Genomic DNA, 71,842 nt, shown 5'->3' on the forward strand with positions numbered 1-71,842 from the left:
TATAGGAGAAAGGCTATACCAAGTTATGGGGATCTCAGAGGAACGGTGTTTTCTGTAGCCATAAGAACATCCCAGGGAGGTTGGTCCATGGACAAAGAAGAGTAGAATCCAGAAACCTTGGCTAAGGACATCAAGCCCCTAAAGGAGGAGGAGGTAGGGGGATCCAGACTGGGAGGCAGGAGCTTCTCTGGTGGTCCAGTGGTTAGGCCTCTGTGCTTCCAATGCAGAAGATACAAGTTCCATCAGTGGTTGGAGAGCTGAGATCCCACATAGTGCAAGATGTGATCAGAAAAACAAAACAAAACTGGGAGGCAGAAGTTTAGAGCTTGTATAAAGTGGGGTGGGGGTGGTCAGCGAACAATACGGGCATTACAGAAGAAGAAACAGATGTCTCCTTTACTGTCACAGCATATTTGTCAAGGAATTAAAGCGGTTAACATAATAGCTTAGGGAAGAGGGTTGGCAGGTGGACGTTGCCCTGGGCCCACCCTCCTCACCCCCACCCAGAGCTGAGTCAGGAAGATGATCCTGCTGCGGGTCACGGCACATTCTTCCAAGGCCTCCCAGGTATCCTCTGACTCTCACGGGCGCTTTGTGGGCTGAACGGTGGACAGGATGTTGCTGATTTTGTGGTCTGTATTGCTGCTCACTAGGAGAGAGGAGGGGTAGGTACTCAGTCATCACACAATCCAGAGACAACAGATCTTCCCAAACCATAGGGGCACGGATGCGTTCTGCGGTGTAGGGAAAGGCCACACAAGGCTTCTCCAGGGATGTTTTAAGTCAGCCATGAGCAAGGAGACATAAATGTCAGACCTCCTGAAGTCTGGATGAATCAGGTAGGCCCACAAGCAGACAGTGGGGACTCAGACGAATAAAGAGGCAGGGAAGCCCAGGTTTGATTAGATATTGGAACTGGGAGGGGAGGGGAGGCGGAGTCTCCTGCTGTCTGTCTCCCCGCAATTTGGAATCCATAGTCTTTTGGTTTTCCTTTTTTAAAAACTCTTTTGGCTGTACCTTGGGGCATGTGGGATCTTATTTCCCCGATCATGGATCCCCATGCCCCCTGTGTTGAAAGCGCAGAGTTTTAACTACTGGACTGCCAGGGACGTCCCAGGAGTCCATAGTCCTTGAGAACCAAATGGCAAGGCAAGGAAGGGTGCGTCTTAGACCCTACCGTTCGGCTTCAGAAGCATGCAGACATCTCCACAGAAGGCACTGCAGCAGTGATGACCGAGCTGGCACTCTGTGTGAAGCTTGCACTTGGCGGCACACTGCTCATTAGTGGGACTCTGGTTGCAGGGTTTCAGTTTCAGCTTTAGCTCAACTTAGAAGAGTACATGAGTATTGACTCCCAGAAGAAGAGAGTTCCCAGTATTAGCCCCTCCAAGACCCCAGGACCTACTCCACTCATTTCTCTACTTCCTCTCCCTGCCCGGGGGTCTAGGTGGACTTCCTAGGGCCCAGACTCAAGATCCTGCTCCCACCCCTGCCCCCAACAAACCCAGCCACCCTGAAGTCACCCCTGTGGAATTAAAACTCACAGAACCTGGGTCCTGAAACCCAAGTTTCAGAACAAAGAATCCCAAGAGATCTCCCAGTCTCCCACTCTCGTTTTACAGAGTGAGGGGAACCGGTCCCAGAGCAGAGACTCCACTGTTCCACCTCTGGTGGAAACGGCCCTCCACACCTAGTTCTTCCCTAGAAACATCTATCACTAGTTATTCACCACTCTTCTCCCCTCAATTTTATTGATTTCAATTTTTTTACACCAGTGGTTCTAAATTTCTCTTCATGGAACAGAATTTTTTTATTGGCCTTTAGTCTTAAAATATCTAGGCTTATTTTCCCTTCGATCTGTTTTTTATTTATTTTTTCATTGGAGTGGAATTGCTTTACAATGTTGTGTTAGTTTCTGCTGCACAACAGTGTGAATCAGTTATATGTGAACATATATCTCCTCCCTCTTGGGCCTCCCTGTCACTTCCCCCCGATTCCACCCCTCTAGGTCATCACAGAGCACCACCTCAAGCTGCCTGTTCTATGCAGCAGCGTCCCACTAGGTATCTGTCTTACACATGGTACTGTATTTATGCCAGTGCTATTCTTCCAACTCATCCCACTTTCTCATTCCCCTGCTGTGTTCACAAATTCCTACTCTTTGTCTGCATCCCTATTCCTGCCTTGCAATTAGGATCATCAGTACCATTTTTCTAGATGAGCGTGTGTTTTTCTCTCCTCTCCATACCTAATGTTCTGAAATACTCAGATCTGTAAACAAAGGGCATATTTCAAGAAATTATTACCAGTCCTTTTCCAGTTTGTTGCTCAACCTTGAAACTCCTGAGAACATAAACTCCTGGTAGCTCAAGCTAAGCTCTAGACCCCACGCAGATTTTCACTCCTAAGTGCGCTCTCCTGGACAAAAACTCTATGTGCACATATTTTTTAAAAAAATTCGTTGTAGCATCAGAAGACCCTCAAGATTGAGAACAAAACATTCAGCCTTCCTCTGGTATCTGGACTTTAAAAAAGAACCAGTGCTTCTATTACAGACCCTGGTTCTTCTCTGCAATTGGACCTTCTTATCTTGAAGCCCAGGCCAAATACCTACTGTAAGGTGGAAGTTCAAAGGAAGAATCTATTCTTTCTTTCCAGCTTCCTGAAACTGGCAGGATTGCCACGCAGGAGAGCATCAGCAGCTGGAGACCCAACAACTTCATGATGCTGACCCTGGACATGTGAAGGTGAGCCTGGCAGGGGACCCAGCACTTGGGCAAGGTCCTGCAGGGGCTCAAGCAGGGTTTCAGGGTGGGGAGTTGGGAGACCACGTGACTGTCTCTCAGTGCCCCATCTGGTTCTGCCTCCTTTCTGTCCTCAGCCACCACTCCTGGGCTGGGCATTGATGTCTCATGAAGCACTTGCCTCCTCTTATACTTTATATACTCCTCTCATTGTAGAAATGGATTCTTTGTACTTTATTAATTTTTATTTTAGCAATTTGAAAAACAGAAAAGTATGAAGAAGTGTAATGAGGTATTATCAGTTGATTATCCATTACCTAGATATAGATAGATACTAGGGCTTTTTATCTTTCATAAAAGAGAGCTGTAAACTCCCAAATTTTAAAAATTGTAATCCTATGATAAACTGTAATGGAAAAGAATATTTTTAAATGTGTGTATGTATAACTGAATCACTTTGCCTTACAGTGATTTACAACATTGTAAATCAACTATGAAGTGAAGTGAAGTGAAAGTTGCTCAGTCATGTCCGACTCTTTGCGATATAAGTCATGGAATTCTCCAGGCCAGAATACTGGAGTGGGTAGCCTTTCCCTTCTCCAGGGGATCTTCCCAACCCAGGGATCAAACCCAGGTCTCCCACATTGTAGGCGGATTCTTTATCAGCTGAGCCACAACGGATTTTAAATAAAACTTACTTCATTAATCCCCAAAACACTTGTTTACAAGTATTTTAATGTTTACAAGTATTTTGTTGACAAAAATCAGGCCCTAGTTTCATGGTGAGAGAGTTTGATGGAAAAAAAGGAATTGCAGAAATAATGATTGAAATAGGAATCTCCCTGGTCCAGTGGCTAAGACTCCATGCTCCCAATGCAGAGGGACCCATGTTCAATCCCTGGTCAGGGAACTGTATTTCACATGCTGAATCTAAAGATCTTGCATGATGCAACTAAGACCAGGTGCAGCCAAATCAATGTATTTTTTAAATATAGTAGTGATTGAAACAATGATTATATTTTAAAAACAAGACAACCACAATGCCATTTTTACTGTTAAGGCCTTGCAGTTATTCCTCCTCCAATTTTAAGGCATAGCCTATTCCAGTCTCCTCTAGTTTTGCTGTGCTTTGAAGTTTCTTACCCTGGTTTAACTTTTTCATCTGCCTGAATTTTATACTTGGTTGAGGGGGATATCTGATATCTTGCTCAGTCCTTGTGGATCATAAGGTGACCTTAAAAATGGAAGCATCACGTCAAGGACAGTGGACCAAAAGGAGCTGGATCTTCTATAGTTTTGTGGTAGATGATCTTGTTCTGGATACCTAAATCTTGAATCTTGTGCCTGAAAAACAATTAACATCTCTTATTTAAGCCACCATTTTCTTCTTGGTCACTGTTACCTATAGTTGAAAATCCAAACTGATACCCTAGCTGAACTATATATTAAGATTAGGGTAGAACGAAGGCATGAAAGCTCTCAAAATTGTTAATTTATTTTATTTAATTAGTTCTCAAACAATCTCTCTGAGGAAGCCCCTGTCAGGTATATATATTACCAAAATGAAGTTGTTAAGAAAAAGAAGTGGGGTCTAGGAAACAGGATCTCTAAACCGGGAAAAAGCAAAATACCACTCTGGCGGTGAAGGGAGATCCCCAGGGGCACCCGCTCCTGAGGATGTTTACCCAAGCCCCTGGCCCATTGTCCCTTTTCATTGTTCTGAGCTCCAAAGCACTAGCCAGTGTGCTAAGTCACCTCAGTCATGTCCGACTCTTTGCAACCCTACAGACTACAGCCTGCCAGGCTTCTTTGTCCATGGGATTCTCCAGGCAAGATTGCCACAGTTGGTTGCCATTTCCCTCTCCAGGGATCTTCCTGACTGAAGGATTGAACCCAGGTCTCTTGTATTGCAGGTGGATTCTTTACTGTCTGAACCACCAAGAAAGCCCAACAACAGAGGTTATCAAGGGTGCTTGCTCCCGGGGCCAGAGTGATATGGAGGCCAGCATCTTAGATCTTACTTCAGGAGTCTGGTTTTTCATAAATAGGCAGGTGAGAGACTGTCATGTGTTCACCAAATCCATTTTCTTGTTCTTACTGAGCACAGAGCTAGACTGTAATTCTTAGTCTTTTTTGCCAATAGGTGGGACCACATTATGGCAAATAGAATATTGGAGAGAAATAATAAGCTTCACTTCTAGGCCTGGCCCTTAAAAGCCTTCCATATGAGCCTCCATCCTAGCTTTCTTTTCCCATCTGCTGGCTGGATGCAGAAGCAGCCCTAGGAGATGATGGAGCTATAGATGGGAGGAGCCAGGACCCTTGAATCTTGACATGGATCATTCATTGATCACCCTGATGTATTATGAATAAGGAGAAAATTTACTGTGTTGACCACATAAGTTTTTAAAAATATTTTTAAACTTATTTATTTATTTCTGGCTGAGCTGGGTCTTCGTTGCTGCAAATGGGGGCTACTCTCTAGTTGCACTGTGCGGGCTTCTCATTGTGGTGGTTCCTCTTGTTGCAGAGCACACGCTCTAAGGCCTGCGGGCTTCAGTGGTTGCAGCACGCAAGATCTAGAGTACATGGCCCCCCAAGATTTTTATAAACTCTGTATTTTTGCTACAACCATGAGCATGCCAGACTAATACATGGGTCTAATTGAAAGACAGTGTTGAGTGCCTATGCCCATGATGGGATGGGAACACTTTTGGGGGCTGTTGAGGGTTATAATGAAAGAAATGAAGCCACAGGGATAAATTACCAACACACACAGAACGCTCAAGTTGGTGCATCAGTTTATTTGGCAAAGACGTGAGCCTTCTCAAGATTGAAAGGTCAAGGAAGAACAGAAATCCTCAGATGGAGCGAGTGGGTAACCCAACAGAGAACCAGGCAGCCCTCTTCTTGACCACATAGCCTCCAGCCCACACTAGTTGGGAGGAGGTCAGCTAGAAACTAGGATTTTTACTTGAATTTAAAAGGTTCCCTGGAAGAGAAAAGTTAAGTGGTTAAAAGTCACAGAACTCTGGGGGGCATCCATTCCCAAACTTAACTGCTCCTTTAGTCCCAGTTAAGCACCAGGTGCTTCCCTGGTGGCTCAGAGGTTAAAGCGTCTGCCTGCAATGCAGGAGACCTGGGTTCGACCCCTGGGTTGAGAAGATCCCCTGGAGAAGGAAATGGCCACCCACTCCAGTATTCTTGCCTGGAGAATCCCATGGACGGAGGAGTCTGGTGGGCTACAGTCCACGGGGTCACAAAGAGTCAGACATGACTGAGTGACTTAACTAACTTTCTAGTCCCAGTTAATGGAAACAGGAAGTCTTCCTAGAAGATCAGGAGTTACCTGCTTTTAATCAATTTCTCTCAAGAGATTTGCCAGTTGAACAGACAAGTAAAGAAGTGGTCTCCTTGGGCCTGGCTAAGAAAAGGGGCCAGTGGAGAGGCCAGATTGAGGCAATAATTGGAAGGGGAGATGGGACAAGGGAAGAATGAACAAATTGATGGGTGATGTTGTGGGGAATTGAATGAGAGTGAAAAAATATGTGGAGGGCCCCCATGCTGGTTTATTGGTTTACTTTGCAGTGAGTGGCAGCCTAGGTGAGGGGGCAGGAGGACGTTGCCTTATGCTGCTTGTTTATTTGACCAGGGTTTGGGTGATGATGTCTTCTGTCCCAGGTCACACCTTCTGAACGAGGACAAGGAGCAGTTAAGGAAGCATCCCCAGGCCAACCTTCCCACCCCAAGCAACTCACTCATCATTCATGCAGATGTTTCCACAGTAGGTCCAGCAGCATGTGTGATTTGGAAAGGAACATTCCCTTAATTTAGTGCATCTTTTTACACAATACCTTAATGATGGAGGCTGCACCCAGCATTGGTCAGTGTCTTTTAGTCCATCTGGAATCAAGAGGGTAGAAGTTGGCAGTGTCTATCCACCCACCACTTGGACAAGAAACCCTTTTTCAAGTTGAAAAATCCCTGAGCTCTAAGCCACAGAGTATTTTTCTGCCTTTGAAGAGAATCCCTCTGTGAATCCTAGCCCATGGCTTTTTACAGAAGACCATCCTTATATGGCATGACTTCCCTCTTACCACATGTTCCCACAGCATTGCAGGGCTTCGGGTTCTGTCCAGGTTGCCTAAAGATGGGGCCTCAGACAACCCCAACACAGATGACACCACTTCACCAAGTCCGTTCCCATATAACTTTAGATTGCAAGGTCTGCAATAGTCTCTAGCTCCAGTTTCCATACCCAACTTTCAGACTGGAAAACTGTGGGCTCAGAGGGAAACTCTGTGTTGGTCTTTTCTCCATCCAAGGTGGTCTGACATTGGCTACTATTGTATCCTGCTAGGTTATGGAATGTGGGCAAAAGCTACATTCCCTTTCCATGTATCCACTACAGCTTTCAGAGCTGGGAAAGGAAGCTTGAGAAGATGCCGGTTTGGGAGCAGCCAACCTAATCTTTCTTGGACATCTCTTGCTTGAAGGAGGACTCTGTTCATTTAAAGGGTGATCCTAGAAATGTGGGCCCTGAATCTGTTATACCAGACACCCCAGGCCTGGGCAAAGCACCCTCCTCCCTGGCCACACCACCTACAGACAAGTTTGTTCTTGAGGCCTCCCAGCACAGGCAGAAACATCACAAGCTCATAGGTGAGAAGCATGAGTAGGAGAATCCAGGGCTTCATGGTCGTTTCTACGTGTGTATGGATTAGGCTTTGGCAGAAAGCAGGTCTTTTCCCGATGCTACTAGAGACAGACAGGAATTAAGGGGACAGGGTAGGAAAGAAAGAGAAAATGCTCATGAATATTGTGCTGCTCTTCTCTTACTTTTCCTTTCCACCCACTGGCACCCAACAGCAAACTAGCCAATGGCTTCCCTGGACTTCTTCCCCATTCACATTAGCTACCCCTTACTTTATGAAATTACCTTTTTTTTTTAATGCATTGTTTTTTTCTGATCAAAAAGCAATTTATCTTCAGGTTGTATTGTTAAAACAAAAAAATACAAACAGGAGAGCTTCCCTGGTGGCTCAGCGGTAAACAATCCGCCTACCAATGCGGGAGACACGAGTTTGATCTCTGGTCTGGGAAGACCCCATGTGCCACGGAGCAACTAAGCATGTATGCCACAACTGTTTGTGCTCTGGAGCCCAGGAGCTGAAACTCCTAAGCCCACATGCTGCCACTACTGAAGCCTGAACACTCTAGAGCCTGTGCTCAGCAACAAGAGAAGCCACTGGAATGAGAAGTTCATGCAGTACACCTAGAGAGTAGCCCCCACTCACCGAAATAAGCCTGCACAGCAACGAAGACCCAGCACAGCTAATTTTTTGTTTTTAAAAAGAGGAAATGGGTAAGTGTTATCCATTATTCCACCACCCAGAGATAACTGTATAATGTCTATGCTTTTATGTTGTGACCATTATGTTAATTGGAAAAGCAGAGCACTTGAAATAGTCTGATCTGTTAAGAACACAGGTAACAGTATGATATAGTGGAAGTTTTAGCTGAGACCTTAAGACAAAGTGGATGAGATAGATGACTCAGCAGGACTTGAGAAAAGTTGCTGACCGAACTTAGAAGCAAGACTTTCACACAACATTGTGAAGCAACTGTACTCCAATAAAAATCAATAAAATTGTTAAAAACTGAAAAAAAAAAAATTCATCTGCATAGATGATCCAAAGTTGAAGGAGTTAGAGGATGTTGCAGGAGACTGGTCAAAAGCTTTGCCCAGCGAAGTAGACATGCTGTCTTCTAATTCCAAGCTGGGAGCATAAGCTCTGTGGATGCTACTCAGAGTCTCCAGTATGTCCCTCAACGTTTACGGGGACACTGTAGACTTGTGTTCCAGTCATGGCTGAAGACTCTGAAGGGTAAGGAGTGTGTCTAAAGTGACCTGTGGTAGCAGAGAAGAGGGCTACAGTTTGAGAAGTAGCTGAATTGTAAATGGCCTGATGCCATTTTGTGTCTCCAATGAACTCTTGAAATCACCCATAAGAGAGGACCAAAAGCCCAATGCCAGCCAGTGATCACGTCTACTGTGTAAGAACTTTCCCAGTCTCTCTTAGTGGTCCTTCCTCCCTCTACTACTCAGGGGCCAGAAACTTTTTTAAACCAGTTGGGGGCGGAGGAACAGAATCACAAAGAACCCAAGAGAAAGATGTTGGCCACATCCTCTTCCACAGCTGGAGCCTCTGAGAAAAAGGAGGTTCCACAGTTCTAAACAGTTTAGGAAGTTGTGGCTAATTTTGTGGGCCTGTACATTTTAATGATTAGGTTGAGAAAATGTTTTGTGACTAAAGTCACAGAAGTTATGGGAAGGTACCAAAGGTTTCCTGAAGAAGCAAGGAAAAAACTAGCTGTTTCCTGAATAGAATAAAATCTATTCTGAATAAACAGATTCTGAATAAAATCAAACAGAACAGGGGGGGACAAAAATAATATGATCACAACACGCAAGTCATGCCAACAATACAAAGGTAAATATTATGATCATTCCCCATGTCATGAAGAAAACAGGCAAAAATCCATACATTTGTAGAGTTGCCATTCTAGTTAAGTAAGAGAATAAGCAAATGCATATTTGATAGTAAGCACTCAGGAGAAAATAAAGCAGCAGAAAAAAAATGAGATAGCCTGCTGACAACTGGCAGCTGAGGGGTGGGGGAAGTTGGACATGGGGGGAGGAGACTTAATTAGAAGTCCCCGCCCTCTCCCATCTGCTTCCTTCATCCTTTATCTGCTGTCTTGCTCTCTTAAAACCAAACAGGAAGAAAAATGAAAGAATCTAAGAAAAGGGTAAAATTCTGATATCACGAATAACATAGTAACAAGGTAGAGGTTGTTTTTCTCCCTGAAAGTCTTTGTTTAGAAATTTTTCAATCCAGCAGAAGACTACACTGTCTGATATGGTGGCCGCTGGCACCTATGACTGCATAAATTAATTAACTTAAAGTGCAAGATAAACAACAAAGTTTTACTGTGTAGCTCAGGGAATTATACCCAGTATCTTGATGGAATATAACCTTAAAAAAAAAAAAAAAAACTATGCTGTACACCTGAAACTAACACACTGTCATCAATCAACTATACTTCAATTAAAAATTAAACTCAAGTTTAGTTTCCAGGCATTTCAGGCTTCAATATCCACATGAAGCTAGTGGCTATTCTATTGGATAGGTTAGATGTAGAATGTCTCCATCATCACAGAAAATTCTATGAAACCACTCTCCTCGGAATGAAAAAACATGCCTTTGCTTAAAAGCAAGGCTAGTACTAGAGATTATTTAAAAGGTGTGGAATTTTTCAAAGGGATCTTTGAAAACTCATTGTCCACTCAGAATACGTGAAATTTGGAAGTTGCAAAAATGCACATTTTAGGCATGTGAATCCCTAGATGCACTGACTTAGAGGCAAATTGGATTTAGGAGATGAGAGACAGTAAGAGAAGGAGATTAATGAAAGAAGAAGAGAGAAAAAGCCTTTAAAAGGCGAAAAAAAAGCTACTTCCTTGGTGGTCCAGGGGTTAAGGCATCGTGCTTACACTGCAGGGAGCATGGGTTCAATCCTGGTTGGGGAACTAAGATCCCACATGCTCCAGGGCAGAATCAAAAAACTGAAAAGGTAAAAGATCAGATGTCTGGGGGCTTCCACTCAGATGCTTATATCTGCTCTCCAACCATGTCCATTCAGAACCCACATTCTTGCCAGCCTGCTTCAGCAGGGCATGGGGAGGGCAAATTGTGAAGTTCACCTACTGCCACACTGGGCACTATTTATACCAAAGAATACAACTTAACTGGTGAAGCTCCAAGCCAAAGGAGCACTCTCTTGAAGCACAGTGGGCTTCCAGAAATCCTGTAAATCACTCACATTTTTTGTGCACTGGAAAGCCAGCTGAGAGTGGTAAGATTCCCAGTCCTTGGTCCGGGCTCAGTGTTCTTCTGATCCTCCAAAGGCAGCAACACATAGCAAGACAGGTATGTAACGAGGATGCTCTGTTAACCACTTATAGGCAGGGGTGAGGCATAAGAGAACTGGGTGGAGTTGGGCATGGATTGGGACCGACTTCTGAATTCTTGACACCCCCGCCTTTTGCACACAGAAGGAGGAAGACAGACACAATAAATTCAAAGCAATAGGTTCAATGAAGCTGTTTATTTGTATTCAAAAATAGCGTTTTAGACGCAAGTTTGCCAGAGCTTTGAGATCTGTTCATTTAAAGAGCCCCATTCTTCGTCCTGTTCTCTGAGCTTCTCACTTGTCCCTAGAGGGCTTGTTCAGGATCCTGGGGTTGCCCCAGTTCCCTTCTTTGCACACCTCAGGTGTACTAAATGATCCCAGGGAGGAAAAGTATCATCCCACCCAGGCTGTGTACCACTCACATACAGAGGTCTGGGTGAATCTTTTGTCCATGATGACATAGGATGTATGGCAATGAAATGGTCTCTAGGCATCACAGAGACACAAAACTACTGCCCCCTCCCCCAGATTCAGGGTCCTGGGCTTTCTAGATGTTAAAGGAGAGAACGGGGGCTTTCTAGTCAGGGATATTGTTATCTTGTTTACTCTCTGCTCCTTTTACCGAGAGCACATCAAACAGTTCCCATGCCCTCTCTATCAACTTTCTTATTCGTACCTCAGGCAGTAATCCCCATTTAACAGGAAGAATGTTGACATCACTGGGCAGGAAACTCACCTGAGCAAGCCACAAATAAAAGCTCACGCCTCAAAACCCTTACCTCCACCTACCTCTGAAGGTATCTGAGTGGAGTGTCTGCAGTAACAGGCTGAGTTTTTTTATCTGGCTTCTTCCTACTGGGAGAGTTTGGGGGAGGGGGGGCAGGAGAGGGCAGGGGGCTGTGGTCTGGAACAGGGGGCAGAGGAGGAGAAAAAGTGAGTTCAAAGGCCGGGAACATAAAGGTGATTTTGGTTGCAGCCCATCTTTCATTCCCACTCAGGAACATACTGGTCACATCTCAGCATCTTTGATATTCACCCATCCAGAAGTCCTGGATTTTCTTTGATGTAAGAAGTGTCTCCTGCTAAGCCAGGAAGAACACTATGTACCTACTCACTTCCTCACCCACAAATTCCAGCTGCTTTACTTTAAAAGAAAAAGAAAAAAGGATTTCTGAATAAAAATGTTCAACAGGATATTGTCTAGATAATCAGTAATTAATGTAATACAGATGCTTGACAATAGGCATTTATGTTAAGTGAGGGCTGCGCAATTATGAGAAATCACATTTTGTAAAATATTTACAATATTCATTGAGAGTGGAGAGGATGGGTAACAAAAGCTGGGCGATTCAAAATGTGAGAAGACAAAGAATTGTACATAGTAAATATGCAAAGAAACTAGAAAGACAGTATAACAGGGCCCATGTTAATTCCAGGCAGTGAGATGATCATCTTTTTTAACACTCTTTCTCTCTTTTCTTCTAAATTATTTTGTAATTAGAAAATAGAAATAGTTACATCTTCCAGAAAAAACAAACAAACAAACTTCTGTTCACAAAAGAGGAAGATGAGCTGTGAGAGGAGGACCGGCCCTGTGGGAGCCCCAGTGTCTCAGGAGTGGGCCGTGGTGAGGGGCAGGCCAGGCGAGGAGACAAGCACTCCTTGCTCTGCCCCGGCTTGGCCAGGAGAGGCAGCGAGGAGCCCAGGACCAGCTTCCTTCCTCCCTTCCCTCTCCCCACGCAGCTCTCCAGGGGCGTCCAGGCCAGACGGAGCGCTCGCCACGCTGCCAGTCATGAGGGCCCAGGCTCTGCGGGCCCTCCTGCTCCTCTGCGTTCTGCTGCTGCAGGCCCGGGGCGGGCAGCACAGCCAGAAGACGAACCGTAGGTGGAGGGAAGGGCGGGAGGGGGCGGGAGGGGGCGGGAGGGGGAGCGGGAGAAGGGGCGGAGGGGTGGGGGAGGGGCGGAGGGGTGGGGGAGGGGCGGGAGGGGTGACGCGTCCAGTCTAAGGAGGACCTGGGAGTTCGAACTTTCCAGCACATCCTATTCAGCACTATGAAGACTCTGGTTCTTCCCAAACCACGGTCCTCCAGCCTCTTTATCTAGCTCTGGGAAGAGTGATGGGGTGGAGGGGGAAACTGCATCTTTTCATTCCCCATCCCCCAAATCCAGAGACAACGTGGTGCTTAGAACAGGGAAAGATACACCTGAGCGAGAATCAGGTGGGAAAACAAACAGCTATTCTTTGGTTTATGCACACAGGTGACAGGTAAAGACTCCGGGACATTCAGGGGAGTAGGTGTAGCATGAAAGTACATGGGAGAGCAAGATTGGGGGTGCAAGGGTCAAGGTAAATTTATCTCGGAGCAGGATGGTGAGAGTGGAAGGGAAACACTGAGGGTGCTATTTTGCTGGGAAGCGGCAGGGATGGTGCAGACAGTGGCAGCCTGAGAGGAGAGAGATGACGAAGGGGCGAGTTCATCTTCCTCTCTGGTCCCCGCGATTGTGGAGAGCAGGGGAGAGTTAGCAGGTCATCCTGGCCTTTGTGGAGTTCTCAGGGATCGGGTGCGGAGAAAGCAATGGCACCCCACTCCAGTACTCTCACCTAGAAAATCTCATGGATGGAGGAGCCTGGTAGGCTGCAGTCCATGGGGTCGCTAAGAGTCAGACAGGACTGAGCGACTTCACTTTCACTTTTGACTTTCCTGCATTGGAGAAGGATATGGCAACCCACTCCAGTGTTCTTGCCTGGAGAATCCCAGGGACGGGGGAGCCTGGTGGGCTGCCGTCTATGGGGTCATACAGAGTCGACACAACTGAAGTGACTTAGCAGCAGCAGCAGCAGGGATCCGGTGCAGGTTCTGTGGAGGTGATTTGGCCAAGGCCATGACTAATATGGGCGACGCAGTCCTGTTGCAGGATTATGGAGAGAGTCCAGGAAGTCCAGGCATCAAGGTCTATTGGGGAAGAGTAGGAAGAGTGGGATTTAAGATACTACCCATCCCCAGGATCTGGTGAAGGCCGGAGGTGAGTTCTCTGAAAAGTCCAAGAGTCATGAGTGGGCCTGTGTCTGGGGTCTTGGAGGTTTTAAGCTTTAGAGAGGTATTCTCAGGGGCCTGGTTCCACTGACCTTTCCTCTGCTCTGTTTCAGAAAAGCAGAGACCCCCAGAAATCAAGCAGTGTGAGAAAAGACCCAAAATATACCTGTGCACAGTCCCCTGCACAGATCACCGAGAATGTCAAGCAAATACCATATGCTGTTCAACCTTCTGCGGGAACATCTGCATGAACATCCTGTGAGTCAGAGAGCCTGGGGCCGTGCATCCTGACCCCCCACCCCCCGCCCGCACAACCATCTCCACAGACACTGTGCCTGCGGCTGAAGATAAGGACCTGACCCTGGACACAAGGATGTCAACAGGAACGCCACCCTGTCCAGCCAGTATCTGAACAACCTGTCCCTGTCAAATAAACCAGAACAAATGTGGAAGGGCCTGCCTAGTTCACTCCCAGTGCCTGTGATCACGGAGAAGCTGGCACAGACCCCAGAGGGCCCTTGCCTTTCTGGGTCCGGGTCTCTGATCTCTCCCCATGTCAAGCTTCTCTGCTCCCCCTCCCCACCTCCCTCCTGCCTCCCTGCCAGGCCCCTGAGAGCCCAGCCCCCCTGTTCCTCTGCTCACTCAACAAGGACTCCCAAGGGGAGGACCTGCTTGTGTGCGGCACCTCCTGGTCCTCAGGAGAACGTGCCTCGCCAGGAGCCACAAAGGGCCAAATTCAACATGAGATGCCGGGAGGCTGGACCCTGCGGCACAGAAGGGGAGGCCCCCGAGAAGGACCCTTCCTAAACTTGGTCCACCCTCATCCCATCCTGCTCATTGTCCTGAGAGGTTCAGGTCACTGTCTCTTTGCAACAAAGAAAGTGAATCCCAAGGAAGTGAGATGACATGTCCAAGGTCACAGGGGAGGGAGAAGTCGTGGTCTGCTTGGAGGAGGTTTCCTCTGTGCTCCCCTCTCCGCATCCCAGTGGGACGGTCCGCGGACAGTGAGTCCTGTGCTGTCCCCACTCCAGCACCATCGACAGGCTGCTCATGGAATGGGGCCCGGCCTGCGACCCCTGAGACTGCAGGCCCTTCCTTTAACTGCGCGGTCCCAACCTTTCCTTATGGCCTCATGTTTCTTCTTTTTTTAATCCAGAGGGAGGAACATTTGGTTCAGGCTGATGTGACTAGGATTAATCGGCACAGGATGCCTTGGGTCTTGCCCCTGATTTCATGGTGAGTCAGTAGAAATTCATCCCTGGGGTCCAGAGTCCCTACTACTCTGTACAATCACCGCTTCTCTGATGTGGTCTTGGGACTAAGTCCAGAGACCCGGGCACATGTGTCCAGCTGGAACATGGGGTCAATTGTGAGGAACTCGGGAGGGCAGACCCTGCTGGAGGCGGGGATGTGGTGCTATGCTGCAGGCCAGTGGTTCCTGCTGAGCATCAGTGAAGGAGACACGCCATGCCTCCATCGGCCCAGAGCCTCCGACCCATCTCAGGAGCATCACAGGGCTTCTGGTACTGCAGGGTCTCCTCCACTTCTGCTAAGAGCAGCTCTCAGACAAGGGGGCCTTAGGAAAGAGATCATGATCCACTAGCAACTGAGACATCATTGGAGGTAGTTGGGTGCTAAGGGGATGCTCTAAAGGAGCTCTTATGTGGTACTTCCTCAGATAACTTCACTCTACAAGCATTTTCCCAATGCTTGGCTATCCCCTCAAACACCCTGGGACAGACGATTAAGAGAGGCAAATTTACCTTCCAGAGAGCCATATTGTGAATCTCCTCCCATATCCAAGTCCATTGTGTCCTACTTCATGGGTATATCTTAGGTACCAGGCTGACCTATTCCTTGCCACTGGTGAACACTGTGGACCATGAATTTTACTAGAAGCAGCTGCCCTTCTCCCTTGTGGTAACTGGTACCCTGACCCTCTCTGGACAGTCCACCCTGCTCTAGAGAACTCAGAGGCTACATCTAGAATGCTATGGCCAGGAGGAGTGCTTGCCCGGATACCACTTCATGTTCTGTTCTTATTAGAATAAACAATAGCCTCTTTATTACATAAAAGGGAGGAGTAGGGGGTCCCTTGGAAGACCTTGAAATCTATGGAGACAAAGGAGGAAACAAGTGCAGACTTTGCCATGATGTGGGTCTCCAAAATGTCAAGTCCCTGCCTACAGAAAATCGCAGATCAGGACTGATCTGTTTGTGACAAACACATGGGCTCCTGGTTGCTGTGCTTCATTCATTCATTCATTCATCTATTTGCCTGTCTGTCTCTCTGTATATTTATTTATTGCATGATTTGTTCTCCTCTCAAGTTCCAGTCTTATCCTAACAAATTTTTACCTCTCGTTCCTATCAACCAAGATAATCGGAAGTAGCTTTCTCCCGTGTACAGACCTAGCAATAGACCCTCGGTGTCTTACTCCAGGACTAATTCATCTCTTTGGGCTTTTGACTTCATAGTCTGAAGAGACTTTGATCCCTTGGTATTCCGTGGACCATCACGCCAGCTTCGTCATACCTGTGACACTCGGCTCACCGGCCGTAGAGAGTGGAAATAGCAGGCATCCTAGGTGCTTTAGCACTTGCATGCCAGAGGGTGGGGCAATAGTCCAGACTGACAGTAGTCTGACACCTGACGATAGTCCAGGACTTGCCCTGCTGGTAACATTTCCAGAGATCCAGTTGTCCAGGCGTATAGGAAAGACCCTTGGAGGCGGCAAACAAGCTGCTGCACCTTCTGCTCCCCACCGTGAAGAAAGACACAGTACGTGGTGGGGCTCTTTGCTTTGTTGTCGTTGTTTTGTTTTTTGGCCATGACACACAGCTTGCAGGATCTTAGTTCCCTAACTAGGGACAGAACCCAGACCACAACAATCAAAGTACCGAGTCCTAACTATTGGGCCACCAGGGAATTCTCTTGGGGGAGCTCTTTGGATTTTGGAGACAATAAAGACCACTTTGGGGGCACTCTGCTCTTATTGACTTTCTGGGGGAACATAAGGTTGATAGATTTTTAAAATAATTAATTCACTGATTTTTCTTTTTGGTTGTACTGGGTCTTCAGAGCCACACATGGGCTTTCTCTAGTTGCAGCTACTGGGGGCTACTCTTTGTTACTGTGCTTGGGCTTCTCATTGCAGTGACTTCTCTTGTTGTAGGGCACTGGTTATAGGCACATGGGCTTCAGTACTTGCAGCATGCCGGCTCAGTAGTTGTGACTCTTGGGCTCTAGAACACGGGCTTAATTGCTCTGCGGCGTGCGGAACCTTCCCAGACAGGGGACTGAACCCATGTCCCCCACACTGGCAGGCGGAGTCTCATCCACTGGACCACCAGGGGAATCCAAGGCTGCTAGTTTTGAGTGGAATCCAGATTAAGGAATATTTCTGCAACAGGTCCAGGATATTTTGCAAGTTGCCTACCCCTTGGGTCTTAGCCCCTAGCACATGCATTATACAAAGTCTCTGTGGTTGATTAAGATGCTGACTGGTCTCTTTGCAAGTTCCAACAGGAGAATCAAAGAATACACACCTGTGTTGAGGTCAGACTTTCTCTTCTGTTGCCAGATGGTTTCCATTTTTGAAGCAGCTTTTTCCTTGCTAGCAAATCCTGGAAAAGACCCATGTCTAACCAGGGGACATCAAACCACTCTGCAACTGGAAGTTTCCATCACAACTTGGGGGTTATCTGATCTACGAAGTCTCAAAATGGGGGGGGGGGGGGCAGTGCATAGAGGCGGTTCATTATCAAATGGAAATGGTATAAATGAGACTGAGCTTGATCAGTTCCAGAGGAAATGAGTCACCAGTATAATCAGGTGTGTGGACTCTGAGGACCCACTGACTTCCTCTCTAACTTCATTCTTTCCCACAGCCTCTAAGTCTACAAGAGGCACTGCCCTTTCTGTGTCACTGTTGGCACTCTGAGAAACGGTGTCTTCCTCTGTTTGCCTATTTAAGGTTTCTTGCACTTGCACCTCTCTTTTTGATTTCTCAGAACCAGGGATCTATTGTAGATGTCAGCCTTTTTCTCAGCATTCCTCCATCTGCATTCAGACTTCCATTTTCTGAGGGTTATTTTATCTGTGTCCTGGCCTAAGCCTGGTGCCCTTACCTCATTTACAGACATGCAGTCTCTGTGGTCTTCATATGTCTCTGCTTCCTTGATGGCTCAGCAGGTAAAGAATCCACCTGTGACACAAGAGACACAGGTTCGATCTCTGGGTCGGGAAGATCCCCTGGAGAAGGAGATGGCAACCTAGTCCAGTATTCTTGCTTGAAAAATCCCATCGACAGAGGATCCTGGTGGGCTACAGTCCATGGGGTCACAAAGAGTTGGACGTGACTGAGTGACTAAGCACGCACGCACAAACGTGGACTCTGACGCTGCATCTGCCACGTTGGGGTGTTTATTTCTCTCCTAAAAAATTGAAATTTATAATATTCTCTATTTCTTCATTAGGCTGAGGGTCATGTGTGGAGTGATTTATTTGTTCCTTATTGATCTGTATGGATTTTCTGAAAACAGCTAAAATTAGATAGCCACAATTACGCTGTATCTATTTACTTATTTACTTTCTTATTTATTTATTTACATCCTGCCCTTAAGAACTTCAAGGAGTTGCTTAGCTCCTCTGTGTCTCAGTTTCTGCATTTGTAAAATAGGAATGATAGGACTAAACTCATAGGGTCATCAACAGTACTGGCTAATACATGTTAAATACCTGACAGGTAGTAAATTTGGTATTAAACTGGGTGATGCTTGACACTTCATTGGGTAACACTTTCATTTGTTGATTTAACTAACTTACAATCACTGCCTGTATTTCAGACATTGGTTCTAAGTGCTTAACAGATCATCATTCATGGAACCCTCACAATAACCCTATGAGGAAGGCACTGCTATTAATCCACTTTGTCAATGAGGAAATTGATGCATGGAGAGGATTAGTGACTCACCCAAAGTAAGTGGGAACTAGAGTTTGAATCCAGGTTAAGTCTGTGTTGTAAATCTCCATTTAGGTGGCCTTTCCAAGCTCTCTTGGCAGAGCTGTTTTTTCAGTAGCTCAAAACCCACAGGACATTGTGCTCAGGTAGTGTTAGGCTGACGCTAACCATGTTGAAGTTAACATAGAGATGGATAGGATGTTACAAAAGTCATCACACAAATGTTAGCAAAAAATAGATATGCAGATCCTTCACTACCCTTACAATCACCCAGACATCCAGGAAATGTGTGTGTTGGGGGAGGGAAGGCTCCTGCAGTTCTCCAGTGTTTGGCTTTCACTTGTATTGCCTGCAGCATAAAGAGACAAAAAAAAAAAAAGTACTCCTTGAGTACTTTTTATAGGAATTTAGGGACAATGTTCTATATGTACCCAACTTACTGGCAGAACTCCCAGATCTGCCACAACCAGAACCATGATTACATTCTGAACCTTCGAGCTCTGTTCTGTTCATCAGATTCCCCGTGTGCAAGGGCTCGGCAGTTCGCAGAGACGAGGAAGAAGAGCCAGCCGTCCATAAATACCGGCACTTCCAACTCGTACAACTTCAGAGGTAGGTGAAGGTCAGAATCTTGGGGCTGGAAATGTGAGCCTGAAAATGCTTTCATTTGTGGCTTGTGTCCAAATCATGCTCCCAGATTAAAACAACACTATCCCTTTAGAAAAGAAGCAATCGTCCTTGATGTTCAAGTGGAGAAAGTGAGAGAAAGATGAGACAGATGGACACCGAGTCACTATGTATTGTCTACAATACACACGACACTATGTATTGTCGGCAATACATGGGCCATTATTGTCTTCAGAGTAGTCTCAGGGAGAATGTATAACGTGCACCTAATCATGAAGAAATTGCAAACAAACCCCACATGAGGAATGTTTAATTAAAAGAAAAAATTGTCTAGCGTCATCAAAAATTTCAACCTCATAAAAGACAAAGGGCATTGCTGGGTGAATTTACACAATGGGATACTGATGGTAGATTTGATAAAAAGATTTTAGAAATGTTAAATGAAGGTGATAGTTGTACTGTGATCACAGAAGAGAATGTTCCTGTTGTTAATACTCACTGAAGTATTATTCCTAAATAAGAACCATGATGTATCTCAGTTCAGTTCAGTTCAGTCGCTCAGTCGTGTCCAACTCTTTTTGACCCCATGAATCACAGCACACCAGGCCCCCCTGTCCATCACCAACTCCCAGAGTTCACTCAGACTCATGTCCATCGAGTTAGTGATGCCATCCAGCCATCTCATCCTCTGTTGTCCCCTTCTCCTCCTGCCCCCAATCCCTCCCAGCAAGATGTATCTACTTACCCTCAAATGGCTTAGGGATATATATATATATACACAACACGCACACACATGCGAGAGAGAGAGAAAGCAATTAGGGGTAAATTCTTGAAATAGGTGAATCTGAGTAAATAGTATGTAGAAGTTCTTTGACTAGTCTTACTCTTGTAATTTTGAAATCATTTCCAAATAACAGTTTTTTAGAAGTTAAAGGCAACCCAGCTAACAGTCTATGTGCCTTAATTTTTATTTTATTATTTTTTAACAGATTTTTTTGATGTGGACCATTTTTTACAGTCTTTTTACTGAATTTGTTACAGTATCGCTTCTTTTACTTATGTTTTGGTTTTTTGGCTGCGAGGCCTGTGGGCTCTAGCTCCACAACCAGGGACTGAACCCAAACCCCCTTGCATCGGAAAGCAAAGTCTGCCACTGGACCACCAGGGAAATCCCTCAAATTTTCTCTATTTTCCTATTTTATAATTTGTAACGTATGCCAAGAGGCTTTATTTTTTAATTTTTAAAACTTAAAATTTTTTGCTAGTGCTTCATATAGTCAACGTTTGCTATGTTGATATATCATCCCCATATTGTTCAGTCACTCAGTCATGTCAGACTCTTTGCAACCCCACGGAAGCATGCCAGGCTTCCTGGTCCTTCACCATCTCCCGAGCTTGCTCAAACTCACGTCCATGGAGTAGGTGATGCCATCCAACCATCTCACCCTCAGCCATCCCCTTCTCCTCCTGCCTTTGATCTTTCCCAGCATCAGGGTCTTTTCCAATGAGTCAGCTCTTCGCATCAGGTGGCCAAACTATTGAAGCTTCAACTTCAGCATCAGTCCTTCCAGTGAATATTCAGGATTGATTTCCTTTAGGATTAACTGGTTTGATCTCTTTGGCAGTCCAAGGGACTCTCAAGAGTCTTCTTCAACACCACAGTTCAAAAGCATCAGTTTTTCCATGCTCAGCCTTCTTTATGGTCCAACCCTTACATCTATTTACTGGAAAAGCCATAGCTTTGACTGTACAGACATTTGTCAGCAAAGTGATGTCTCTGCTTTTTAATATGCTGTCTAGGTTTGTCATAGCTTTTCTTCCAAGGAGCAAGCATCTTTTATTTCATGGCTGCAGTCACCACCTGCAGTGATTTTGGAGCCCAAAAACAATACATCCAGGGAAACTGGGTCTTTGAGAAATTAGGTGATTAGCCAAACACATAGCTTATAATAAACTAGGCATGTTGGGGTTGGGAATTCACAGGAATTTGAATCTCTGACTCCAGAAAGTCACAGGAATTTACTGTCTATACCACACTGACAGTTTTCAGTGTGGTGTCAAGTGGGAGAGAATTTCCCTCCTACTGATAAGACAGCATGTATATCCTGTTGGTAAAATAAACCATTATTTTTTATAATTAAACATTTTAGAGTTATGTGTCTCTAGGTTCCTTTTATCTGTCTAACTCTTTAAGGCTATGAGAAACCACAGCCATTATTGATAAAATTAAATTGTATTTTAAAAAATTTTCAGGTATAGTTGCTTTACAATGTTGTGTTATTTTCTTCTGTTCCACAAAGTAAATCAGCTATACATATATCTATATGTATAGCTTTTTTTCCATTTAGGTCCTTTAGGTCAACACAGAGCATGGACTAGAGTTCCTTGTACTATACAGTAGGTTCTCATTAGTCATCTGTTTTACACATTTATACATGTATCTGTATATACATTTGTACATTTATCAATTCCAATCTCCCAATTCATCCTACCTCTCTTTTCTTTTATTTTTAAAAAATGCTTTTTCAAATTCTTTTCCCATTGTTGCATAATATTGAGCAGAGTTCCCTGTGCTATACAGTAGGTCCTTGTTGGTTATCAGTTTTGATTTTTAAAAATTAAAAAAAATCTTTAGCCATGGCATGAGGCATGTGGGGCATATGGGATCTTAGTTCCCCAACTGGGGATCCAACCTATGCCCTTCTGCATTGGAATTGAAGAATCTTAAACACTGGACCCCCAGGGAAGTTCTTCCACTTTAAATATAGCAGTGTGTACCTGTTAATCCCAAACTCCCTAGCTATCACTCCAGACCGCCCTTCCCCCCGGGTAACCATAAGTTCCTTCTCTAAGTCTGTGAGTCTGTTTTTGAGAATAAACTAATCTTAAAACAGGAAAAACTGGCACCAACCCCATCTAGGGTTTGAGACAGGTAGTATCCTTTGTCCAAGGACCTCCACATCTGTAAATGCATTTAACCAAATTTCAGGTGCAAGGTTTCCAAAGACATTTTTCCCCATGAAGAAAGAGAAGTCACAAATTTTCAGATGTCTTATGATCCATGGGAAAATATTAATGATCTGTGTTACTGGTGCACATATCATTAATATTCATTGGGAATGTTACTAGTAATATGTTGAAAGTCTTGTCCTTTGTCCCATTTAAATATATCCCGAAGAGCTACTTCATTTCTTGGTTCTATACGAGAGCTTGGGTACAGAACTAGACTTTTCTAGTCACTGCCTACATTTAAAACATAATAGTGTATTATACGCTAAAACATATTATTCATAATATAATATAATAAATTTAGAAAAAAGTCTAAGCCCAAGCACAGTTGAAACACTAAGCTTGAATTAACATGGTTGTTCCCTCCACACCTAGAAAGAGAGTGGTCAGTTTCCTTGCTCTTTCCTCTCCTCCTGCAGGTAGCTAAGAGCCATTTTGGAGGTGGCGGAGCAAGAATAGATAAAGGAGTCAGGACGGCTCTTTCTGGCAGGCAGTGTCGCACTCTTGAACTTTTTACTTTCTGGACTTGGTGCTGCTTCAAATTGACTCTGTCATGGGTGGTTCCATGGCTTGAGTTTTCCCCCACCCAACTGATGGAAGTTGCTCACTTGTGGCTGTCTTGATCTGGCTGAATCCATCTCTTTACCAGCTGGTTTATTGTGATATCTTTCCCTCACCACTCACTTCCTTTTTTTTTTCTTTTAAAAAATATTTTATTTGTTTATTTGGCACTGGGTCTCAGTTGCAGCACGCTCATCTTTCATTGCAGTTTATGGGCTCTCTAGTTGTGCTATGTGAGTTACTTTCCTGACCAGGGATCAAACCCAAGTTTCCTGCATTGGAAGGCAGATTCCTAACCACTGGACCACTAGGGAAGCCTCTGAGTCATTTTTTTAATCAAGGGAAAATAACACACACATGCAAAAAATAAAAATAAAAAAGGTTTTCCTGCAAAAGGAAGGCATGAAGCTTGTTTTGAAAGCTAAATTTGAATTATCATTATTGTAAAGATTTACTTCTTTATTTTGCTGCACTCGGTCTTTGTTGCTGTGTGCTGGCTCTCCCTAGTTGCAGTGTCTGGACTTCTCATTGTGGTGGCTTCTCTTGTTGTGGAGCACTTGCTCTAGGCACATAGACTTCAGCAGCTGTGGCACTCAAGCTCTGGAGTGGTGGCTCAGTAGTTGTGGTGCGTGGGCTTCATTGCCCTGCAGCTGTGGGATCTTCCTGGAGCAGGAATCAAACCCATGTCCCCAGTGTTGGCAGGCAGATTCGTAACCACTGGACTACCAGGAATCCCTTGAGTTATTTTTTAATCAAGGGAAAATAGCACATTAAAAAAAGGTGGGGGGGGAGTTTTCCTGCAAAAGGAAGGCATGAAACTTGAGATGGAAAGATATCTTTTAGCAAAGTCAACATCCAGAATTGGTTTGTACCTGTGGTTGGGAGGTGGAGGTCAAAGAAGAATAATTAGAGGACAGAGTGTAAAGAAATTCCATGAGAATTTCCTCTTGCTTCCCAGCTCTCTTTATTTGTGTCTTTTGATCTCTAGAAGCAACTGCGAAGGAAAGAACTCCTGACAACACCTATTCAGACGTATATATACAATCAGCATCATGAAGTCCTGGACACCTCTCCTCATGATATCCCTCTGTATGGTACTACTGTCTGTGCTGGGAGGAGTGAAGGAAAGATATAGCAGCAGGTGATGAGGCTGGATTGAGGATCAAAAGGGCATGACGGGGCTGTACTTATTTCTGGACAAATGAAGAAGTATCGTACCTGATACATCTGACCCAGGACTCACTTCCCTGGACCACTTGTTGGAGCGTTTGTGTATAGATACTTTTCTATAGACAGAGATCCAAGAAATTCCCAAGCTGAGATCCTTCAATGTTTCTTCTTCCAACCTTAAAAGTATCAATGAGTATCTGTCAGCTTTTAGATACATTCCATAAATTATAAGGATATAATATTTTCCCATGTCAGGCTATCTTGGAGGAGAGGGGGCACCAGTACAGAGCTACCATATTTTCCCATTCTTCCAGAAGCTCTGTGTCCTGTGTGCACGTTAATGTTTACCAAATGGCATTTCTTGATACATACCCTTAATTTACGGGTAGGATATTTCAGAAGTCCAATGCAATGGAAGACTGCTTGAGTTAAAGCTGACCCATTGGTAGGATATTTCAGAATGTAAAAAGATGGAAAAGAGACATGAGATGGGTTTTTAGTGGAGCAATGTTGGGGGCCATATGATGAGAAAATGAAATCAATGGAGGCAGCCAAGAAAATAAGATGAGAGAGAGAAGAATTTGGAGAGAGGCTGAATTACTTTATTTTTTTTAATAGGATGCTTTTTTTCTCTCTCTCTAGTTGTGACATGCAGATTTAGTTGCCCTGAAGCATGTAGGATCTTAGTTCCCCAACTAGGGATCAAACTCATGTCTCCTGCATTGGAAGGCGGATTCTTAACCACTGGACCACCAGCGAAGTCCTGAGGCTGAGTTACATTAAAGGCAGGGTCAGCAAGGAGGGGAAGAAAGTGAGGCAAATCTATTTCTTACTTTCCCTGGTCTAGTTTCCCATGCTATGAAATAGGTGTGATAACAAGGGTAGAGGTTATCACAGACTCTGAGATCTCCCATTATAAAGATGTAACTTTTATGGAAGGGCAAATGAATGCTGGGAGTATATGGAGTCCTATCTCTAGGATGCTCAAAGACAACCCAGAAGTCTGCAACACTCTAGGACGTGGGGAGCAGAGAAGTCTAAGAGTTTAGTGAAGATGCAATGGGGTCAGTGAAAATACAATGAGGAGGCTAAGGAAGGGGACTTTTCTTAGAAGATAGATACTTTAGTGGGGACTTGGGGCCAGGATCTAGGAGGGGCCCCTCTAGCTTAACATAAGCTGTTAAGCTTATGAAGGACTTCTCTTCCCATACTTGTCTATATGGCCCCACCAATGTCTTACCATCTCATCCCATTTTCAGGGGGGATTTGTTCCTTCAGGAGTGCTGGGGAGATCCAACCATCCGAGAATGTAAGAACAGGTGTTCTAAAAACTTTAGATGTGTAAAAATAAATCACACATGCTGCTGGACCTACTGTGGAAACATCTGCTGGGAAAATACAGTGAGTTTGGAGATGCACACTTAGGTGTGTGTCATCACTGATTCTCACCTTCTTCTCAGATGCTGTTATCCCTAAACAGAGGGCTGAGGTATCCCAAATCCAGGCACAAACGTAGCAGAAGACCATGTCCACTAAACCTGGAAGCCAATTCACTGTCAAATAGACCAAGATACCAGCTTGGGACACCTCGTTTCTTTCAATATATAATCAACGCCTGTGACATCTTCATTCTATATTTCAACAGTTTGGTGTTTTTCTGTTTTTCAGTCCAGATTTCTAGCCATAGCATCCATAGTCAGAATTTACCATGAACCATTTTAGCTTACCCAGGTCCCATATTTCTACCTTCGTCTATTCAGGGAACTAATACCATCCCCTCCTCCAAATCAGAAGTGGACAATACCTGTTGTTACATGAAGTATTCTTGTTCCAAGGTCTGGTGAAGATGAATACTATTAACCTTGGGAATGAATTCTTGCTTCCCAGATTTCCAGCGCCTCTAAGCATCTAACCTTTTTCTCTTGCAGCTAATCACTGAAGAAGCTAAAACCCTAGCCTCCCACTGAGATACCAGTTCATCCTCACTGAGGGCTGGGAAGGAGTAAATCCTTGGCAAATAAACTCATATGCCAGCAGTAGTCCTTGACTTTTTTCCACTCCATTCCACTACCCTTGAATGCCATATTACACTCCCCTCTATTGTTATAGTGTGTACATAAGTTTCCAACTCTTGCTTCCAAATCTTGCCTCCCTATTTGATTACCTTAGAACTAATAGGCTAAATCATTTGGAGAAGGAAATGGCAACCCACTCCAGTGTTCTTGCCTGGAGAATCCCAGGGACGAGGGAGCCTGGTGGGCTGCCGTCTATGGGGTTGCACAGAGTCGGACACGACTGAAGCGACTTAGCAGCAGCGGCAGCAACAGGCTAAATCATGGACTTCAAGAATAGAAGTTTATTTCTCGCATGCCATTTTAATGTGGGTAACTGGCAAGCAGTCCTTTCTTTCCATTTTTCAGAGAGCAGGTCTCTGGTGAATTTGTTTTTCACAGGGTATGGGTTCAGTTCAGTTCAGTTCAGTTGCTCAGTCATGTCCGACTCTTTGCAACCCCATGAATCACAGCACGCCAGGCCTCCCTGTCCATCACCAACTCCCAGAGTTCACTCAGACTCACGTCCATCAAGTCAGTGATGCCATCCAGCCATCTTATCCTCTGTCGTCCCCTTCTCCTCCTGCCCCCAATCCCTCCCAGCATCAGAGTCTTTTCCAATGAGTCAACTCTTCTCATGAGGTGGCCAAAGTACTGGAGTTTCAGCTTTAGCATCATTCCTTCCAAAGAAACCCCAGGGCTGATCTCCTTTAGAATGGATTGGTTGGATCTCCTTGCAGTCCAGGGGACTCTCAAGAGTCTTCTCCAACACCGCAGTTCAAAAGCATCAATTCTTCGGCGCTCAGGTTTCTTCACAGTCCAACTCTCACATCCATACATGACCACAGGAAAAACCATAGCCTTGACGAGACGGACCTTAGTCGGCAAAGTAATGTCTCTGCTTTTGCATATGCTATCTAGGTTGGTCATAACTTTCCTTCCAAGGAGCGTCTTTTAATTTCATGGCTGCAATCACCAGTGACTTTGGAGCCTAAAAAAATGAAGTCTGACACTGTTTCCACTGTTTCCCCATCTATTTCCCATGAAGTGATGGGACCGGATGCCATGATCTTCGTTTTTTGAATGTTGAGATTTAAGCCAACTTTTTCACTCTCCTCTTTCACTTTCATCAAGAGGCTTTTTAGCTCCTCTTCACTTTCTGCCATAAGGGTGGTGTCATCTGCCTATCTGAGGTGATTGATATTTCTCCTGGCAATCTTGATTCCAGCTTGTGTTTCTTCCAGTCCAGCGTTTCTCATGATGTACTCTGCATAGAAGTTAAATAAGCAGGGTGACAATATACAGCCTTGACGTACTCCTTTTCCTATTTGGAACCAGTCTGTTGTTCCATGTCCAGTTCTAACTGTGGCTTCCTGACCTGCATACAGATTTCTCAAGAGGCAGGTCAGGTGGTCTGGTATTCCCATCTCTTTCAGGATTTTCCACAGTTTATTGTGATCCACACAGTCAAAGGCTTTGGCATAGTCAATAAAGCAGAAATAGGTGTTTTTCTGGAACTCTCTTGCTTTTTTGATGATCCAGTGGATGTTGGCAATTTGATCTCTGGTTCCTCTGCCTTTTCTAAAAACCAGCTTCAACATCTGGAAGTTTATGGTTCACATATTGCAGAAGCCTGGCTTGGAGAATTTTGAACATTACTTTACTAGCAGGTGAGATGAGTGCAATTGTGCCGTAGTTTGAGCACTCTTTGGCATTGCTTTTCTTTGGGATTGAATTGAAAACTGAGCTTTTCCAGTCCTGTGGCCACTGCTGAGTTTTCCAAATTTGCTGGCATATTGAGTGCAGCACTTTCACAGCATCATCTTTCAGTATTTGAAATAGCTCAACTGGAATTCCATCACCTCCACTAGCTTTGTTCATAGTGATGCTTTCTAAGGCCCACTTGACTTCACATTCCAGGATGTCTGGCTTTAGGTGAGTGATCACACCATCGTGATTATCTTGGTCTTATGGGTATGGGTAAACAATTCTAAAACTATTTTACAGGTATGAAAGATTGAACAGGTAAGTAACTGGTAGATAAGAGCCAGCTTTCTGTGAGAGAAGTTAGAAATAAGCAAAAGGAAAATGCTAGAATGAACCCTGGGTTACTGGATTAAAATCAGAGCTATCAATATGAACTCACGTTCAGATATATCTATATGTATATCTATATCTATAGATATATACGGTTGGTCAAAAAGTTCACTTGGGGTTTCCTGTAAGATCTTATGGACAAACCCAAATGAACTTTTTGGTCAACCCTATATATACATACACAGGGGCTTCCCTGGTGGCTCAGTGGTAAAGAACTCGCCTGCCAATGCAGGAGACACGGGTTTGATCCCTGAGTCGGAAAGATCTCCTGGAGAAGGAAATGACAACCTACTCCAGTATTCTTGCCTGGAGAATCCCAGGGACAGAGGAGCCTGGTGGGTTATAGTAGATATGGTCTCAAAGAGTTGGACACAACTGAAGTGACCCAGCATGCATGCACGTGTACTCCTAGATAATGTTATTTTAGACTTAAGAACATCTCCTTCTGGAAAGAAAATCTTCCTGGAATGGTTCAAGGAACCAATATATTTGGATTTGGACTGATGGGCATTTCTTAGTGGTAAATCTTGCACCCAGCACCTAACCCCCAACATCTGCATTCCAGATATCTTCCTGGAGCTTCTTAATTAGGCATTCTGGGTCTAGTTATGACACAGACAGCTATGAGACATGGGATGGAAGACACTTGCAGATCACGGCATCAATATGAACCCACCTGTGAACACTGGGGGCAGTCAAAGCATGGAGCAGGCAGGAGCTGACCACCATCGTGATGTACAAGATGAGGAGGATACTTCTGGAGCCCTTCCATATGCTTGACATAGAGAAGAGCAGGAGACGAGAACAGGTCATGCAAAAGTCATTGCAACCATGAGGCGATGGGTTGCCTCAAAACAGATCAGCTCTAATTTGCAGTTCTCTGCAGGCTGGGACTTGACCTTTTGGATTTGTTTCTTCCTTTGCCTCCATAAATTTCAAGGTCTTCCAAAGGACCCCCACTCCTCCTTTTTATGTAATAAAGAGGCCCACAATTATTTCAATAAACCAGAACACGCACTGGTGTCCAGGCCAGCACTCGCCCTATGCATAACATTCCAGGTATAGCCTCTGAGTTCTCTAGGGCAGGGTAGACTGTGGAAAGGAATAGGTCGGCCTGGCACCTGTGATCATGATCTCTTTCCTAAGGCCCCCTTGTCTGAGAGCAGCTCTTAGCAAAAGTGGAGGAGACCCTGCAGTACCAGAAGCCCTGTGATGCTCCTGAGATGGGTCGGAGGCTCTGGGCCGATGGAGGCATGGCGTGTCTCTTTCACTGATGCTCAGCAGGAACCACTGGCCTGCAGCATAGCACCACATCCCCGCCTCCAGCAGGATCTGCCCTCCCGAGTTCCTCACAATTGACCCCATGTTCCAGCTGGACACATGTGCCCGGGTCTCTGGACTTAGTCCCAAGACCACATCAGAGAAGCGGTGATTGTACAGAGTAGTAGGGACTCTGGACCCCAGGGATGAATTTCTACTGACTCACCATGAAATCAGGGGCAAGACCCAAGGCATTCTGTGCCGATTAATCCTAGTCACATCAGCCTGAACCAAATGTTCCTCCCTCTGGATTAAAAAAAGAAGAAACATGAGGCCATAAGGAAAGGTTGGGACCGCGCAGTTAAAGGAAGGGCCTGCAGTCTCAGGGGTCGCAGGCCGGGCCCCATTCCATGAGCAGCCTGTCGATGGTGCTGGAGTGGGGACAGCACAGGACTCACTGTCCGCGGACCGTCCCACTGGGATGCGGAGAGGGGAGCACAGAGGAAACCTCCTCCAAGCAGACCACGACTTCTCCCTCCCCTGTGACCTTGGACATGTCATCTCACTTCCTTGGGATTCACTTTCTTTGTTGCAAAGAGACAGTGACCTGAACCTCTCAGGACAATGAGCAGGATGGGATAGGGGTGGACCAAGTTTAGGAAGGGTCCTTCTTGGGGGCCTCCCCTTCTGTGCCGCAGGGTCCAGCCTCCCGGCATCTCATGTTAAACTTGGCCCTTTGTGGCTCCTGGCGAGGCACGTTCTCCTGAGGACCAGGAGGTGCCGCACACAAGCAGGTTCTCCCCCTGGGAGCCCTGGTTCAGTGAGCAGAGGAACAGGGGGGCTGGGCTCTCAGGGGCCTGGCAGGGAGGCAGGAGGGAGGTGGGGAGGGGGAGCAGAGAAGCTTGACATGGGGAGAGATCAGAGACCCGGACCCAGAAAGGCAAGGGCCCTCTGGGGTCTGTGCCAGCTTCTCCGTGATCACAGGCACTGGGAGTGAACTAGGCAGGCCCTTCCACATTTGTTCTGGTTTATTTGACAGGGACAGGTTGTTCAGATACTGGCTGGACAGGGTGGCGTTCCTGTTGACATCCTTGTGTCCAGGGTCAGGTCCTTATCTTCAGCCGCAGGCACAGTGTCTGTGGAGACGGTTGTGGGGGCAGGGGTGGGGGGTCAGGATGCACGGCCCCAGGCTCTCTGACTCACAGGACATTCATGCAAATGTTCCCGCAGAAGGTTGAACAGCATATGGTATTTTGTGGACAGTGCCGGAAGTATGAACAGTGGTTCCCGCAAGTAAACTCCCTGGGCCTCTTCGTACAGGCTTTAGCTTTGAGGTCTAAAAAGAGCAGGAGGAGAAGCAAGGTCAATGGAACCAGGCTCCTCAGAGCACTCCTCTCGAGGTGAAAGCCTCCGCAGAGACCTGAGACCTCAAAATCTACTCAGGAGACACTTGGACTTTTCCGGGAACTCACCTCCGCCCTTCACCAGACCCTGGGGATGGGTAGTATCTTAAATCCCACTCCTCCTACTCTTCCCCAGTAGACCTGGATGCCTGGACTTCCTGGACTCCCTCCATAATCCTGCAACAGGACTGCGTCTCCCATATTAGTCATGGCCTTGGCCAAATCACCTCCACAGAACCTGCACCCGATCCCTGAGAACTCCACAAAGGCCAGGATGACCTGCTAACTCTCCCCTGCTCTCCACAATCGCGGGGACCAGAGAGGAAGATGAACTTGCCCCTTCGTCATCTCTCTCCTCTCAGGCTGCCACTGTCTGCACCATCCCTGCCGCTTCCCAGCAAAATAGCACCCTCAGTGTTTCCCTTCCACTCTCACCATCCTGCTCCCTCTGAGATAAATTTACCTTGACCCTTGCACCCCTAATCTTGCTCTCCCATGTACTTTCATGCTACACCTACTCCCCTGAATGTCCCGGAGTCTTTACCTGTCACCTGTGTGCATAAACCAAAGAATAGCTGTTTGTTTTCCCACCTGATTCTCGCTCAGGTGTATATTTCCCTGTTGTAAGTACCACGTTGTCTCTGGATTTGGGGGATGGGGAATGAAAAGATACAGTTTCCCCCTCCACCCCCATCACTCTTCCCAGAGCCAGATAAAGAGGCTGGAGGACGGTGGTTTGGGAAGAACCAGAGTCTTCATAGTGCTGTGGTCCGAATAGGATGTGCTGGAAAGTTTGAACTCCCGGGTCCTCTTTAGACTGGACGCGTCATCCCTCCCGCCGCCTCCGGCTCCCCTCCCCCACCCCACCCCCACCCCCACCCCGCCCCTTCGCGCCCTTCCCTCCACCTACGGTTCGTCTTCGGGCTGTGCTGCCCGCCCCGGGCCTGCAGCAGCAGAACGCAGAGGAGCAGGAGGGCCAGCAGAGCCTGGGCTCTCATGACCGGCAGCGTGGCGAGCGCTCCGTCTGGCCTGGACGTCCCTGGAGAGCTGCGTGGGGAGAGGGAAGGGAGGAAGGAAGCTGGTCCTGGGCTCCTCGCTGCCTCTCCTGGCCAAGCCGGGGCAGAGCAAGGAGTGCTTGTCTCCTCACCTGGCCTGCCCCTCACCACGGCCCACTCCTGAGACACTGGGGCTCCCACAGGGCCGGTCCTCCTCTCACAGCTAATCTTCTCCTTTTGTAAACAGACCATTTTTTCTGCAAAAAAGAAACTGTAGATCTGTATTTTGTTTATAAAATAATTTACAGAAGAAATGAAAGAAGGAACATAGTTTAAAAGATATAGAAACAATTAAAGTCCAACCAATAGATGGCTGGATAAAGAAGATGTGATATATATATGTGATGGAATATTATTCAGCCATGAGAAAGAAGGAAGTCCTGGCATTGATTACAACTTGGATGAAACTTGAGGCATTAGGATAAAGCCAGACAGGAAAAGATAAATGATATCACATATGTGTTATCTAAAAAACTGAACTCATAGAAACAAAGAGTAGTATTGTGGTTCATAGGACCAGGAGGTTGGGGGACAAGAGGAGATTTGGGGAAATGGTCCAAACTTTCAGTTATAAAATTAATAAATTCTGGGAACGGAATGTACAGCCTAGTAATTACAACTAATCTTAGTGTATTATATACCTGAAAGTTCCTAACAGAATGAATCTTAAATGTTATCATCATTAAAAAGAAATGATGGGGACTTCCCCGATGGTCCAGTAGTTAAAAATCCTCCTTCCAATGCAGAGGATGAGGTTCAATCCCTGGCTGGGGAAATAAGATCCTGCATGTCACAGAGTGTAACCGAAAAAAAGGGGGGGAGTAATAAAGTTCCAAAAGGAGAAATACAACTGATACAACTGTCATTATTTGCGGATGATGTTGAATACATTGAACACTGAAAAGAACACATCAAGATATTACGGTAAACAATGCGAGAGTTTAGCAAGATAACTGGCTACAGATCAATACACAAAAGTCATTTATCTACATTAGCAACAAAGGAAATGGAATAATTAAAAAGTTAGGATGCTGTTTACAATTTTAACAGTGCAAACCTCTAGGAATAAATATAACAAAGACAAGCCAGAACTCCACGTGGAAGAACTTATTAAAACTTTGTGAAAAGATATTAACAAGACAGAGATCGATGAGAGACCTAACAAGGTCAGGATGAGGAGGGTGATGAGAGTGTGGATGTGGGCGTGGCTGGGAGGTGCCCGGATTTCTGCCAAAGCCTCCTGATTGGCGGACACTGTGTAAGGCAGTCACAGCTCCTCGCCTTCACTTTGCCTTCTGTTCTAAGCTGTGCCTGGTCACAGCTTTGACCAGGACTTGCCCACCCATTCTACCAGCAGCATGAAGCCTGCGCTGTTTCTCCAGCTCCTGCTGTTGACTCGCTTAGCATCGCAGCTGGTGTCTGGGAGTCCCAAGCAACATTTTAGGAGTAGGTGCTGGGTCTGGGCCCAGGGGAGCGAAGAAGCATCTGGAGAGAGGAGAGGATGTGAGGGATGGGTACATCTCATGAAAAATACAGTTTCGTGTTCAGGAGTCCAAGTTTTATTGTCAGCAAGATCTAGGTTTGAATCCCTGCTCTGTTTCACACTGAGTGAGCTTAAGTAGAGTGTCTGGCCTTTGGATTTTATCTTTGTGATGGATAGAATGATAGTGGGGTAGCTGGGAGAAGAAACGGAGACGATACATGTAGACATAGAGTGCCCCTGCTGAACCGGGGTAAGTGCTCAGTAAGTATTAACTACTGTCAATGTTATCAGCTCCATCATCCAGCTTCTTCACGGATACTTGGGCCAACTTTTCAAGCATTGAAACAGAGAGGAAAATTAAATTGGCAGAATTCAACCTGCAACCTACATAATCTTAGCCTCAGAGGATATTTTGGGAGGAAAGGAAACAAAGTGTTGCATTACATTTCCCGTGTTAAATGCTCAGAGGTGCCTGCACAGTTATCAGTGATTAGCATCCACAGGAAGGTGTCAAGTTCATTTCTGCAGCCGCTGTTGCCCAGCTCCAACCAAAGAAGAGCTCTGGCCACAGTTACTTTGATGACCAAAACCAAATGGAAAAAGAGCTGTTATTCATTATCCCTGCACTTCTCCATAGAAGACGTAGCTTCAGAATATTGCAGGCTCAGGAGAGGACTATGTGTATGTCTCGTGTATCTAGGGAGACAAGGTCCTATGTTAGAGTTCTCAGAGAGAGAGTACAGGTTTAACCAAGGAAGGCTAAACAAGCTGCAAGAGAACAGGCGTATCCAAGATAGGAGCTAGCTGGAGAACCAAAGACTAAAATTTAAGGAAAGAGAGACACGGAGGCTTTATGGAAGATTGGTAAGTACCATAGTGAGATTAGGACCAGATACCCTGAAAAGGAAGCAAAACTTGAGAAGGTCAACCTCTCTGAGATTCCTGGTTCATGGACTCTTTTCCCACAGTGTTCCGCTGAGCCCCAAGCTCTCCAAAGTGGGGATCAGCTCCAATTTCTTTTTTTAAGTTTTTGGTTGTGTTGGTCTTCGTTGCTGCACGAGGGTTTTTTCCAGTTTCAGCAAGCAAAAGCTACTCTTCATCACAGTGCACAAGTTGCCTGTGGCAGTGGTTTCTTTTGTTGTGGAGCACAGGCTTAGGCACACCGGCCTCAGTGGTTGCAGCATACAGGCTCAGTAGTCATGGCGCTAGGGCCTATTCCACACTCCGCGGCATGTGGAATCTTCCCAGACCAGGGACTGAACTTGTTACCCCTGCATTGGCAGGCAGATTCTTAATCACTGAACCACCAGGGAAGCCCAATTTCTTGCACTGATCCAGTGAGCTAAAGGATGACAGGCTGAGTACTGAGTACTGTGTGTTAGTCACTCAGTCGTGTCCAACTGTTTGTGACCCCATGGACTGTACAGCCCACCAAGCTCTTTTGTCCATGGGATTTTCCAGACAAAGATACTGGAGTGGGTTGCCATTTCCTTCTCCAGGGGATCTTCCCGACCCAGGGATCGAACCCAGGTCTCTTGCATTGCAGTCGGATGCTTCACCATCTGAGCTACTAGGGAAGCCCTGGTCTCTGCCAAATTGTCATCAGCCTGAGTCTTGGCTTCTTACTCACCATCTCCGGTGTCATTTGCTATTACTGTTATAGCCCCAGCTTCATTCACCACTTACTCCTGTTAGATCAGCATGATATCCTACAGATCCCCTTATAATTGCAAATACCTGCAGAGCAATAAACCAACAAAGACTTATAGAATGCTCTTCCTATGCCATTTGCCCCAAAGAAAAGACAAGTCAAAAGGAACAAAAATTAAGATCTGGCAGGGCTTGACTAAAGGAGTTAATGGGTTTGTTCTTAATGCCTTAGAGTTCAGGAACAGAGAGAATATTGTGAGCTGGAGCCTTGGGGCAGGATCCCCTGGTAGAGATGCTCTTGGCTTTGATCTAATTTCTGGTAGATGAGGTAAAGGAATGTCTACGTAAAATACTTATTCTTCTCCAACAATAGAAAGTGGGGGACCGTGGAACTCTGACCTCTCAATCACTAGCGATCTGGGAAGATGAAACAGCTGATCTTTGCACTCTGTTCTGAAATACCCATCCTTCTTCCCATGAAAGAAGTCATCCCCAGAATTCATTTGAGATTTGGGTTCTAGCATTCTGATGCCAATAACTTGAGTGTGCTATGCGGTCTTCATCCATTTCAAAAATCATCCCTTTTACTCATTCTCTCTATGCACAAATAACACGTTAGGTCAAACCCTAGGATAAACTATTGTTTTTTTGAGTCTACACAACGAATCAGTACAAATGGACCCACACACATATGCCATTCATTCCCTTGAACCAGACTCAACCAGGGCCGATGGGGACTTAGCATTTGATCTGCAGTGATGATGAATGACCCCTGCGTGCAGGATTCTCTCAAACTCCGTCTTTGATGGAAAGAGTTCTCAGCCCAAAAATCTTATTCTACCTCCCTTTGACCACAGTAGGAGGAATCAGCGTGCCTGGTTCCCCGGCAGCTCCTTGGACTTCTGGAGTTCTGAATGTCACTCCAGGTTTCTCTTTCCTACTCTATGTTCCAGGGTATATCTTGGAACCTCCACCCTGCCGATCAGACCCGGAAAACTGTACTGATTTCTGCACACTGCAGGAAGACTGCCAACCAGGATTTCAGTGCTGTTCTGCCTTCTGTGGTATAGTCTGTACATTAAACAAAAATGTAAACCGCAAAAGGTAAGGGCCTCTCCTGCCCAGCCCTGACCGTGGCACTGCTGGTGAGGGCTCAATAGAAGAGTCTCTTCTCAGTCACGATGATGGATCTCTTTCTCTCTAACATTTTCCTTCTCTTTACCTAGAATAATTACCATAAATGTCCTGATGGCAGGAGCCTTCCTCCACTCAAGAACTACATAATCATTCTCTCCCTACCATCATATCTGTCAATCTCTGTACCTGTCTCTCTGAACACACCTCCCTGACCAACTCCTCCATCCACTGACCTGTCTCAGAATCCATGCTCTGGGACCCTGTATCTGGAGCTGCATCACTGGAATCCCAAAGGAACTCTGTCCTCTGGTTTTGCTCATCCTCTTTTACCAAACACCACACTTCCAACCCCCCACCCCCAGTGTTCCTGGGTTCTGCGGATGCTCCAGTACCAGAGATGCTCTGATTACTTGCCCAGGCATCATCACTGGCCCCAATTCTGTTGAACAGGGAGAACTCCCAGAAGAGAGCAAGCGTATTACAGGCCCGATGAAATGTCTGGTTTCTAATCCTATCTTGCGACCATGTCTTTCTGTGACCTTGAGTAGGACAATTCCCTATTTTTGCCTTTCATGTCCTCATGCAGAAAATGGGGACTCTTTTTTTTCCAGCCTTGCATGATGGTTATGGAGGTCCAGACAAGATCTCAAGAGACCCACAAGACAGGAGACATAACCAATGAGCTTCTAAACTATCTTACTCTCTGCTACACTTCCTGCCTTGAGCATAGTAGCCCACATAGGACCCTGGTCCAGAGTGATCAAATATGAGCCCAGAACTAGATCTCTGGACCCAAATCTTGGCTTCACCACTTCTTGGCTAAGTGATCTGGGCCACAGCTTCCCCATCTTTAAAACTGAAATAGCAAAAGTGAAATTAAAGTAGAAAATCCAATCTTAAAAACATTGCTTGCCACATAATACTATCTTCTTTCCTTTCTGTATAAGTATTAATTGCTCAGTCATGCCCAACTCTTTGTGACCCTAAGGACTATAGGCTGCCGGGCTCCTCTGTCCATGATATTCTCCAGGCCAGGATGCTGGAGTGGGTAGCCTTTCCCCTCTCAAGGAGATCTCCCCAGCCCAGGGATCGAACCCAGGTGTCCCACATTGCAGGCAGATTCTTTACTGTCTGAGCCACCAGGGAAGCCTTTTGCCACATAATAATTACTCAGGAAAATTTAGTGATGAGACAACCACTTCTCTCTCAAGACTGGCCCTTACCATTCAGCTCGACATCTTTCAAGGCTCCACCTTGGAAGGCACAAGCCTAAGTCTGAATCTCTGTGTTCTCTGGGTTCTCCGAGGTTCTGCTTTCCCTATGACATGAGGACTTAGCTTCACGGTCTTGTTTCTTTTTATTTTTTTAATTTTTATTTTTACTTTATTTTACAATACTGTATTGGTTTTGCCATACATGGACATGAATCCACCACGGGTGTACATGAGTTCCCAAACATGAACCCCCCTCCCACCTCCCACCCCATATCATTTCTCTGGATCATCCCCGTGCACCAGCCCCAAGCATCCTGTATCCTGCATCAAACGGTCTTGTTTCAATCATGGAAGTAGTGGAAAATTTTAAAATGATATCTCTAAGAAAAAAACTTCATCTGGTAACATTTGAAAATGTTTTTCTTCTACAGACCCAAAACCGAAACCTTGAGAAACAACGGGGTTGGCAAGTGAGACATATTTCCCAGAGCATTTTGTAAGTATCAGGGTTGGACCTGGGCTTCCCCAGACAAGTTTTCTCCAGTTTTCCTCCTCCAGCCTCTCAGGGGACTCACAGATTCCCAAACGGTCAGAAGAGCCTCTTGTCGCTGATGGCCCCGCCTCCATTGTTCCCCTCCTGGGGCTATGTCCTCACTCCCTGGGGCAGGATGTGGTCCAGAGTCAGTTCTGCAACACAGAACAGCAAAGGAGGCTGGGTCATGGCCCAGGGGGAACTCAGGACACTCAGATCTGAATCTATGCCAGGGACCAGGGTCTGCCAGCCTCTGGGTTGATAGCGCCCTGGGCAGGGAGTAGAGCTGAACCCTTCACATTGTGTGGCCTTGGTCAGCTCACCTCATGTCTCTGAGATCATCAACTTCCCCATGGGAAAGACAAGCAAACATCTGTCCCTCGGATTCTGTGAGGATTACATGAGGCCATGTGGAATGGAAGAACCTGGTCATTGTAAAGACGCTGCATAGGTTAGAAGTTGCCAGCAACTCACACTTTCTGAGTTCCAGGCTTTTCCTCTTAAAAAAAAAAAAATAGGGGAGGATTTCCCTGGCATTCCAGTTGTTAAGATTCCGCACTTCTGTTGCAAGAGGCACAGGTTCTACCCCTGGTCAGAGAACTAAGATCCCACATGCTTTGCAGCTTGGCCAAAGCAAAACGTGTGTGTGTGGAGGGGGGTGGTGGTGGGGGGATTATCTTTATTATTTTACCAGTGCTACAAGAAAAGGGAAAAAAATGGAGTCCTCTGTAACTCCACCATCAAAAGAAAGCTACTCTTCATATCTTGGAGCGTCCCCTGTGGCTCAACTGGTAAAGAACCTGCCTGCAATGCGGGAGACCTGGCTTCTATCCCTGGGTTGGGAAGATCCGCTGGAGAAGGGAACGGCTACCCACAAAGAGTCAGACACGACTGAGCGACTTTCACTTCACTTCACATCTTGGTAGCATTTTTTTTCAGGCTGTCTGGGGGGAAATGAGGAGCTTAGAGTCTTCTAACAGCCCTTCTGAAGTCAACAGAGTTTCCAAGTTAGAACCTTGGTATTTCAGCTTAGAAACCCTGCACTCATTAGATAAATGGTAGCGAGCAGAGGCCAGGGAAGGTGTTGAAGTGCACGTGGACCACAGTTGCTCAGGTCCTGAGGAGCCAGCCATGCTAATTTCCTCTGCACCGTATAATAATTAACTTCCCGAGTCACACACTGGCCAGCAACCAATGCACCAACACTGTGACCTAATCCAGGACCCGTGCAGCATTCACTGTCGGATCTGTTAGATCCTTGTGTCACAGTGTTTGCTCTTCCCAGTTCTGCAGCCTGCCCTCTGCAGAATGGTTCCCCTCAACTGACAGTTCTTACTGTGGAGACCCCATTGTTGGCTGGGAAGTTTCAGGCAAGGTAGAAGATGGTAGTACCAGTGAGAGCCTGAAAAAAAATACTGATCTTATTCCCAGAAAAGGCAGTGTCGAGCTTCCTGTGGAGACAGGGAATGGAGGATAGCATAGACCAGGCAGATCCTGTCACAGTCTTCCAGGAAACCTGGACTCTGCTGGGTGTTGTCAAGGGCTTCCAACTTTGTCAATGAGAACTAACATTTTTAGCCATGATGCCTTCATCTCACGGGGTCCTCACAGCAACAAGAATAGACAGTTTATAGACAAACCGAGAATTGTGGAGTTAAAGTAATAATCTCAGCGTTAGCCAACCGGTCAGTGGTGGAGCTGGATTACAAACCTGTGGCTTGGGGTGACAAGCCCAAAGGATTGTCACCGTGGGCAATTTAGTTCATTTCTGCTAAGTAGATTCTCACACTTCCTATTTCCGCTGAATGTTTCCACTGATGCTTTCGTCCAGCTGTCAACTCGTGCTTCATAACTCCTTTCTAAGCCCTTTCAGGCTTAGAAACCTGCCTCACTAAACTTGGTCTTTTGCCAATGCCCCAGCCACTCTCTCTCCAACTAACCTCTAACTCAAGCTCTTCTTTCTGCCCAGAATGTCTTTCTCCCACTTTTCAACAAACTCCCACTCATGTTTCAAGTTTCGTATTAAATAAAAGATCTCCATGGAAGCGTCACCAATTCACCCCAGACAGAATGGTTCTCTTGTCTTTTCATGGAACCTTATCTTGGTCCTACCTTCTACTTTATCACACTGTACTGTAATTGTTTACCTTAGTATTTTCTTTATCTAGAAAATGAGTTTCCTAAAAGTAGAAACTGTGTCTGATTTCTATGCCACGGTACCCCAAAACCCAACACCATGCCTTGCACATAGTGAAAAATGAAAGTGTTAGTTTATCAGTCATGTCCAACTCTTTGCTGCCCTGTGAATTGTAACCCCTCAAGCTCCTCTGTCCATGGAATTCTCCAGGCAGGAATACTGGAGTGGGTAGCCATTTCCTTCTTCAGAGGATCTTCCCGACCCAGGGATCAAACCCAGGTCTCTCACATTGCAGGCAGATTCTTTGCCATCTGAGCCACCAAGGAAGCCCATAGTGAGGACATAATTCTGACTTCAAATGAGGATGAGAAGCAGGCTGGCCAGGTGCAGCCTAATCCTAACATTTCATGAATTCTTCTCCCAAAGAAAATCTTCACTGGCTAGCCCAGAAGCATTCAAATGGAGCTGTCTGTTTCAATTTTTGTCTGCTGGACTCAGGTGTTTTGCAAATTCTTTTCCTTAAAGACTGATTTATATTTAATTTTGAAGATAGAAATAGAATGAAAAACAAGCAAAAAAGAAGTGTGGAAATATCCCATTCATAAGGGGGTCTAGGAGGGAGTAAGGGCTAGGGGTCCTGGCTGCTGTGGGACTCAGCCCAGCTCTGCGCTTACTGACCTGGTGACACTGGATATCTCCAAGTCTTCAGGGCTCCAACCTCTTCATCAGTAAATGGGTGAATTGTGTCACGAGACAAAATGAGATGAGACAGATAAAAGCACACGCCACAGTGCCTGGCAGAGAGTCTAAGGAAAATGTGACTATTATTATTCAGTAATCCCAATTCCTTGTTTGCCCAAAATTCTTGTTTTATAAAGGAATCAAAGTGTACATTCTACCTTAAACTTTATGTTTCTTAAAAAATTTTTCTCTAGGTTCCATATACGTTAGCTCTCGTGTGTCTGATGTTTGAAATAGCTTCTAAGATGGAACAAGGCATATCTATGAAAAACACTCCATCCCTGAAAGACTGTGTGATTAAACCAAATAAAAGCTCAGCTAATTTAACAATGATCTCGATTTCTCTATTAAACCTCCAGCAACTAAGAAAGATGTTGCTTCTCTCTTCGAGTCCCATGTAAATGTTAACAACTTGGAAATTTGTGGTCACCTAGTCCCACGATTCAATGTTGCCCCAATCACATCTCCTCCAGATGAACTTTTCCCAAGATACATGTATGACAATTCTATATCCTACTCCTCTCTTATGTGACACCCTTCTTTACTTGTGGATCCCTGATAAATCCTGCCTGTGACCTAGAAACATTGTTCAGAAAACTCTGCAGTCTCCTTTATCACCTGAGTTGACCAGGTGTGTCCAAGTTGACCTAGTGAGCTGGTCCTCTCATATGAAGTTTGACCCATTCAAACGACAGCTATCAAACTTCCCTGGTGATCCAGTGATTAAGAATTTACCTACCAATGCTGGGGACGTGGGTTTGGCCTCTGGTTTGGGAAGATTCCACATATCTTGGGGTGGTTAAGCTGGCAAAAAACACAACAACTGAGCCCATAAATCCTAGAGCCCTTATACCACCAGTAGAGAGTAGCCCCCACACACGGCAACTAGAGAGGACCCAGCACAGCCAAGTATATACATATAAAGTCAAAATGTACAATCCTCCAGCTACAAAATAAATAATTACTAGGGGTATAATGTATAACATGATAAATATAATTAACACCTTATGTTATATATGAAAGTTGCTAAGAGATTAAATCAAGAGTTCTCATTATAAGACAAAATCTTTTTTCTATTCATTTAATTTAGTATCTATATGAGATGATGGATCATCACCAAGGTTAGTGTGCTAATCATTTTATGATGTATGTAAGTCAAATCATTCTGCTGTACCCCTTAAACTTATACAGTGGTGCATGTCAATTATATCCTGATAAAACTGGAAGAAGAAATAATAAAATTAAACTAAAAACAAATAAACCAATGAAACAAAACAGAAACAGACTCATAGATATACAGAACAAACAGGGGGTTGCCAGAAAGGAGGGCATTGGGAGAATGAGTGGAATAGATGGAGAAGATAAAAGGTATAAATTCCCAGTTACAAAATAAATGAATCTCAAAGGTAAACTGTAAAGTATGGAATAATCTCAATGGTTTGGTAGAAACTGTGTATGTGACAGATGGTAACTAGACTGATCACTTTGTGATGTATAGAAATGTTGAGGCACTATGTTATACACCTGGAACCAACATAGTGTTGTAGGTCAGTTATGTTGTTGCTGTTCAGTCACTCAGTTGTGTCCAACTCTTCACGACCCCATGGACTGCAGCACACCAGGCTTCCCTGTCCTTGAACACCTCCCAGAGGTTGCTCAAACTCATGTCCATTAAGTCTGTGATGCCATCCAACCATCTCATCCTCTGTCGTCCCCTTCTCCTCCTGCCCTCAATCTTTCCCAGCATCAGGGTCTTTTCAAATGAGTCAACTCTTTGCATCAGGTGGCCGAAGTATTGGAGTTTCAGCTTCAACATCAATCCTTCCAATGAACACCCAGGACTGATCTCCTTTAGGATGGACTGGTTGAATCTCCTTGCGGTCCAAGGGACTCTCAAGAGTCTTCTCCAACACCACGGTTCAAAAGTATCAATTCTTCAGAACTAAGCTTTCTTTCTAGTCCAACTCTCACATCCATAGATGACTACTGGAAGAATCATAGCCTTGACTAGACGGACCTTTGTTGGCAAAGTAACGTCTCTGCTTTTTAATATGCTGTCTAGGTTGGTCATAGCTTTTTTTCCAAGGAGCAAGCATCTTTTAATTTCATGGCTGCAGTCACCATCTGCAGTGATTTTGGAGCCCAGGAAAATAAAGTCTGTCACTGTTTCCACTGTTTCCCCATCTATTTGCCATGAAGTGATGGGACCAGATGCCATGATCTTCGTTTTCTGAATGTTGAGCTTTAAGCCAACTTTTTCACTCTCCTCTTTCACTTTCATCAAGAGGCTCTTTAGTTCCTCTCCATTTTCTGCCATAAGGTGATGTCATCTGCACATCTGAGGTTATTGATATTTCTTCTGGCTATCTTGATTCCAGCTTGTGTTTCATCCAGCCCAGCATTTCGCATGATGTACTCTGCATAGAAGTTAAATAAGCAGGGTGACAATATACAGCCTTGACGTACTCCTTTCCCAATTTGAAACCAGTCCAGTGTTCCATGTCCGGTTCTGACTGTTGTTTCTTGACCTACATACAGGTCAATCATACTTCAATTTTTTAAAAAAGACAGTCATTGAAGAGTGCCCATTCATTCTAAAGAGAATTATTAAATATCTGAAGAGGAAGCCATTTAGAAGTGGTCAGATGGTCCAGTGACCATCACTCAACTTCAGCCATCAGAGAGAAGTTTAGAGCTTTAATATAGACAGGGTTCATGAATATGTTTTTGGAAGGGATATTGTAGATATAGAATGCTGTGTTTCCCTCCAGCACTCCAGGTCAGAGACTTTTTTAAAAAACTAACCATTCATAGATGTATTAAGACTTGTACTGGAAGGGAAGAGATTCCAGGCCCACACTGACCTACAGAGACATGAGACTCCCTGCCACTGCTGCTATCCAAGCAGAGTATGAAAGAGTGCTTGGGAGAGATTGAGATGTGTTCCCTGAAGTTGGGAGGCATTAGGCTCTTGCCTATGTTACTAAAAGGCGTCCAGCTGCTCACTGCTCAAAAGCCAATAAACAGGCCAGGTTGGTGGGAAGGGAAGTTTGCTTTATTTCAGATGCTGACATCTCAGGGGGAGGGTGGACATCAGTCTAAAGGCTGACTTCCCCCCCTGCCACTGGCAACCAGTGGAGCAAGAAATTTTATAGACAGAAGTGGCGGGGGTGGGAGGGTGGTCACAGGGCGGGGTGAGGGGCTACAGGCACAAACAGCACAGTGATCTCTGACAGTCATCTTCAGACTGGTCATCAGTGGTCTGACCAGTGTCATTCTTGATTGTTTTAGGTGCAGTTAATCTTCAGTTCCAGGACTTTCCCGATGGTGCTAATGGTAAAGAATCTGCCTGCCAATGCTGGAGACACAGGTTCAATCCCTGGATAGGGAAGATGCCCTAGAGGAGAGCATGACAAGCCACTTCAGTATCCTTGCCTGGAGAATCCCATGGACAAAGGAGCTTGCAGGGGGGCTACAGTCCATGGGGTCGCAGAAAGTCGGACACAACTGAAGTGACTTAGCAGCAGCAGCAATCTTCAGTTCCAGGGTCCATTTGTTCAAATTTCTTGGAGACCAATTCTCAGAATTGTAGCAGCTGATGTCGTGGGTACAGTCTGTCCTCATGTAGTTGACTTCTTCCACCTGCTGTTTTAGTGAGCTGTCTTATAGATAGCTCACAGGACATGGCTCAGAATATTATCTATATTCTTTGAGAAGGAGCTAAAGATCCTTGACTATGCTTCATGAGTACATTTTCATCATTTGGTCTCACTGGACAGTTTTACTTTGTTTCCACATGCTCTCATTTCTCTGGTTAAACTTATTCTTTGACTAAAGTTTTCCACAGACAAAAGGCAGGCAGAGGACACTGGTGGAAGGACCATAGGGTCCTGCTCTGTTTCACCTAGACAGTGAGACGCAATGGAAGAAAACTGCCTTTCTGAGTCTGAAAGGACTTGGAAGCCCCAGATTTCTTGTGAGCCAAGGAAGTAACAGAGAAGTAGCCAGGCTTGAGACATTTAGGAAGAACTTCAGCAAGAAGACTGCCAGCTCTGGACTCCTTGTGTGTTGCCAGGGGCAGTTACAGAAGGACTTAGCCTCTAAGCACGTCACCCCATTAGAGAAGGCTGCAGTCTGGAAATGAAAAAGGCCCCTTTGACCAGTGCCCCCCATTGTTTGTGGACATACCTTGAGGAAGGATAGACTGAAAGGCTTCCAAAGACTCATCAATCCAGGATTCCTAGTTCTCCTTCGAGTTTCTGTTTTTAGGTAAAGAGTGGGTTTATTTGGAGAAACACACATTCCACAAACACAATGTGGGTCATCTTATAAGGTAAGGATGGCTCTGGGAGAAACATGCTCCACAGACACAGAACAGCCCATATCAGAAGGCGAGAGCTTTCCCTTGTGTCTTAACACAGATCTTTCTTCTAAGGATCCAAGAACGTCTCCAGCAATAGCCACTGTGATCTACCAACTTGGGTGTTGTGGGGTTTTTTTTTAACATCCCAGGGTGGAATTCCTCCACCAAGGCTCACAAACGCTGTACTTGGATGAAGGGGTAAAACTGCCAAGTGACCGTTTCATGCTCCTCATTTCAGTAAACAAATCAAGAAGGGTTTCCCTGTTGACTGTAGTGGTCACTCACTATTATAAAAAAGAAATAGGACTGCTGTGCTAAGTTGTTCAGTCATGTCCAACTCTTTGCAACTCCATGGGCTACAGCCCACAAGGGTCCTCTGTCCATGGAATTCTCCAGGCAAGAATACTGGAGTGGGTAGCCTACTGCTACTAAACTACAAAGGTAAGAATTAGATTTAGAACACAGGAAACTTCTAGGTCTAATGTAATAGAAGATTACAACAACCAATAAAGACAGCAGATATGAGAATTTGGAATGAGAATTCTACCAGGTTTTTTTTTTAAAAAGCACACACAAACCTGCTGATACATTGTTGGATGAAAGCAAAGGGCATGTGGGTGAATAGCATGAGGAAAAAATCATTAGTATCAGCCACAACATTCTGGTCCGAAAAGAGGACCATAACATTCTCCTTCTTGCTGTATCATGGATAAATATAAATATCATTAATATTATATATGGGTCTATTTATTTGAGTTCTTTCCCTTCTCCTACTATCATATACTGTGTGTGTATGTAATGTTTAAGTCATAATTTTTGCATGAGTGGTTTAGTCAACATTGCTGAGCAACATAATGCCTCACCAAGAAAATCTCAGTGGCAAACAACAATAAAAGTTTCTCTCTCACACTTCAGCAGAAACACAAACGTCCAACTACCTAAACTGGGTTTAGCTGAGCTTGAATCCAGGCTGAAGGGAGGGTCCACTTTGGTCTATACATCTCTCGTTCTTCTGGGACCAGTGGTTTCTCAAGAAACATTCTTCTCATGGAAAAAAAGCAGAAGTCAAAGGAGGAAATTCAATTCTACAAGCACATTTCAAACTTGACCAAAGCAAATAACAAACCAAGTCCAGGGTCAAGGAGATAGGAAGTACAGAGAGAGTAGTCTGCTCACCTGAAAGTCACTGTACTAAAGTAGATGTATAATAAAAAGCCTATATTTGATAAGGCTTCCAAGAAAGAGATTAACTTAAATACTACAGAAGGATAATGCATCCCATGTACTCATAATTTGCATTTCAAAAGTGAGAAATGTTCCTTTTCAGTGACTCAGAAAATTTTAGAAAAGCATGATAGTATAAACAGTGTTTATGAACACTGTAATGGAAGCAATGGGCAAGACTGAGGGAAGCTAGAAAGATCAAAGCTGGAGAACAAGGAAGAAGGCTGTACTTCTCAGATCCCCATCATTTAAATAACGTGAAAGAATGCTAACAAGGTATTCTCCATGGAGATGGTAATGATTGAATACCAAAGAAATTATACTCCAAAAGAGCAAAACTAAGAGTAAAGAGAATGTAGGGTGAGGAAGAGACAGAATGAGAGTTTGGGGGTAGCAGGTGCAAACGATTATGTACAGCATGGATATACAACAATGTCCTACTGTAGTTAGGTGAAAGTCACTCAGTCATGTCTGACTCTTTGCAACCCCATAGTCTATACAGTCTATGGAAGTCTCCAGGCCAGAATACTGGAGTGGGTAACCCATCCCTTCTCCATCGAATCTTCCCAACCCAGGAATCAAAACTGGGTGTCCTGCATTACAGGCAGATTCTATACCAACTGAGCTATCAGGGAAGTCATCCTACTGTACAGCACAGAGAGCTGTATTCACTATCCTGTGATAAACCATAATGAAAAAGAATGTGTGTGTGTGTGTGTGTGTGTGTGTGTGTGTGTGTTTTATATACATATACATGGGCTTCCCTGGTGGCTTAGACTCCAGGCCAGAATACTGGAGTGGGTAGCCTTTCCCTTTTCCAAGGGATCTTCCCAACCCAAGAATCAAACCCAGGTCTCCCACATTGCAGGCAGATTCTTCCAGCTGAGCCACAAGGGAAGCCCCAACATCACCATATATATATATAAGAAATTTAGAATTGGAAGGACTGATGCTGAAGCTGAAACTCCAATACTTTGACCACCTGATGTGAAGAACTGACTCATTGGAAAAGACCCTGATGCTGGGAAAGACTGAAGGCAGGAGGAGAAGGGGATGACAGAGGATGAGATTGTTGGATGGCATCACCAACTTGATGGACAGGAGTTTGTGTAAGCTCTGGGAGTTGGTGATGGACAGGGAAGCCTGGAGTGCTGCAGTCCATGGGGTTGCAAAGAGTCGGACATGACTGAGTGACTGAACTGAACTGAGAAATTGGAAGTTATATATATTTATATATATAACTGAATCACCTCTAATTTTATTCCAGGGTACAGGCTAAGGCATGAATATAGCCTCTCCTGGAGATCTCACTACTGCTCTTACCATCTTTTTTAGTCATCTGGAGAAGCAAGTAAAGCTCGAAGAAAGGTTCAGATGAACCTCCTCCTTGATGCTATTAGGAGAAAGTGGGAGATGGCTTCTCTGAGATGAGACTATTCTTTTAAGTAAATTCTTGGCAGCTCTACTTGTATTTAGTTCCCACGTGTCCCACTTCACTACCTTTCAGCCACGGGGGCAGAACAGGATGTGCCAGGTCCCCAACCATGAAGCTAATGAACCAAGGAGGTGACCTTGAGTCTCCAAAGCCCCTTTTCACCCTTTCCACATTCCAAGCAGCATGTTACTCTATTAAAAAAATAAATAATTCAGGGGACTTCCCTGGTGGTCCAGTGGTTAAGTATCCAGCTACCAATGCAAGGGACACAGTTTCTATCCCTGGTCCTCAAAGATCCCCCATAGCCTGGGACAACCCCGTGCTCCACAACAACAGAAGTCACAGCAATGAGAACCCCATGCACCGTAACTAGAGAAAGCCTGCGTACAGCAACAAAGACCTAGTGCGGCCAAAAGTAAAAATATAAAATAAATGAATAATAAAAACAATTTTATTATGAAGACTGAGTTCAAGCTAGCTTATTCATTATTTATTTATTTCTACTCAACCTAGTTTCAGAAGGGTTTAAGGCAGCTCACCAAGACTCATAACACATTGTATTTTAAAAAATAAATTTAGCTGATATAAGGAAAACAGAGCATAGAAGATATAAGAGTAATAGAGTATGGCAGAACCGTGAGGGAGACTACGAGACATCATAAAATTGACTATCAAAGAAAAAAAGGATCCAGAAGGAAAAATGGATATACCCCTCCCCTTTTCCCCATAAGGCTCCACACTATTGTTTTTCTTAGTCCACTTTTAGAAAGATATTGGGTAGCAATAGATATTTTTTTCTTTTGGCCACACTCTGGGGCTTATGGGATCCTAGTTCCCTGACCAGGGACTGAACCCAAGCCCTCCACAATGAAAGCATGGAGTCCCAATCACTGGGCCACCAGGGAATTCCAGAGAAGCAATAAATTTGAGACCACTCTCCCCAACATGATCTGACTCGCAAGTAGAGTTTGAGCTTGGCTGCAAAGGCTAATTTACCATGAAATTCATGGAGCTTAAGCTTCAGGCCACTCATGTGCTCTTCTCAAGGCTCAGTGCCTGCCAGGATGAGTCAGGAAGGAGTAACCTCATCCAAGCATGGAGGCAGGCAGCATTGTCCCTACCAGGCGTGAAGCGGTGGAGGCTGAAGGGGCACAGAATACAATACTACATGCCCTAATGAAGGCCTTAAGGTAGCACTGTGTTCACATCTGGACAATCCCTACTGACAATCTGTTGCACTCACTGGGCAAACTGATCCCATATTTGAGCTCAAGGAGAAATCTCAATCAGACGTTGCACTGCATCCAACCTGCTTGGGGGCAGCCTTCAAGGCCTCATGACCATATCATGAATCAAGGACAGGCACAGTAGGGGGTGGGGAGGACTTGGGAGAGATGGATCGGAGCCTACTGAGCTGCAATGAGAGTCTGTTTAGTCAAGGCCAAAGAGTTAGGGCCTTCCCTGTGGTCCAGTGGTTAAGAATCCACCTTCCAACTCAGGGAATTCCAGAGAAGCAATAAATTTGAGACCCATGGGGTTCAACCCCTGGTCAGGGAACTAAGATCCCACATGCTGTGGAGCAACTAAGCCCATGAGCAACTAGAGAGCCCATGTGCCGAAACAAAGATAACTGCATGCCACAACTAAGACCAAAGCAGCCAAATAAATAAATGTTTAAAAAGAAAGAAGGGAAATGGATTATCACCCCCTTCCTCAACTAATACATTCTAAGCACCTGGACTTGCTTTGAGGGAGACAAGGCTGGACTGAAAACAGCCTGGCACGTATACCACACAAAAGGGACTGAACTTTCAGGATGGAATTTCTTTTTTTCTTTTCCTTTTTTTTTTTTTTATTTTATTGAAGTATAGTTGATTTATTATAGTAAATAATGTTAATATAGCAATATAGTGTTAATTTCTTCTGTACAGCAAAGTGACTCAGATACTTGTATATATAGATACATATGTATAGACATAGATATCCCCCACCCTGTCTCCCCCTAGGCAGCCACAAGTCAATCCTCCATGTCTGTCTGTTTCTGTTTTGTAGATATGGTTGTTTGTGTTGTAATTTAGATTCCACATATAAACAATATCACACAGTATTTGTCCTTCTCTTTCTGACTTACTTTCCTTAGTACGATGACCTCTAGGTTCATTTATGTTGCTGCAAATGACATTGTTTCATTCTTTTTGATAGCTGAGTAATATTCCAGGATGGAATCTCTTGAAAGGATGTTTCACCCCAGCCTGAGTTTTAGTTCAGTTCGGTCTCTCAGTTGTGTCTGACTCTTTATGACCCCATGGACTGCAGCACCCTAGGCTTCCCTGTGCTTCACCAACTCCCAGGGCTTGCTCAGACTTATGTCCATCGAGCTGATGATGCCATCCAACCATCTCATCCTCTGTCATCCCTTTCTGCTTCTGCCTTCAATCTTTCCTGGTATCAGGGTCTTTTCCAATGAATCAGTTCTTTGCACCAGGTGGACAAAGTATTGGAGCTTCAGCTTCAGCATCAGTCCTTCCAAGGAATATTCAGGACTGATTTCCCTGAGTTTATTGAATGTATTAAAGAAAAAGTGAAGAGAATGGGGAATTTGGGAGAAGATGCTCTCATACATTAGTCCAGCTTTTCCTGGGGAGGGAATAAAGGTTGGGAAGCTGAGGGACAAGGGTTTGGGTACAATAATGGCCAAAATAAAATGGGCCAAAAAAGACAATGACACTTATGAATACACTATTGACAGTTGCTGGAAATTCTCTTCCCAGTCCACCCCCAGCAGAGACTGTGACAAATCAACAGACCCTCAATTGCAGAGGGGCAGCAGGGAGAGGCTACATTAAGTTAATAATGATACTTGGGGGACAGAATGAAAGACAACTATCTGTTTACTTTCTACTTTCTGTCCCCCTGGAGAAGATTGAATATGAATGCATGAAGACTATAATCCCTTGGAGAACACCCTTGTCGTTCTGTCACGGTGTCTCCAAGAACTACAATTTATATAAAAGTATAATTAAATAGAGGCTAAAGATTTACATCAAGGGTTGGCAAACTTTTTCTGCAAAGGATCAGACAGTAAATATTCTGGACTTTTCAGGCTATCTGATCTCTGTCACAACTATTCAAGCCTGCTGTTTAGCACACACACACACACACACACACACACAATAGACAATATATAAATGAATGAGTGGAGGTGTGTTCCAGTAAAGCCTCATTTACAATCATAAATGACATTGCAGATTTGGCCTGCTGCTCATGTTTGTCGATACCTGCCTGCTAAGATGGGAAGGGGAGGCTCTAGAGAACACCAAAGTTTTTGAAATGAACATCAAAATACCTTTATCCTAAAAGTAAGATGAAATAGAAATAGGTACTCTTTTACAGGGCATATTCACTTAGGTTTGAACCATCACAATGACTCAGTGGATTAAGGTGATCTGGAAATCAGTGTCTCTGGCCAAGCCACTCAACCAGGGGCAATTTTCCCCAAAAGGAACATTTGCAAAGAACTGTACAAAAAAGATCTTCACAACCCAGATAATCATGATGGTGTGATCACTAATCTAGAGCCAGACATCCTGGAATGTGAAGTCAAGTGGGCCTTGGAAAGCATGGCTATGAACAAAGCTAGTGGAGGTGATGGAATTCCAGTTGAGCTAGTTCAAATCCTGAAAGATGATGCTGTGAAAGTGCTGCACTCAATATGCCAGCAAATTTGGAAAACTCAGCAGTGGCCACAGGACTGGAAAAGCTCAGTTTTCATTCCAATCCCACAGAAAGGCAAGGCCAAAGAATGCTCAAACTACTGCACAATTGCACTCATCTCACACGCTAGCAAAGTAATGCTCAAAATTCTCCAAGCCAGGCTTCAGCAATACGTGAACCGTGAACTCCCTGATGTTCAGGTTGGTTTTAGAAAAGGCAGAGGAACCAAAGATCAAATTGCCAACATCCGCTGGATCATGGAAAAAGCAAGAGAGTTCCAGAAAAACATCTATTTCTGCTTTATTGACTCTGCCAAAGCCTTTGACTGTGTGGATCACAATAAACTGTGGAAAATTCTGAGAGAGATGGGAATACCAGACCACCTGACCTGCCTCTTGAGAAACCTGTATGCAGGTCAGGAAGCCACAGTTAGAACTGGACATGGAACAACAGACTGGTTCCAAATAAGAAAAGGAGTACATCAAGGCTGTATATTGTCACCCTGCTTATTTAACTTCTATGCAGAGTACATCATGAGAAACGCTGGACTGGAAGAAACACAAGCTGGAATCAAGATTGCCAGGAGAAATATCAATAACCTCAGCTATGCAGATGACACCACCCTTATGGCAGAAAGTGAAGAGGGACTAAAAAGCCTCTTGATGAAAGTGAAAGAGGAGAGTGAAAAAGTTGGCTTAAAGCTCAACATTCAGAAAACGAAGATCATGGCATCTGGTCCCATCACTTCATGGGAAATAGATGGGGAAACAGTGGAAACAGTGTCAGACTTTATTTTTGGGGGCTCCCAAATCACTGCAGATGGTGATTGCAGCCATGAAATTAAAAGACGCTTACTCCTTGGAAGAAAAGTTATGACCAACCTAGATAGCATATTCAAAAGCAGAGAGATTACTCTGCCGACTAAGGTCCGTCTAGTCAAGGCTATGGTTTTTCCTGTGGTCATGTATGGATGTGAGAGTTGGACTGTGAAGAAGGCTGAGCACTGAAGAATTGATGCTTTTGAACTGTGGTGTTAGAGAAGACTCTTGAGAGTCCCTTGGACTGCAAGGAGATCCAACCAGTCCATTCTGAGGGAGATCAGCCCTGGGATTTCTTTGGAGGGAATGATGCTGAAGCTGAAACTCCAGTACTTTGGCCACCTCATGTGAAGAGTTGACTCACTAGAAAAGACTCTGATGCTGGGAGGGATTGGGGGCAGGAGGAGAAGGGGATGACAGAGGATGAGATGGCTGGATGGCATCACCGATTCGATGGACGTGAGTTTGAGTGAATTCCAGGAGTTGGTGATGGACAGGGAGGCCTGGCGTGCTGCAGTCCGTGGGGTCACAAAGAGTCGGACATGACTGAGCGACTGAACTGAACTGAACAGTTTGTATCTGGGGAAAACAGAACACGGGGCTTCCCACCTGGCTCAGTGGTGAAGAATCTGCTTGCCAATGCAGGAGACACTGTTCGATCCCTGGTCCAGGAAGATCCCACATGCTACAGAGCAACTAAGCATGTGAGCTGCAACTACTGAGTCTGTGCGCTGGAGCCCGGGAACCACGACTACTGAGCACGCGCACCCTGGAGCCATGCTCCACAGCAGGAGAAGCCGCTTCATTGAGAAGCTTCCACACTGCAGCTACAGGGTAGCCTTTGCTCCCCACAACTAGTGAAAAGCCCTCACAGCAATGATGACTCAGCACAGCCAAAAAGAAAGCAAGAAATAAGTGAAACTGAGCGTGATTTTTCAGCATTTACCCTTGATTCAAATTACAATTTCAAAATATGTAGACTAATTGTATCTTTTGTCCAATGTAGATTTTTTTCCCCCGATACTATGATTCGTTGATGCCTTTTGCATTTGGACACATAGCATATGCTTCATAGGTTGGTATCTTGACAAAATAAGTGTTAACTATGTCTCAGACTTCACCCCATACCACCACCAAAATGTCTTATTAAAAAAAAAAAAAACTAAAACCATACTTCCAAGTCAGAGTGTATATTTTGGTGTGAGACTTTGGATGGTTTTTTTAGTTTGTTTGGGGTTTCTTTAGGATATTTATTTTTTAGTTAATTTGTATTAGAGTTGATTTACAATCCTGTGTTAGTTTCTGCTGTACAGCAAAGTGAATCAGTTATACATATATATACACATATATATCCATTTCTTTATGTGTATATATATATATAATTCATATAAATAGATAGATAGATATCCAGTAGTCGTGTATGGATGTGAGTTGAACCATAAAGAAGGCTGAGGGCCAAAGAATTATTGCTTTTGAACTGCGGTGCTGGAAAAGACTCTTAGAGTCCCTTGGACAGCAAGGAGATCAAACCAGTCAATCCTGAAGGCAATCAACCCTGAATATTCACTAGAAGGACTGATGCTGAAGCTGAACCTCCAATACTGTGGTCATCTGATGCGAAGAGCTGACTCGTTGGAAAATATCCTGACACTGGGAAAGATTGAGGGCAGGAGGAGAAAGGGACAACAGAGGATGAGATGGTTGGATGGCATCACAACTCAATGGACATGAGTTTGAGCAAACTCAGGGAGATAGTGAGGGACAGGGAAGCCTGGTGTGCTGCAGTCCACGGGGTCACAAAGAGTCGACACAACTGAGCGACTGAACGACAGCAGCACTGTGTTTTAGATTCCTTTCCCATATGGTGATTACAGAGTACTGAGCAGGGTTCCCTGTGCTGAACAGTAGGTTATCAGTTATCTGTTTTATATATCAGTTCAGTTCAGTTCAGTCACTCAGTCGTGTCTGACTCTTTGTGACCCCATGAATCGCAGCACGCCAGGCCTCCCTGTCCATCACCAACTCCCGGAGTTCACACAGACTCACGTCCATCAAGTCAGTGATGCCATCCAGCCATCTCATCCTCTGTCATCCCCTTCTCCTCCTGCCCCCAATCCCTCCCAGCATCAGAGTCTTTTCCAGTGAGTCAACTCTTCACATGAGGTGGCCAAAGTACTGGAGTTTCAGCTTCAGCATCATTCCTTCCAAAGAAATCCCAGGGCTGATCTCCTTCAGAATGGACTGGTTGGATCTCCTTGCAGTCCAAGGGACTCTCAAGAGTCTTCTCTAACACCGCAGTTCAAAAGCATCAATTCTTCAGTGCTCAACTTTCTTCACAGTCCAACTCTCACATCCATACATGACCACAGGGAAAACCATAGCCTTGACTAGGCGGACCTTTGTTGGCAAAGTAATGTCTCTGCTTTTGAATATGCTATCTAGGTTGGTCATAACTTTTCTTCCAAGGAGTAAGCGTCTTTTAATTTCATGGCTGCAATCACCATCTGCAGTTATTTGGGAGCCCAAAAAAATAAAGTCTGACACTGCTTCCACTGTTTCCCCATCTATTTCCCATGAAGTGATGGGACCAGATGCCATGATCTTCGTTTTCTGAATGTTGAGCTTTAAGCCAGCTTTTTCACTCTTCTCTTTCACTTTCATCAAGAGGCGTTTTAGCTCCTCTTCACTTTATAGTAGTGCGTGTATGTCAGTCCCAATCTCCCAGTTTATTCCTACCACCACCTTGGTAACCGCAAGTTTGTTTTCTATGTCAAGTGACTCTATTTCTGTTTTGTAAACAAGTTCATCTGTACTATTATTTTAGATTCCGCATATAAGTGATATCATATGATACATTTTTTTCTCTGTGTGACTTACTTCACTCAGTATGACAATCTCTAGGTTCATCCATGTTGCTGCAAATGGCATATTTTCATTCTTTTTTTATAGCTGTTGGGTTTTTCTTTGTGTTGTTTGTTTATTTCACATTGAATATAGTGAGATACCCAAGAAGTCTGAAACCTGCAATCGGGACCTGACCCTACCCATCCTGGGCTTTAGACTTGGAAATAAGTTCTTCCTGTGAATTCCTCATCCAGTGTACAGATCCAAAAACTCATCTGACAGAAAGGTTTATGACTACATCTGAGAAATCATCTTCAATGTAAAACTTACACAAAAATTACAGTGTAGGAATCAAACATTTGTGGGAAGAACTTTGTTTAGAGCACTAGCTTATATCATTCACTTTTTTTTTTTTTTTTTTTTTTTGGCTGGGCCAAAGGTGTGTAGGATGTTAGTACCCCAACCAGGGATCAAACTGGCACCCCCTTCCTTGGAGCATGGAGGTTTAACCACTGGATTGCCAGTGAAGTCCCTCACCTCTTTCTCTGTGATCCATCTCACTGATTATAGCATATGTAAATTTTTTTCACACTGAAATTATACAGGACTTCCCTGGTGGACCAGTGGCTGGGACCCCCATGCTCTCAAAATAGGGGGCCTGGTGCTTGACCCGTGGTCAGGGAACTAGATCCACATACCACAACTGAATATCTTGCACGCTGCAACTGAAAGAGATCCCATCTGCTTCAACAAAATAATAAAGAATCTTTTATTCTTTAGTTGAGCCAAACAAATAATATATTTTTAAGAAATTGTACAAATATTTGGTATAATAAACCTTGTTACCTTGATATTTTAAGAAGTGAAACCCGAGCAGGAGAGGATATTGTTCTCCAGTTTTGTTTTGTTTTGTTTACTTATTTTGATGAGACTAAAGGAGAGCCATATATCTACCAGGAAGAAATGTGCTTTGCCACACCAAACAGAAGAGATTTTTGCAAATTCAAATTCAAATTCTCACCTAGGTTTTAATTTTTTTTCAGATATTTCTGAGTAATAACTTCTCCAAGGAGGTGAGGGGAGGAGTTCTTCAACATAGGGCAGGTAGTTGGGAACACCAAAAGATCACAGATAATTAAAGGAACCAAACATGTCAAGTTAAGGAATTTCTCGCTTTTCTATGTTTGGGAAGATGCAAGAGTCTGGGCTCATTAAAATAATTCCTTAGATACGCACTTCACCTATCTGGGGCCAGTATCCTGTGTTTTCACACATGAGTTTCTTCAGTGCTTGCTGTTGGGAGTGGCTGCACTCTTGTGGCTGCACTCTTATGGCTGCTAGATGGCAGGTGTTCTTTCCTACCTGAGTTCCTTCAGGGTTCACTAGTTCACCATCCATGGTGGCTGCAATTGCTGGTTACTGTGACATCCTTGTTTACCAATATGGCAGGAAATACTCAATTTCTCAAACTTGAGAGTGTAAAACTCCTAGAAGAAGACACAAAAAGAAACCTCCTTGATGTTAGTTTTGGCAATAATATTTTGGATAGAACATCAAAATTACAAGCAACAAAACCAAAAATAAACAAGTGGGACTACACCATATTAAAAAGCTCTGCACAACAAAGGAAACAATCAACAAAATTGTTACCAACTCTAAGCTCACTCTATTGGCCCCACAATGGGCCAACTAACTGAGAGAGGAGGTGTTAAGGCAAGAAATATGACTTTATCCAGAAAGTCAGCAGACTAGTGTATCAAAATAACCATCTTAACTTGATCTGGATGCTGGTTTCTTTTATAAAATAGAGAGAGAAAGGGAGGGAGGAAGGGAAGTAAAAAGCCCATTTATCTTGCAAAATAGGAGGGAATGTGTTAATACTTCTTTTCTGCAGCCTTTCACAGGTGGGCTGGCTCAGATTGTCTCTCTGTGAGCTGAATAAAGGCACTTTAGTTTAACAGGGAGGCAGAGGGACTAGGTTCCCTGAGGCAGGCCATTATGTATGAATATAATAACGAAAGCAAAGGTTAAAGTCAAAGAAACAGATCCAACATGGAGTAAGAATTGGCTCTTCCCTGCAATAAAATGAAAAGGCAACCTACGGAATGAGAGAAAATATTTGTAAACCATATATCTGGTAAAGAGTTTATATTCAAAATATATAAGGAAATCATACAGCTAAGGGAGGAAAAGCCAAAACATCTGATTTTAAAAAGGACAAAGTCCTGACTAGACATTCATCCAAGAAGACATAAGAATGAACATAAGGACAAGTATATGACATAAGTATATGAAAAGATCATCAACATCACTACTCATTAAGGAAATGTTTATGCTGGACACAAGATTAATGTATAATATGAATAGCATTTTGTACATCGGAAACAGAAAAAATGCATTGTTTGAAGATAACTTTTACAATAATATCAAAAATATAATTAAGACTGCAAGACCTGGATGGTAAATACCATAAACCATTCTTGGCAGGTAATAATGAAAACCTGTATAGATGAACTATATACCGAAGACTACATTGTAAGGATATCATTCTCTTCAAACTGGTCTGTAAATCCAATGCAATTCAAACCAATATCCAAGATGAGTCTTTTGAAGTACTTAACAGACTCTAAAATGTATATGAGTAAATCCACCTGCCAATGCAGGGAACACATCCTGGTCCTGGAAGATTCCACATGCCACAAAAGCAGCTGAAACTACTAAACCCATGCTGTAAAGCCCACGAACCACAACTACTGAGCCCATATGCTGCAACTACTGAAGCCCTTGCAACTACAGCCTGTGCTCTGCAACAAGAGAAGCCACTGCAGTGAAGAGTAGCCCCCACTTACCACAACTATAGAAAGCCCATGCAAAGCAACAAAGACTCAGTGCAATCAAAAATTTAAAAAAAATTAAAATTAAATGTATATGAACAGATTCAAACATGTGCTAATCAGGGAAGGGAAGGGAAGAAGAAACGATGGAGGAGCAGTCAAGGAAAATTAGTGCAGACTTAGGGCAGAGTCCTGGCTCCTCCTTGAGGAATATATACAATATCTTTGAGTTCTTCTTTAGGAACTAAGGCCTACACTCAGGCAGATGATGGTAACTTCAGGATGAGCACAAGATTCCTGGAGGACCACCCACTTAACCTTACCACAAACCAGTCAGAAGAAAGTCACATACCCTACAGCCCTCACTGCAAATTTTGCTTATGAAAACTTCTCCTCTCCTCAGAACATTTGGGGAGTTTGGGGTTTTTTAGAATGAGCTACCAGTTCTCCTTGTTTGGCCCCACAATAAACCTTTCTCTAATCCAAAATACATAAATAAAATAGAATAAAATGTATATGAAAATGCAAAACCCTAAAACAATATAAAATGCAAGTAATTAAGGGTGATTTTGGAGCAGGAATATTCAGCAGAGTAAAATAAATAGTTCAGGAACTGGATAAAAGAGGAACTGACCAATAAACGGGTCTAGAACATTGAAAAAATGAAATTGTACCTTTACTTTATACTTTACCAAAAATAATCAACTTCAGGTAAAATGAAGATCGTGGCATCCAGTCCTATTATTTCATGCCAAATCAGTTCAGTTAAGTTCAGTCACTCAGTTGTGTCTGACTCTTTGCGACCCCATGGACCACAGCATGCCAGGCCTCCCTATCCATCACCAACTTCCGGAGCTTACACAAACTCATGTCCATAGAGTCAGTGATGCCATCCAGCCATCTCATCCTCTGTCATCCCCTTCTGCTCCTGCCCTCAATCTTTCCCAGCATCAGGGTCTTTTCAAAAGAGTCGGCTCTTTGCATCAGGTAGCCAAAGTATTGAAGTTTCAGCTTCAACATCAGTCCTTCCAATGAATACTCAGGACTGATTTCCTTTAGGATGGACTGGTTGGATCTCCTTGCAGTCCAAGGGACTCTCAAGAGTCTTCTTCAACACCACAGTTCAAAAGCATCAATTCTTTAGTGCTCAGGCTTCTTCACAGTCCAACTCTCACATCCATACATGACTACTGGAAGAACCATAGCCTTAACTAGACAGACCTTTGTTGGCAAAGTAACGTCTCTGCTTTTTAATATGCTGTCTAGGTTGGTCATAACTTCCCTTCCAAGGAGTAAGCATCTTTTAATTTGATGACTGCAGTCACCATCTGCAGTGATTTTGGAGCCCCCAAAAATAAAGTCTTCCACTGTTTCCAGTTTCCCCATCTATTTGCCATGAAGTGAAGGGACCAGTTGCCATGATCTTAGTTTTCTGTATGCTGAGATTTAAGCCAACGTTTTCACTCTCCTCTTTCACTTTTATCAAGAGGCTCTTCACCTCTTCACTTACTGCCGTAAGGATGGTGTCATCTGCATATCTGAGGTGATTGCTATTTCTTGCAGCAATCTTGATCCCAGCTTGTGCTTCATCCAGCCCAGCATTTCTCATGATGTATTCTGCATATAAGTTAAATAAGCAGGGTGACAATATACAGCCTTGAAGTACTTCTTTTCCTATTTGGAACCAGTCTGTTGCTCCATGTCCAGTTCTAACTGTGGCTTCCTGACCTGCATACAGATTTCTCAAGAGGCAGGTCAGGTGGTCTGGTATTCCCATTATTCTCAGAATTTTTCAGTTTATTGTGATCCACACAGTCAAAGGCTTTGGCATAGTCAATAAAGCAGAAATAGATGTTTTTCTGGAATCCTCTTGCTTTTTCAATGACCCAGCTGATGTTGGCAATTTGATCTCTGGTTCCTCTGCCTTTTCCAAAACCAGCTTCAACATCTGGAAGTTCACAGTTCACGTACTGCTGAAGCCTGGCTTGGAGAATTTTGAACATTACTTTACTAGCAGGTGAGATGAGTACAATTGTGCGGTAGTTTGGGCATTCTTTGGCATTGCCTTTCTTTGGGATTGGAATGAAAACTGACCTTTTCCAGTCCTGTGGCCACTGCTGAGTTTTCCAAATTTGTTGGCATATTGAGTGTAGCACTTTCACAGCATTATCTTTTAGGATTTGAAATAGCCCAACTGGAATTCCATCACCTCCACTAGCTTTGTTCGTAGTGATGCTTCCTAAGGCCCACTTGACTTCACATTCCAGGATGTGGATGTCTGACTCTAGGTGAGTGATCATATCATCATGATTCTGGGTCATGAAGATCTTTTTTGTACAGTTCTTCTGGGTATTCTTGCCACCTCTTCTTAATATCTTCTGCTTCTGTTAGGTCCAGACCATTTTTGTCCTTTATTGAGCCCATCTTTGCATGAAATGTTCCCTTGGTATCTCTAATTTTCTTGAAGAGATCTCTAGTCTTTCCCATTCTGTTCTTTTCCTCTATTTCTTTACATTGATCACTGAGGAAGGCTTTCTTATCTCTTCTTGCTATTCTTTGGAACTCTGCATTCAAATGGGTATATCTTTCCTTTTCTCCTTTGCTTTTCATTTCTCTTCTTTTCACAGCTCTTTGTAAGGCCTCCTCAGACAGCCATTTTGCTTTTATGCCTTTTTTTTTCTTGGGGATGGTCTTGATCCCTGTCTCCTGCACAATGTCATGAACCTCCATCCATAGTTCATCAGGCACTCTGTCTATCAAATCTAGTCCCTTAAGTCTATTTCTCACTTCCACTGTATAATCGTAAGGAATTTGATATAGGTCATACATGAATGGTCTAGTGGTTTTCCCTACTTTCTTCAATTTAACTCTGAATTTGGCAATAAGGAGTTCATGATCTGAGCCAACATCTGCTGGATCATGGAAAAAGCAAGAGAGTTCCAGAAAAACACCTATTTCTGCTTTATTGACTATGCCAAAGCCTTTGACTGTGTGGATCACAATAAACTGTGGAAAATTCTGAAAGAGATGGGAATACCAGACCACCTGACCTGCCTCTTGAGAAATCTGTATGCAGGTCAGGAAGCCACAGTTAGAACTGGACATGGAACAACAGACTGGTTCCAAATAGGAAAAGGAGTACGTCAAGGCTGTATATTGTCACCCTGCTTATTTAACTTCTATGCAGAGTACATCATGAGAAACGCTGGACTGGAAGAAACACAAGCTGGAATCAAGATTGCCAGGAGAAATATCAATAACCTCAGCTATGCAGATGACACCACCCTTATGGCAGAAAGTGAAGAGGAACTAAAAAGCCTCTTGATGAAAGTGAAAGAGGAGAGTGAAAAAGTTGGCTTAAAGCTCAACATTCAGAAAACAAAGATTATGGCATCTGGTCCCATCACTTCATGGGAAATAGATGGGGAAACAGTGGAAACAGTGTCAGACTTTATTTTTGGGGGCTCCCAAATCACTGCAGATGGTGATTGCAGCCATGAAATTAAAAGACGCTTACTCCTTGGAAGGAAAGTTATCACCAACCTAGATAGCATATTCAAAAGCAGAGACATTACTTTGCCAACAAAGGTCCGTCTAGTCAAGGCTATGGTTCTTCCAGTAGTCATGTATGGATGTGAGAGTTGGACTGTGAAGAAGGCTGAGTGCCGAAGAATTGATGCTTTTGAACTGTGGTGTTGGAGAAGACTCTTGAGAGTCCCTTGGACTGCAATGAGATCTAACTAGTCTATTCTGAAGGAGATCAGCCCTGGGATTTCTTTGGAGGGAATGATGCTGAAGCTGAAACTCCAGTACTTTGGCCACCTCATGTGAAGAGTTGACTCACTGGAAAAGACTTTGATGCTGGGAGGGATTGGGTCAGGAGGAGAAGGGGACAACAGAGGATGAGATGGCTGGATAGCATCACTGACTTGATGAACGTGAATCTGAGTGAACTTCGGGAGATGGTGATGGACAGGGAGGCCTGGTGTGCTGTGATTCATGGGGTCACAAAGAGTCAGACACGACTGAGCAACTGAACTGAACTGAACTGATCTGAGCCACAGTCAGCTCCCAATCTTGTTCTTGCTGACTGTATAGATCTTCTCCATCTTTGGCTGCAAAGAATATAATCAATCTGATTTCCGTTTTGACCATCTGGTGATGTCCATGTGTAGAGTTCTCTTGTGTTGTTGGAAGAGTGTGTTTCCTATGACCAGTGCATTCTCTTGGCAAAACTATTAGCCTTTGTGTGGCACTGGAGTGGCAAGCAGCAGAGAGGAAATAACCCACGTCCAAGGTCATGGCAAATAGGTGGAGAAAAAGTGGAAAAAATGACAGATTTTGTTTTCTTAGGTTCCAAAATCGCTGCGGACTGTGACTACAGCCACGAAATCAAAAGACGCTTGCTCCTTGGAAGAACAACTATGACAAACTTAGACAGGGTAATTTTGCCAACAAAGGTCAAACATAGTCAAAGCTATGGTTTTTTCAGTAGTCACGTATGGATGTGAGAGTTGGGCCATAAAGAAGGTTGAGCACTAAAGAACTGTTGCTTTTGAACTGTGGTGCTGAAGAAGACTCTTAAGAGTCCATTGGACAGCAAGGAAATCAAACCAGTCAATCCTAAAGGAAGTCAACCCTGAATATTCACTGGCAGGATTGATGATGAAGCTGAAGCTCCAATACGTTGGCCACCTGATTTGAAGGGCTGACTCATTGGAAAAGACCCTGATGCTGGAAACGGTTGAGGACAGGAAGAGAAGGGGATGACAGAGGATGAGATGGCTGGATGGCATCACTGATTTAATGGACATGAGTTTGAGCAAACTTGGAGAGATCGTGAAGGACAGGGAAGCCTTGTATGCTGCAGCTCAGGGGGTCACAAAGAGTCAGACACAACTTAGCAACTGAACAACAACAGGTGGCTTAGAGGTGCAAATGCAAAAGTCAAAATTTCAAAAGTCTTACAAGAAAACAGAACCAATATGTCCCACATTCCTAGGTAATAGAGTGTTGTGAGTTCAAATCTTGTGTTCACTACACAATGGATGTGTGACTTTGTACATATAATTTAACCTCAGCCTGTTTCTCCATCTGTAAATGATGATCACAAGTGCACCTAATTCATGGGGTGCATATGATTATCTAGTGAGATAGAAATAGATGTAGATATACACTTAGATATAAGGTTTCATTTAAACAGTGCTTTCATGAAGAAATTGCTATAGGGTTTAGCTACTGTTGGCTTGCACCCAGCAGGCCTGCAAGGCCTGTACTTGTCCAGCTTCAAGATAAAAAAAAGAGCCCAGAGTCATCAACAGAGACATCAAAGGTTTAATGGATGGGAGAATCTCTAGGACACCCCACTGTGTGCAGCAGACAGTGGGCAGGACATGGCAGCAGACTTCATTCTGGAGGCCAGCAAGATTGAGAGGGCAGAGATCAGTAGTTAAAGGGGAACTTGACATCAGGTTGGCTCATCAGTCACCAGGGAAACTAGTAAAATGGTATGCCTCTCACCCCCCCTTTGATAACAATCACTAGCTGAATACTGAGGCAAGTACATAGGAAGATCAGTCACGTGAGTAGGAGAAGCAGCACTGGTCAAATAGGGGATGTACCGAGAACAATAGAACAGCCATCTTGAGCAACTTGATCACACAGCTACTATCATTACTGTTGTATTTATTATATTCTTTCTGTTGCACCAGGATAAGTCTCTTCTTTGCTGTAGAAGGTTAAGGTGAGAAAAGGAAGCAATCTCTTTTTAATTCAATGCTCTGATGGTTCTACCCTCCATGGTTAAACATACATAGACGCCTTGCATTCTAGATAAATTTGTGACTCACTATCAGGGGTCTAAATCAGCTTGGAACCTTCAGCTTCATGGCTGGATACCCAAGCACTCACTGTCCAACTCATCACTAGGAAATGCCCAGTCCTGGCCCTTGGGGCAAGTGGGCCCAGCCCTCTCAAGTATCAGGCCCAGGATATAACATCAGTTGATACCAAAACTTTCCTACTTGCTACTGACTACACCATGAAATTGATCGAGCTGGGATTTCTTCTGGGGCTCTTCACCTTCTCCTTGCTGACTACTCCATTAATGGGTGGTATGGCTAGGGTTACTGACATGATATGTGAAAGACTCAAAGGTATGAAACTGAAGCAGAAAATAAATCCAAGGACCAATTATGAATGAGGAAGAAAGAATTAGAAAAAATTTGATATGCAGATGGTCCAAGAAGGTCCTCCTTTAGTATCAATACCCATAAATGCTGACTATTGTGACTTGGGGCATCTATTTTAGGCATCCTGTGGATGTTTGATGAGAAAAAACAAACCGTGATGCAAATAAGTCCTTTCCAAATGGGATTCTCTTTTGTATGCAGTGCAAAGGACTAGAAGTATTCTAAATTATGGGTTTCACGGTAAATTTCAAAACTTCCAGACCATTCAAGGGTATGGGGGGGAAGAATTGGAGGAAGGGATAGTTAGGGAGTTTGAGATAGACATATCCACACTGCTATATTTAAAATGGATGACAAACAGGGTCCTACTGTACAGCACGGGGAACTCTGCTCAATGTTATGTGGCAGCCTGGATAGGGGGGGAGTTTGGGGGAGAATGGATACGTGTGTATGTATGGCTGAGTTCTTTCCCTGTTCACCTGAAACTATCATAACACTGTTAATCAGCTATCTGTGTTACTCAGTCATGTCCAGCTCTTTGCAATCCCATGGACTATAGCTTGTCAGGCTCCTCTGTCCATTGGATTCTCCAGGCAAGAATACTGGAGCGGGTTGCCACGCCCTCCTCCAGGGGATTTTCCCAACCCAGGGATCAAACCCAGGTCTTCTGCCTTGCAGGCAGATTATTTATCATCTGAGCCACCAGGGAAGCCCAAGAATACTGGAGAGGGTAGCCTATCCCTTCTCCAGGGGAACTTCCCAACCCAGGAATCGAACCAGGGTCTCCTGCATTGTACCAGGAATAAAACCAGGCTTTCCTGGTGGCTGAGATGGTAAAGAATCCGCCTGCGATGCAGGAGACCTGGGTTCAATCCCTGGGTTGGGAAGACCCCCTGGGAAAGGGAAAGGCTACCTACCCTAGTATTCTGGCCTGGAGAATTCCATGTATAGAGGAGCCTGGCAGGCTACAGTTCATGGGGTAACAAAGAGTTGGACATAACTGGAGCGACTTAGCACTAGCACAGGCTCCGGGGAAGGAGAGAACACTTGAACACATGGTTACTGTTTAGAGAAGCTTACAGTGTAGACGTAAAAGACAATGAAGTTTTCTTTCACAGGTACGATATACAGGCTCAGGTGCTTCCAGAACATAGGGAAAAAGTAACACAGTCCTCACTGTAAGTCAGACACCCCAAATTCCAGCCTTGTCACTTAACAAACTAGTCCAAGTCACTCAATCCCATACCATCCCTTAGCTTCAGTTTCTTTGTATAAAGTGTGGATCAGAAGAATGCCTATATCAGAGGATGTATATATAAAATAAGCTTGTGCATGTCACTGTATTTAAATAGCTACTTTTACCAAGGAATAAATCCCAGTCTGGCTGCTTGAATAGGATGAACAACAATCTCTGGGTTGCCAGTACAACCATGTTGTAGCTGTTTGGACCACTTACTATGTGATTCTTTTTTTTTTTTTTTTTGGTATTTTTGTATTAAATTTATTTATTTCTAATTGGAGGATAATTGCTTTACAATGTTGTGTTGGTTTCTGCCTCACATCACCATGAATGAGCCATAGTATACACATGTCCCCTCCCTCTTGAACCTCCCTCCTATCTCCCACCCCATCCCACCCCTCTAGTTTGTCACAGAGCACCTAGCTGAGCTCCCTGTGGGATACAGCAACTTCCCATTGGCTATCTGTTTTACCTATGGTAATGTATCTATTTCAATGCTGCTCTCTCAATTCATCCCACCCTCTCCTTCCCCTGCTGTGGCCATAAGGGTTATTCTTATCACTAAGAACAAAAGGTTTGCCTCTAGGAAGGGGACAAGGGCAGAGATGACAGGATGTGAAGGTGAAAGAGTATTACCTCCAAGGTTATGCATCTTGGTATGCATCCTGTTTTGAGCAGCAGGCACAGTTAACTTAAACTGGGGACATGGTTAGTATAGTGGGTCTATGAAAACTGGAAGGTAAGTGTTATATGTCCTGTCCAGGGAGTTAAGAGCCAAGAAAGAAGAGAAGAAGATTGTGCTTTAATATAATGTAAGATGTGAAAGGTGAATGTCATTACTTTGTACAAGATACTGGTAAAGGGTTTCACAGGAGGTTCAGTGGTATAGAATCCACCTGCCAAGCAAGAGACGCGGGTTCAATCCCTGGGTTGGGAAGACCCCATGGAGAAGGAAATGGCAACCCACTCCAGTATTCTTGCCTGAGAAATCTCATGGACAGAGGAGCCTAGCAGGCTACAGTCCATGGGGTGGCAAAGAGTCAGACAGACTTAGTGACTAAGTCACCATTACCAACCACTGATAGAACCTCCTTTTTCATGGCTCACCATCTCTCCAAATCACTGCTGAAGACCAGAAATTGGAGTTTTAATCAATTTGCATGCCCAAGGGCAACCTGCCAGGTGATCTTAATTCCAAGAGAAAACCAAATGTCTTCCAGTGACCTTGAATAGGGGTATTTCCAGACTACCATGACAAACGTGTAAAGGCCTGTGAAGACAAGCTCTTTAATTCCCCCTAATTCAGTGTGAACCTCTCGCGCAGATCCCTGCAAGATGCCACTCAAATATGGCAGCTGTTATAACATTCACTTCAGATATTTCTACAACATCACCTCTGGATTCTGTGAAAGTTTTGTCTACTCTGGCTGTGATGGCAATCTTAACAACTATGAGCTTCAAATAGAATGCCAACTAGCCTGTGAGAAAGATGTCAAGAAGTAAGGAATTTAATGTTATCCTTGGTTATTGGGGAGTGGAAAGCAGAGGCTTGAGATCCCAGGACAAATCCTGGCTGGGGAGGGGAGGTGGGATGATTGTCATAATCAAAACATTTAATAGTTGGGTTGGATCTCATATCACTTGTCAGTTTGTAGCTGGGAAATCAAAAGTCTAGAGAGAAAATTATAGCCATCATTTATTGAACAGTTAGCATGTGCTGGGTACTACACTATGTAATTACATATATTGATAGAATTTAAAATTAAAATCACCCTAAGATAGGTGTGTATCATTATTTTTATATAGCAGATGAGGAAACAAAGTCCAATAGTGGTAATTAACTGGCCCAAGATCACATTAATAAATGGCATGGCAAGGTTTCTAACCAAATCTGGTCATCCAGGGCTGGATCATCTTACATGCACAAGATCACCCAGACCCAAACCTTGAACTCCAAGACCTGTGAACTTAGGTCCATAGCAACATGCTGTTTTATAGAGCTAAGCTCCCAGCCCACACCTCACCATTTCTCAATCATAAAACTAGAAGGAGGCCCACAGAGGTAATAGGGCTATGGTGTGGATGATCTCTAAGAAAGTGAGATGGAACATGGCCTTGGGAATAGTTCAAAAGCAGAAAATTTGTTTTATTTATTTATTTAATATCCCTAGTGACTCTTTGTAGCACCTGGCACATAGAAGACAATGACTAAGTTTTGAGGGAATGATAGAGAGATTAATGAAGAATGAGAGTTTAATCAACAGAAGCAGAGGGACACTGAAAGAGATGCCATCCTCTGGGCTTTCCCTGAGATAAAAATGACAACGTAGTCCAGGGAGACATGACAAAACCTATAACCTGTTTCTTTTGTTTCTTTGTTTATTTTGCTTAAACAGACCATCTGAGGAATCTCCATCAGATTCTGAGGAAGAGCCATCAGGTTCTGAAGGATAGCCTGAAGAATCTGAGCGCAAAGCACACTGAAGCACAGCAGAGGGGGAAATCAGACCAGTTTTAAGATGTTTGAAATGTGCATGCTTTTACTGTTTTCCTAATGTTAGTGTTGTGTTTCCTGAGAAATAACTGTATGATCATTAAAATGAAAGAATTTTATGTGGGAACCCTTCTTCCTCTCTGCATATCCCACCCCAACCCCCACCAGTTTATCCAGAGCTGGAATGTGAGCTGGTCCTAATCCATTACTCCCCACTCCCTCCTGAACCATTCCTCATGCATATAGTCAATGCTTACATTGTTAGAGATGTGATGAGCCAAATCTGGATAGGTTTATATCACTTCGCCTCTCAGGTTGAATAGTTAGTAGAACCAAAGTACCAAATCTACACTACTCTTTGTCCTTAAAATCAAACCAAGCAGTGACCCTTAAACTCAAATGAAATGTTCTTGCACTCATAACAAATTTTTCTTCGCAGTGTCTTCCAATTCATGTTCACCAAGCCAGGAGTCCCAATTTGTTTAACTATTGGGACCAATAGTTAACTAATAGTTAACTATTTGTTTAACTATCTTCCTGATATCATCTCTATTTATCACAGCTATAGAATACTTGGACATTTTTCAGTGCCTCCATCACTGACATTTGACTTGGCTATTCTCAGTGCTGAGAAAAGAACTCTCAGCTTCAGTTCAGTGAGTATGCTTTAGCTCCCAAGAGAGTGACTATCCTGACACTGTTTGCCAAGCCTTCTGAACGCAATGCTACAAGGTTCCACATGACCATGATCTTCCCAGCTGTAGGACACTCAGCTTAGCCATCTCATTTCTGAAGTTCTTTAGGCATCCCTTCCCTGAACCCCTTCCCTGTCCATCTTATTGACAGATTCCAATCATTCAGTGTGAATCACATCCTGCACCACCAGTTAGTTGCAAGGGCCAATGTCAGGGGCATTATGAACCAGCCAGTGAAACCTTGTTGCTAGACATGCAAGTTTGGTCTCTGCTCAGTCTTAAGAATAAGAAAACAAGTCCCCTAAACTGAGACAATTTATCTGCAAAAAACCTGATTACTTCAAGATCAGACTCTCGTCCAGACAGGGTTTACTCTGAATATATGTACATTTCAACTTCGGTGAAGACTCTAGAATTGCAAATCATTCTTGAACCCCATCAGCTATAGGAGACATGCTATGGAGCCTGAAATAGAGGCACTGGGCTAATCTGACTGGTCCACATAAATGAAAGTTCTGAGATTTTCCTGTTGTGAGACATGAAACTGGGTGTCCCAGAGTAGGTTTGTTGGGTACAAAAAATGCATAACATATTCCCATAGACTGTTTGCTTCCTCTTCCAGTCAACTCCTGGAAAAGCCAGAGAAGTGGGGGGGCTGAAAGTGTGTAAATATTAATAACTAAACTCAAGACTAAGAATCCTTTGAGGAAAGAGGCCAGTTATACCTTAGGGAGGAAAGGATATTTTGATGCCCAAGACAGCTGGGCACCAAAAGTGGAAGGATGACTTGCATTACGGCTTTTAACTTGTGTTATTCTCCTCAATACAAAAATCTGAGTCTGTCGGTGATTCCCTTGTCTCCCTTGGCAAAGCAGTAACAGCCCCAAGATACAACAAGGGCAACTGAGATAACATGTGTGGCCCTGGCGCCCAGCTAGAGTAAGGTGTGTATAAAAACAAGTGCAATTGGACTTGCCTGGTGGTCCAGTGGTTAAGAATCTGCCTGCCAATGCAAAGGACACAGGTTCAGATCCCTGGTCCAGGAAGACCTCACATGCTAGGGAGCAACAAAGCCCATGTTGCCACAACTACTTACTGAGCCCATGCACCTTAGAGGTCATGTTCCACAACAAGAGAAATCACTGCAGTGAGAGGCCCACACCCCACAACCAGAGAATAGCCCCAGCTTGCTTCAACTAGAGAAAGCCCTCATGCAGCAATGGAGAACAAGTGCAGCCATAAATAAGTAAATAAAATAAAAAACTGGTGCAATTGGACTAACCAGACACAGAGTTTATTGTTTTGTCTTCTTCCTACACACACCAGAGTTCCAACTGTCACATCTGTACGTGACTACTGGAAAAACTATAGCTTTGACTAGATGGACCTTTGTCGGCGAAGTGATGTCTCTGCTTTTTAATACACTGTCTAGGTTTGTCAAAGTTTATCTTCCAAGGAGCAAGTGTCTTTTAATTTCATGGCTGCAGTCACCATCCAAAGTGATTTTGGAGCCCAAGAAAAGAATATCTGTCACCATTTCCACTTTTCCCCCATCTATATTCCATGAAGTGATGAGACCAGAAGCCATGATTTTAGTGTTTTGAATGTTGAGTTTTAAGCCAGCTTTTTTCACTCCTCTTTCACCTTCATCAATAGGCTCTTTAGTTCCTCTTCACTTTCTGCCATAAGGGTGGTGTCATCTGCGTATCTGAGGTGATTGATATTTCTCCTGGCAGTCTTGATTCCAGCATGTGATTCATCCAGTCCAGCATTTCACACGATGTAGTCTGCATATAAGTTAAATAAGCAGGGTGAGAATATACAGCCTTTCTCAATTTTGTACTCCTCTCTCAATTTTGAACCAATTTTCTGTTCCATGTGGAGGCTGAGCCAAAGTGGAAACAACACCCAGCTGTGGGTGTGTCTGGTGGTAAAAGTAAAGTCCAATGTTGTAAAGAACAATATTGCATAGGAACCTGGAATGTTAGGTTCACGAATCAAGGCAAATTGGATGTAGTCAAATAGAAGATGGCAAGAGCGAATATCAACATAGGAATCAGTGAACTAAAATGGACAGGAATGGGTGAATTTAAGTCAGATTACCATTATATCTACTACTGTGGGTAGTAGATATTTCTTCCCTTTTAGAAGAAATGAAGTAGCCATAATAGTCAACAAAAGAGTCTGAAATGCAGTATTTGGGTGCAGTCTCAAAAACAACAGAATGATCTCGGTTTGTTTCCAAGACAAACCATTCAGCCTCACAGTAATCCAAGTCTATGCCCCAACCACTAATGCCAAAGAAGCTGAAGTCGAATGGTTCTATGAAGAACTCCAAGTCTTTCTAGAACTAACACCAAAAAAAGATGTTTTTCTCATCACAGAAGACTGGAATGAAAAAACAGGAAATCAAGAGATACCTGGAGCAACAGGCAAGTTTGGCATTGGAGTACTAAATAAAGCAGGGCAAAAAACAGCAGAAGATAATAGTTGTAATTAATTTCAGCCAATTTCAGCTCTTAGGGGAGTTGCTGCTGCTAAGTCGCTTCAGTCGTGTCCAACTCTGTGCGACCCCAGAGACGGCAGCCCACCAGGCTCGGCCGTCCCTGGAATTCTCCAGGCAAGGACAATGGAGTGGGTTGTCATTTCCTTCTCCAATGCGTGAAAGTGAAGTCACTGAGTCGTGTCCAACTCTCAGCGACCCCATGGACTGCAGCCTACCAGGCTCCTCCGTCCATGGGATTTTCCAGGCAAGAGTACTGGAGCGGGGTGCCATTGCCTTCTCCTCTTAGGGGAGTAGCAGCTCTGTTTTCTCCACACCCAGCCACATGACAAACAACTGTGCACATGTTCCTGGAGAAGTTTAAACATAGCTGTGGCAGCCCACTTGGGCAAAAAAATTCTGTTCTCCAAATATCAGGGATCTACACTCTGCCTGCTGATTGCCCTTTCCGATCTCATAAAGAAGCATCTCCTCTCATTGTTACAAGCCCTTCCCCCTCTGGTCAAAGTGACTTCCAGGGCCAGTGCCTGTTTCCCTACACTTCATTTTTCTCTATCTGGGAGCCAGACATTTAAAATATAACTACGTGTATAGGAAAAATTAGAAAGTGAGAATGCATGTCCTAGAAAGGGCTCAGAAAA

The 71,842-nt window shown here is 44.2% G+C and overlaps 3 protein-coding genes across 3 annotated transcripts; 2 read left to right on the forward strand and 1 right to left on the reverse strand.

Moving 5' to 3' along the window:
- The first annotated feature begins 12,513 nt into the window (after window positions 1-12,513).
- On the forward strand, window positions 12,514-14,017 carry LOC128058879 (WAP four-disulfide core domain protein 10A-like). Its single transcript, XM_052651366.1, has 2 exons — window positions 12,514-12,601; window positions 13,869-14,017. Exons 1-2 carry the CDS (start codon window positions 12,514-12,516, stop codon window positions 14,015-14,017), a joined length of 237 nt encoding a protein of 78 aa, XP_052507326.1.
- Window positions 14,018-30,693: 16,676 nt separating this feature from the next.
- Window positions 30,694-31,895, reverse strand: WFDC10B (WAP four-disulfide core domain 10B). Its single transcript, XM_052650464.1, has 2 exons — window positions 31,808-31,895; window positions 30,694-30,830 (listed from the first exon to the last, which is right to left on the reverse strand). The coding sequence occupies exons 1-2, from the start codon at window positions 31,893-31,895 to the stop codon at window positions 30,694-30,696; spliced, it is 225 nt and encodes a 74-aa protein (XP_052506424.1).
- A 1,415-nt stretch (window positions 31,896-33,310) lies between these two features.
- WFDC13 (WAP four-disulfide core domain 13) lies at window positions 33,311-37,910 on the forward strand. Its single transcript, XM_052651403.1, has 3 exons — window positions 33,311-33,398; window positions 36,039-36,189; window positions 37,868-37,910. The coding sequence occupies exons 1-3, from the start codon at window positions 33,311-33,313 to the stop codon at window positions 37,908-37,910; spliced, it is 282 nt and encodes a 93-aa protein (XP_052507363.1).
- The last annotated feature ends 33,932 nt before the right edge of the window (window positions 37,911-71,842 follow it).

The sequence above is a fragment of the Budorcas taxicolor genome, chromosome 13 (assembly GCF_023091745.1).
Source record: "Budorcas taxicolor isolate Tak-1 chromosome 13, Takin1.1, whole genome shotgun sequence".
Classification (NCBI taxonomy): domain Eukaryota; kingdom Metazoa; phylum Chordata; class Mammalia; order Artiodactyla; family Bovidae; genus Budorcas; species Budorcas taxicolor.

Bases quoted from the DNA above. Each gene is read 5' to 3' on its own strand.
- LOC128058879 (XM_052651366.1), top strand. From the start codon at position 12,514: ATGAGGGCCCAGGCTCTGCGGGCCCTCCTGCTCCTCTGCGTTCTGCTG. The intron at 12,602-13,868 runs GTAGGTGGAGGG...GCTCTGTTTCAG, and splicing joins GCACAGCCAGAAGACGAACC to AAAAGCAGAGACCCCCAGAA.
- WFDC10B (XM_052650464.1), bottom strand. From the start codon at position 31,895: ATGAGAGCCCAGGCTCTGCTGGCCCTCCTGCTCCTCTGCGTTCTGCTG. The intron at 30,831-31,807 runs GTAGGTGGAGGG...TGCTCTTTTTAG, and splicing joins GCACAGCCCGAAGACGAACC to ACCTCAAAGCTAAAGCCTGT.
- WFDC13 (XM_052651403.1), top strand. From the start codon at position 33,311: ATGAAGCCTGCGCTGTTTCTCCAGCTCCTGCTGTTGACTCGCTTAGCA. The intron at 33,399-36,038 runs GTAGGTGCTGGG...TCTATGTTCCAG, and splicing joins TCCCAAGCAACATTTTAGGA to GGTATATCTTGGAACCTCCA. The intron at 36,190-37,867 runs GTAAGGGCCTCT...TTTCTTCTACAG, and splicing joins AAAAATGTAAACCGCAAAAG to ACCCAAAACCGAAACCTTGA.